The sequence below is a fragment of the Chrysemys picta genome, chromosome 9, assembly GCF_011386835.1.
Source record: "Chrysemys picta bellii isolate R12L10 chromosome 9, ASM1138683v2, whole genome shotgun sequence".
NCBI lineage: Eukaryota > Metazoa > Chordata > Testudines > Emydidae > Chrysemys > Chrysemys picta.
The window spans coordinates 38185786-38257874 of record NC_088799.1 but is presented as its reverse complement, the minus strand read 5'-3'; positions in this window follow the sequence as shown (position 1 = coordinate 38257874).

The window sequence follows — 72089 nt, the reverse complement described above, 5'->3', positions numbered from 1 at the left end:
TGGAGCATTCACAACAGGCCTTCCTCCTGATAAAAAGTAAGACTTTTTATTTAATTACAAAACTGTAGCACTTTTAAAATCTTCCTTTAGAAGTTGCACTATTCTTTAGACAATAACAGCTTTTAAAGTATTTTTGAAAGGTTTTTCCTTCTTAGCTGATTGTCAGAAAGCCATCTCACCAGTAAGGGAAGCAAGGGGACAAGAAATGGGGCTCACAGAATTATGGGCTAGCTACAGATTAAACTTTTTTTTTATAGCCCCACTCTAACTTTCCACCTATGTGTCCTGATTGAAGTGGATTAATCAAGGGGCAGCCTTCCCAAGAAGAAAAATGCTCTGAAGCAAATGGTCCAGATTATGCCATCCTTATTCATCTTGAAATGTCCTTATTTCTCCAGCAGTCCCATTGAAATCAATGGAACAATTTAGAGAGTAAGAATACTCCAGAGGAGTAAGGTTCTTCTCAGTGTATTCAAGAGAAAGGAAGCACGGGTATTCTAATTCTGCTACCACTAATACAATTTAAAAGAAACTTATTTTAGTGCTACGCTGCCAATTCTGTTCTCTTATACCACTTGCATTACTGTTACTCCATTCACTTGAGCAGAATTGCTTGTGATGTACATTGGTGTAAGTGAAATCAGAAATAGCACAACATTTGAAAGATATTACGAATTGGAGCTTTTGTTAATCCATGCACATAAATATATATACATTTCTTACGCATGTGTGTATATACACATGAGATAATCATTAGGTAGGTAGGTACATTTTTTCTAAGCTCTCTCAGCTCTAGTCTCTACATAAGAGAAAAAACATTTTGAGTATTGAAAATATATAGGCTGGAAATTTTTCTTTAAAAAAGTAATTAAAAAAAAACACCTTATTTCTGATCTTTTTTGTCTTACAAAAAGGAGATTCAAAATATAAATAAATGATTGTGCTCAGGTGGTGAATCACTGCCTTGATGGAGATTTTACAGTTCAGGACTGAGTCAGATTCTACTTTTTGAGTTAAGAAATGAATTATCATGTGGAGGGAGGAGTGTTTGGGGGTTGTATACATTCACACTGCTTACAGTAAAGGAATACATCCAAATTGGGCCGAGGACAAAGTCAAGGCCAAAGAAAGAACTCAACTCTAGGAGATCAATCTAGCCAATGAGACTGTATGTGTGCTTTTTATTTAAAAAAAATAATTGCTACAAGCAATCTAGTCTGTTATTAACATATCTTTTTATGCATTTTGATCTGTTTTTCTTGAGAAACTAATGCATTTGGATAGCTCTGTAGCACTTTTTGAAAAATATGAACATTATTTATCAAAAATATCCCTAACGGTTTTGTACTGCTCCATGTTTAAAGTTCTTCATCACTTTAGTAAGAGGCTTGCATAGCAAGTTTGTTCTATTTTTGTAAATATTTTCAAATTGAATTTTTGCATTTTCCCTTTTTTCCCCATGGGTTTAAATTTTATATTTATTTCTTTGTAACCCGAGGTCTTCTCGCTTCCTAATTTATTTCCTCTGCCCCCCCCCCTTTCAAACCATCAACATATCCCTGCTAGTAGGTCTGATTTATAATGCCTAGGAACGTAATCCAATCATGAATCTTCCTTGGGAATGCCACAGTTGCATGAGAAAGACCATTAAATGAAGTTCTTTTTAGCACAGAAAAGAAGGAAAAATAATCCCCAAGACCTTCAAAACATGAGGAGGATCTTTTGTCTTCTATTCTTGCTGCAGTGTTAAGAATGTGTCAGGAGTTCCCATGCCTGCCCTTTCAATGTTGCCAATTAATGATTTTATTGCATGCTTCATAATATTTGTTTTTCTGAAAGCCACAGCTCCTGGAGTCATGGGATTACAAGAGATTTTTTTTCACTGTCATTTAAACAAAGAAGTTTCTAACTCTCATAGCTGCAGAGGAAAGGTTGAAAATGTCACCCAAGTGCATCCTAAAGGCTCAAACTGGATGGCAAAAACCATAATTTCTTTAAAATCTGATGATTTTTAAGTCAACTTCATGATGGGGGGAGGGGAGCTGATTGATGATTTTTGAAAACTTCAGAGAGGCAATACCATTTCTTTTTTCTATCCACCCATACAACTTCTGATCTTCCTCAGCTAGTATCTTGGATGATTTATAAATGTAAGTAGTGCAGGGTGTGAAGTGACTTTAGGTTTTATACTACTGGCCTTGCAAGAGGTGATTCCATGCTTCTCCACTACTTCTGCCTTGCTGGAAAGAAGCAGGAAGTACTGAGAGACAAAAATGGAATGGAGCTTGCCACTGGATAGACCACACCCTGATGGGCTGCTCATCTTAAGCATGAGGCCTGCTTGAATCACACAAAAGCCTCCTAAGAATGTGGTTGTACCCAATTGTCTTGTGTGTATATGAACCTTGGGCTGTTGAGGATAAGAGACAGGGATAATATTAAAGTGACATAGTAGGTCAAAAGCATTTAAGTGGACATTAGTAGATGCAAAATTCATAAGTTCCATAGCCACCAAGCTCTTGAGAGGCAGTCTCTCTCAATCACTCATGTTGGAGAGAACTGATGTTTTGTCAAAAAGTTTCAGTTTCAATGAGTCAGTGTTTTCCAACACAAAACACTATCAAAAAAGTTCCCCAACCAGCTCTGCTTTCTAGTGCATTTCTCTCCCTACAGGAAAATATTCTGAAGCCGTTTTAGTGACACAGCAGCCTAAGTTCCATTGACCGCCTCAGTGACTTTTGAAAATGGAACTTAGATGTCTTCATTATGTGAAAGCTACAGGTACGTATGCTGCCACGGAGACATGGCATGTAAAATTTCTCTGACAACTCATGTGAGACTTGTATAGTGAGGCTGCATAGGCAGGAGTCGCCAGATTTAATATGAACATTTTGCATCACTATATTGTAAGTGTTCTAAATTCATAAGTAGTTTCATAGAATGTTCCCTTGAATACTAAAAAGGGAACATCTTGGTTGCTGGAGTGCAATGAATAGCAAGTTAATATATAATGATTTGCCACTTGTCATAAAGTGTTGCTCGCTGTCCCCCAACATCTCTTCTATATTGTTTTGTCTAATCAATAAGAGGACTCATCTCTGACTTTCATATGAAAATGGAAAGGGTGAGCACTTACCCCATCTTGTACAGCACAGTGCTCTTCTGAGAAATGTTTGGCAAATAGTGCTTCTTACAGTAACACTTTACTTTAATGGCACTTTAATGCTGAATTAACAATGAAAGTCTGATAGAAATGTTCATGGCATCCACATTAATGCCAAATAAGAGTCATTATGATTTTAGAGATATGCCAGGACAGAAATGTCTAACCCAAGCACAATGAATGAGAGATGCTTGCTAACTTTTAAAAAAGTCTATTTAGATACAATAATCTCTTACATTTATATAGTCCCTTCCAAAGCTCTTTACAAACTACTTCAAATCTCTCCTGTGCTTGAGTGGAAATCACACTGATTATTTCTCCAGTGAAAGGGCAGCAGGCAGGCAACCGGAACAAAGCATCATATGCAACAGCTTTATGATTTCATACACCCTACCCCCCTACCCCCAAAAAAGCCACATGCAGTAAACTGCAATTTTCAATGCATCTAACTTGGAAGGAAAAATACCAAGTCAACCTTGCCAGGATTCAAACTTGTGGATTTAGGAAGTTTGAGAACTAGTAGATGGGCTGAATCCTTCCTGTCCTCAACAGAACACAGAGACCCAGACTTACCCACTTCCTTGAGTTATAAATGAAGCCGAACTCTAGAATCCAGTCTACAGTTCTTCTCCAAAATGGGCTATTCCAAGAGTGTCCCTGGTCCTACCTTCCTCTCCCTTAAGTGCCACTCATCTCCCAATAATTAATAAGCATACATTATAATTGCACTTTGTGAGCCCTTGTCAATGACAGCACTGGGTAAAAGGTGATTTAAGAGAACTTCAGGATATTGATAATCTACGCTGCCAGCACCACCATAAAGCACAACGTCCTGTTTACAGATGCAAACAGAGGCACAGAGAAGTTAGGGCCTAGAGCCATGACTTTGCAATATGCATTTCACATAGAGGCTTACCCCCAGTTTGCTCCTTTTGAAGGCGAAGCGTCTCAGGGCTTACTATGCTGTGGGAGTGGGTGCCTGCAGTTATATGCTTTAATGGTCTGTTCCATCAGCCAGGGCAGAACCATAATCCCTTCTCCTCAACCTTCTCAATTCAGGGAAGCTAGCAGTGCTAGCCCCTCACAGTGCTTTGTGAGCAAGTGCAAAGAATAAAGCTACGGCCACACCTTGCTCAGTGAACATAAAGGCAGCAGTCTCCTTGTGCCCCCACATACACAAACACACCCCACTTGTCCATTCGTACAGGGTGGACTGTCTTCTATATGGCCCCAGGGAAGCAATAATTTTATATTTTCATCTCAAAAGCAAGGGAAAAATACTATTGAGACCAGTTCTCTTGCTTTCTAGCTTGTATGCCCCTCCTGATTTTTCTTTCAAAAGGGGAATGTTTTCATTCATCCTTCTCATAGGCAGGATGTTTCCCCTGAAACCCTCCAAAATGTCCCCATTAAATAGGCTCTTTCTGTTGAGCCAACTTACCACAATCAGAGCTATGGACTGTACTGCTTCATATTCCCTCCACTTGCTTTCAACTTGAAAACCCTCCTTTGGTAGCTACATGATTAATTCCTTTCCTTTATTCTCCATTCAGTCTGCTCCTTTTCCAGCTCCATCCCATCAGGATATATTCAGCTTAAGATTTCTGCCTTCAGGACAAGCAGGTATTCTCTCTCCCCCTCTATCAGCTCTAAACTCTGTTTAGGTCAGAGGTAGCCTTTTCAGACTTCTACACAACTACTCAAAGAAGAGAAGAAACATCTTGCTTGTATTTCCAAAAAACCCACTGGAATAGCAGAAATTATGCTCCACACTTCAGTTTGGTAGCTGATGTCCAGCAGCAGGATACTGATAATTAAGCATACACTCATGGGGCCTGATTTTCCAAAACTGAAGCAAGAAGTTACAGTAAAAAAAGGAGGAAAGCAATTGCTCCAACACTTCACTCACTGCTGCGCTGCAATTAGAGTATGTCCCCCTTAGAACTATAGAGAATGCATTTCTGGTCATCCACACGTGTTCTTCCAAGACAGAGAGGCAGCATGGTCTAGTGGACAGGACACAAGACTAGCTTCCTTTTCCTTAAAGATATCATTTGAGACAATACTGCTGATATCCCTAACCACCTCTATGCTAGGTTAAAAGAACTGTATTCCTTCAATGCCTGTCAGGATCCTGGGCAAAGGTAGGCAGGACTAATGACAGAGCTTGGTATCCCAGAACTGAAGTCAGGTGTCAGAGCCAGTATCAGGGTCAAGTCAGAGTCAGGAGTTAAATCAAGGGTCAGAGACAGCATGAGGAACCAGCCAATGGTCAATATCAGGTATTGGGGTCCATGTTGGGGCTCCAGGGGCCAATCAAGAGTCAAAATCCAAGTCAAAATCAAAGTCAACAACAAGAATTCAGGAACAGAGAAGCATACCAGCTAACTCAAAAACCACAGTGTTGCCTAGATACTTCCTGCTAAACTGATGGGCTTATATACGGTCAAGGAGCCAATCAAGGCTCACTAAGACCTCTGTCAGTCAGCTAACTCAAGATGGAACTTCCTGTGGTGATCATTCATTACAGATTGTAGGTCGCAGGGAGTGACCAATTTACAATAGTTTCTAGGTAGCAGTGTGGGGCTGCTGGTTGCTTAGTAGCCCTGTAAGGCTAGATTCAAGTCCCACTGATCCTTACTGTTGCCTCAGTGGGGTGGGGGGTAGGCAGCCCTACCATGCCCTGTACTCACTCCTTGACTTACCCTTAAACGCTAAACTCCATAAGAATGTACTTGTAGGACCACATGCTTGTAGGACCTCCTCTGTGCCTAAGACAAGGCAAAGTTTTGTTGCAGAGACCAATCAAGACCTTCAGCCCCAGCCTTTGATTTTGTTAGTACTGAAGTGGGCATGTTACTTCACATGAAAAAAATGGACACACACATATTCCCTGTGTGTGCACATCCACTTTTGCAAATGTAATATTATTTACACAAAAGGGGGCCTGCACAATCAGAAGGTGGGTAGAGGCTGTCTGACAACATGGCCCTCTATATACAACAGGGAAGAAAATTAAACAGGTACCATAAATCACCACCCTACAATTATTCTACCCCAGACCTTTTACTCTCTAGGAGTTCTAATAACTTGGGTCTGAATCTAATCAATCTGGATTAACAATACAATGCAGCAGTCCAATTATTACCACTGACATATTCTAGCACTGGTAGATATTCATTCAGCGTTCTAGGCAAATGCAATCTGGGGGCATGGGGAAAGAGGGTTCTTAGGGAGTTTTGTGGGCACCACAAGAAGACACTCCTAGGCAGAGAGAGAGAATGTATAGAGAACTCCGATTCTGTTTTTGTTACTAAACAATAAAAGCAGCTTGTGGCTATCTGTAACCAGTATGTGTGGTCTGTTGGGTACCATTAACCTCCCAAGGGAAAGCAAACCATTGCAAGTCCCTGCAAGTAAAAATGACTAGGATACATCTTGCAGCCTTTTTCACCTTTCATTAAAACAATGAGGTCTTTTAAGGAGGTCCAAACTCTTTATTTCAGTCTTTCCTTATGGGAATGAAAGGGTTGAGCTCTCTAAGGAATTTATTGGCCTAGTGGGATTGAGGAACAGCACTAATAAGAACCTACAAATTTAACATTACCCATTTGAGTCTTTATCTATGTGTGAAGCCAGGTCTCTTGTGTTTGGAAACTACCGAGGGGTTTTTCTTGGCCATTAAGAGTTGGGGAATTACAAGCTTTTGTAATTGATTCCCCATTTCTAAGAATAACAAAGGATGCCATATTATTGAAACCAGACATTTCCTTTCTACCCAAGAAGTTTGGTGGGTCTTATGTCTGTTTTTGGGTGATTTGCTAACGCTGCCTTGAAACTCAAGAGAAAAAAGTAAACAAAAACTCTTAGAAAAGGCTGAAAACTTTATCTTCTAAATAGTTTAGCATAGATCTTTACCACAAAATCATGAGACACCTACCAAGTCTCCTTAAAGTGATACATTTCCACCAAAAAAAATCCACCTAGAATGTCTCACATTTTTACTAAGACATACAAAAGCAGAGGTTTTCATTTTGAACAATTTAGTTTTATAGGTTAACAGTGAGGGAATATTTCCTCCTGTACAAACCCCTGCATCCAGATGAACTCTAGGCACATGAGACTGGTCATACTAGACCAGACTTGGTCCATGTAGTGCAATATCCTGACCAGTACCAGATGTTTCAGAGGAAGGAGTAAAATTTAAAATAATCTGCCTTCTGCCTCTTGAATAGAGACTGGCCTCAATCTTGGAGACGACGTTTAATATCCCTTCCAAAATTTGTCATTTAATTGTAACGCTGCATAATCTTGATAACCATAGGAATATCCAATCCCATTGTGAATCTTGTTAAGTTCTTCCAGCTCTCTGATCAAGGTGTTATATCTTCCATCTTAAACTTGCCAAAGATGTTCCTAATCCTTTTCTGGGGGAAGTTACAAATGGAAGGGGGGATGTTTCAATTGCTAATAAGACTTGTGAAATGCCACCATTCTGGAGCAGTCCATTTCATCCAGTGCCAGCCTGTGGCAGCAGCTGACACCCAATCCTTGACAGGACACTTGGAACACATACATCTTTTCACTTGTTCAGTACCAGGTGATCATTTTGTATCTTGAAGTACAAAGATTGCTATCCCTTACAAAAATTGCGATGCCTGACTTCCCAGCCAATACAGCTGCATATGTTGTGCCAGTTTGTGTAAGATGCAGAAGCACACCAAAACACTGTTGAACTAGAGATAAACCCAAACTGAGAAGTTTGGCTCTATTATAACTCCCCCGAAGTTTGGTAATGTTGAGATCCAGGTTTTGGTCTCTATAGATCTTTGTTTAAAACGCTTGGCCTATGTTATTAATGTGTTCAGTAGCAAGGAGGTCTGAGGTTCTGGGCCATACACCTTGGAGTGGGTGCCCTAAGCAGGGAGAAAGCACAGAGAGCCTGTTCCTTATAATCCCTGAGCACAAGCTGCAGAGAAGTGCCACTAGTGATGCTAGACACACCTCTGAGGAGGGCAGGGGATTGGCCATAGCCCCACTCCTTCCACAGAGTCTGGTGATCTGACAGGGAATCTACATAGAACACTTCCCCACATAGACTTTTAAAGGGTGTAGCAATTACCGCTCCTTCATAGGTCAGTGCACCTGGGGGTACCCTGCCTGCTTTTGTTCTCTGGCCCCACACTGCCCACTCCTAGCACAGTAGCAGTTGCTGAAGCACCAACTCAGCCTTCCGAGCATAGATGAGGCTATGCCAGTAGGAAAATATTGCTTGGTCTGAACATTACAGCTCCTTAATTAAACCAACTCCATTTGAAATTATAAAAATTCAAAGTAGTTAGTGAAAAAGATGTGGTCATTTTTGTGATAATATTTCATGTTTACTGTTGGAGGAATCACTCAAAAAGGTTAAACAGGGCTCAAAAGGTGCTCCACAAAAGAATAAATTCTTATACAAGGCCAGATTGGATTCAGCAGCCTCAGTCCTGGCCCATGGTGATGGTTCTATGCACTGTCTGTAACAGACTGTTTCTCCACCTATAAAATGGGATAATGAAACAGATCTCCTTTGAACAATGCTTTGAGAACTACTGATGAAAAGTGCTATAGAAGAGCTCGGTTTTATTATTAAACTGTACGCGTATGAAGCTTCAACCCCACAGAGCAACCCAAATACCATTCTTTTCCTGCTCCAAAATTCAAATGTTCCTTAGGAAAAGACAGTAAGAAATACCGTAATAGGAGCAATCAAAAGGGGAACAGCCAACTGGAAAATTTATATAACCTTTGTTAGACATTGCCTTGAGCAAACTAAATACATGGATCAAGCTTCTTCCTCTCTAGTTTTCTGCACCGAATTTAAGCTCTCATTTAAAGAATGAGCACCTGATCCTCCCGCTGTACATCTATTGAAGTCAAAGAAGCTACATAGATTGGCACCAGCTGAGGATCTGGCCTCAATATTTCCCAATCTTTATTGGAAAGGCAGGATTTTAGATCCTCTCCAGTATAGCTCAGCTCAGCTCACCAATGCTTATATGATTGTACAGCAAGACAGACTACTGCCCAAATCTTCATTCATTCAGATTGCTAGTGTCCACAGGGGGTGGAGGAAAACATCATCCACCCCTGGCTGAAAAATAGCAGGGGAGCATCTGAATGGTCATTATTGCATCCTAGTAGTTGCATTACCCTCTGCTCATGCTGTGCACCTCCTCCACACTGGACCTGCACACTTACAAATACATTCCCTGCAACCAGCAGCCTTTTTGTGCCAGCTGGCAAAGGGCATAGTGAGCATAGAGTTTTACAGGGGTTCTCTGTGTCAAGTATATGCACAATAAATCACCAAAGGGTGGCTTGTGAAGTCTCTACTGAGAGCCAGTAGCTGACTGCTCATCATAATTGTTTCAAAATGTAGGGATAGATAATATTTAAGTAGTTATGTATCTATACTGGAAATTATGTTCTCAAAGCCTTGGAGTTAAGGCAGGTCACCACACGTAACATACCTCAGACCGGTTCCTTCCAGGGATGTGGGGAGAGATGTTTATCACCCAGGCGGGGCATAGACCACATAGGTCTATTTGCATACTTAGCCAAAATGATAATCAAGAGATTGTGAAATCTTCATGAGAGGAAATTTACAGAAAGAATTAAAACAGCAGAAGGGGAGCCTCTTTATGAGTAAAGACAATGGATTGTTGGAGTATATGCAGGGATATCTCTGCCACACCCCTCACATTGAGGAGGTAGGAGGGCAGCATGACTTGTCTCCTCAATGGATGATCACTCCCAAGCCTGGCTGTAATATGCTTGAAGGATTTGGGGTGAGCGTTTGCGCTATAAGACACAACAGTAACTAGTTAAATAAGTCTAGGTTCTAGAGTGCGTGTTATGTTTTTATTTTATATGTGAACATTTTGCTTCCAATACTTTTACTTGCTTTCATTAGAATCGCTACTCTTTGTCCAATAAACTTTTACTTGTTTTCATATAAACATAACTAAGTGCTGCGTGTTAAGCAGAGCTGTGATCTATGGTGTAACTGGTAAGCTTGGGGCAGTGAATACTGTGAGTATCCAGTGGCACAGCGATTGGACGTTGCAGTGGCACACCCAGAGGGCCCAGGAGGTGGGGTGTGCCTATCACTGACTGCAGAGCCTGCGTAGGCTAAGTGGGTAGTGCTTGTGCTGCCTGTGGCTGGTAGAGTCAGGGAGCTGAGACAAAGCAGTCACAGACAAGGTCTCTTCACACTAAGGGCATGTGGTGGCGAGGCGCCTCACACAGCTGGAAAGCAACATAGTCTCTCCCTCTAGCCACTGAATCCCCTGTTCATCAGGCTTTTGGGAATCATACTAGTTGAGATGCACCCTGCACAAGGGGACTGCACCCCCCCCCCGACAATCCCACCACCACTTTATCTGCCTACCCCAGAAATGCAGAGCCCACCATCCCATAGACAGTAACTGTCCCTCAGGGTACGTCTATGCTGAGCTGCAAGTAAAGATGAGGTTGTAAGGTAGGCACTCCTTATCTAGCTGGTAACAACAGCAGTCAAGACATGGAGGCATGACCTTCAACACAGGTGAGCAAGTTGAGTACAAACCCAGGCTCCTCTGCGGGCTTGTGTCATGGCAGCTAGCCCCTGCTGAGGCACCTTTAGTGTGCCTACCCATGCTACAATCACACCTTCACTTGCAGCGGAGACAACCCCAGCAAGAGGTATCTCATCATTCACCTTAATGGGTTGGAAGGAAAGATGGCTACTCCTGATTCTTTTATGATCCCTTACAATTTTAACGGTTTATTCAGTTCAGGGCTAAATTATTTGAGCCAATGTGCCGCGTAGCCAGTCTGTATCAAGCGTTTACATTCTACATATGAAGAATGTTTTCTATTCTGGCCAAGATAACAGATTTTTCCACTTATTTTCTGCAGACTTGGACAGCCCATTGTGACACAGAGGCCCACTGGAGGTTCACCGCTGTGTCAGCAACTCTTGTCAGGCCTGGCATATTCCGTGCACCCCAACACACAGTAGCGTGACAAAATGTGGCATGTAATATAGCATTGGAAAATTAGCAACTCACTGATCATTAATGTTCTTGCATGATGAAAGTCTGGTCAACCCCCAAAGGACTTTTAGATATGTGTTGCAAATATGTTCTTAAAAAGGACTGAGCAAGCACAAGCGGTGCCTAAGCCACACCTGTTCCAGACAAAGGAACCTAGTTCCACCTGCTTGAATGTGTCTCTGATGTAAACTTTGTGAGTGTTCCAGGAGAGGTCTGGAGACTACAGGGCAGATATGTAGAGTCACTCTAAAAAAACACGTGGGTGGTGGAAGCCAGAATGCGACCTGTGTGCTTGTATGCAGACAGATGATGCCAGGGCTTTGAGTCACAGCAGCATAGCATTTAAGGCACCCAGAGTTGCAGGGCAGGCAGTGACACAATCCCTTACTGGTCTAGGTTGAACCCCAAAGCATCACACTCATATATAAGTTAGTAGAGGTATTACAGCAATGCACCTAGTGGCCCCAGTAGGACAGTGGTTCCACTATGCTAAGCACTATACATAAAGATCATGAAAGAATTCCCTGCCCTGCAGGGTTTACAGTCTAGATAGATAAGAGACAAAGGGTTAAGAAAAAAAAGATATTCCCCATTTTACAGATGGGAAACAAAGCCATAGAGAGATCAGTGACTTTCCCCAAGATCAAAGACTGTGGCAAAACCAGAAATTGAACTCAGCTCACCTTAGCTCCAGTCCTGTGCCTTAGCCTTCCAGTCAGTAGAAGTCCACATCTAGCTATTGTTCGTTTATTAAGTGTTTGGTAGGATGAACAATGCCAGACACACTGCAATGTGTTTTCATAGTCATGTTTAATAATTTCATTAAAAATGCAATACTTTGCTAGAAAATATAGATTATCCTTTCTTTTGGTATTGACCATTAAAAAGTTGGCTAATTTGTAGTAGCCAGATTTAAAAACAAAAGCAGCCATACATAAAAAGATACAGCAGCTTTGTTATGATATAAATCCTGAACAACAGGGCAAATAGAAGCCTAGGAAATAAATCACAGAACCCATTTTAAAAATACATGAAACAATTTGAGCTTATTTGCAAACATACAGAGATAAGATCTATCAGCTAGGCTAGTGACACGATCTTACTTTGGCTCTCTAGCAACGGAAGTGAGGCAATTTCATAGCCATGGAAAAAGTGCCCTATTGACAGCCCTAGAGACTACAATACTCTGTTTATCTTGATAACAGGAATATCATTGGCAGTGGCAGTGCAAATTTTCCCCACATGCCCAGACAATATGCTACAATTGTAACCTAGAAGGGAATCACCTCTGAAGGCAGAGGTGAGTTTATCATGAAACGAACAGTGCGGTGGCACGGGGCCCCCAATGACAGGGCCTCCCCAAAATGCAGGACAAATCTCATCTGACAACCTGCCCCCGAGTCCCAGCTGGCGGCACAGCAGGGCTCAGGCAGGCAGGCTGCCTGCATTCCGTGGCTGGTGGCCTCACGTCATTCCCAGAAGCAGCTGGCTGCTGGCACATCCCTGCGTGCCCCTGGGCTGGGGGAGGCAGCTCCACGCACTGCCTCCGCCCCAGGCAGCGCACGAAGACCCACTGCCCCCTTTCCCCCAAGGGTCACGCAGAGATGTGCCACCAGCAGCACAGCAGGGCTAAGGCAACTCCATGCCCATGCTGCCTGCCTCCCTCCACGCCGTGCTGCTCCCGGAAGCGGACAGCATGTCAGTGCGGCCCCTGGGGGGTGTCTCCACACGTTGCTCCTGCCTCGAGCGCCGACTCTGCAGCTCCCATTGGCTGGGAACTCTGGCCAATGGGAGCTGTGGTGGCAGCGCCTGCAGGCAGCGGCGTGCAGAAACCCCCCTGCCCTCCCTCCTAGGAGCTGCTGCCAGAGGGGTATGCCAGTCGCTTTGGGAGCCACACTGCCCAAGGTAAACGCTGCCCCCGACTCCTCCCACACCCCACACCCCTGCCCCAGCCGAGAGCCCACACCCCTCCCCCCCCCGCACAGCCCAACCCTCTGCCCCAGCCCAGAGCCCGCACCCTGTACTCAAACCTCTTCCCAAAGCCTGCACCCCTCACCCCTCCCACACCCCAACCCCCTACCCCAGCCTAGAGCCTGCACCCCGCACCCAAACTTCCTCCCAGGGCCTGCACCCAGCACCCAAACTCCCTCTCAGAGCCTGCCCCCCACATGCCCTCCTGCACCCCAACCCCCTGCCCCAATCAAGGTACCTCACTTTATTTTCATTTACTTCCTATTACTGATACTAGAGGAGGAGGATGAAGGAAAAATGGAGGGGAGATAAGAGAGAATGTTCTTTTTCTTAGCTGGGTCCCGGGGGGGTGGGGTGGGGGGAGAATGAAGCCTGCACAGGGACCCACTAACTCGAAATCCGCTACTGTCTGAAGGGGAGAAGGTATGTCATTCTCCATGTCTTTTCATGCCAATGTCTCTCTGCTGAGGCTGCCAATACAGTTTCAAGTTATAAGCGTTATTTCTACTGCTAAGAGGCATGTCCAGTGAATAGAGGACTTCTGACACTACTGATGCATTATGGGATTGGAGGGTGCTTAACACTATGCTGAGCTGAGTGCTGTATGAGCCAATATAGAGAGAGCCTGCAGTGGCACCACCATTAAATCTAAGGCGAAATAGCAAATTCTGTTATATCCCAGTCCTAGCCTCAGTTAAATTAATAAAAGATTTGCCACTGACTTTAAAGGGAGCAGGATCGGGCCTTACACAGAAGCCTTATGTGAGAAGGACTTTAATTTTGCCTGTGTAAAGACTTAAGAAGAGAGTCCAGAATATGAAAGAAAAATGCAGGCACATGAGCTTATTTTGAATTGTATTATCCCTGAAACACTCAGCTGTTACATGACTGTTTCATATTACTTTTCTTTCCAGCCAAAGTGGATTGTTATCACTGAACTTGATAACTTAATAGTGCAGAATACTAATATTCATGTACAGTGTCTGTATTAGAAAAGTATAGAGTTTAATATAGGGCTGTACCTTTCTAATGTCAGCAACATTTTTAAGGAATGTAAAGTTGAATCCAATCTGCCAGGAGAAGGTCAAGACCACAAAGAGAATAAATCACAGCATTGCTATGTGGACCTGTCTAAAGGTTAAGGATCTAAAGGACAAGCAGATACTCTAAAATATAAACAGCCCCTAGGGGATAATTACTTTACTGACTCTATTTGAGCACTCTTGAACAGATGGGTGAGTAGGTTCATTGACTGTTGCTATGTTATGTGAATCTATTTATTACCCCCTTACATGGGGGTACAAATGACAGTACAGATGTGTTACCGGTTACCTCTCTAATCCTTTCCTCCTGAAATTCCTACTGATGGAGAAGTATATTCCCAGAAGTAACATTTCCCAGAGGCAGTAACTACTCAAAGTGAACCCAGTGAATGTCCTGTAGGTATTGTACAGATCAAGAAAGAGTGAATAGATTTACAAGAAAACAGGTTGTTCAGCAGAACCAATTAGCCATACTGAATTATGGTGATTGTTGTACATTTAAATGCATCTGAGAGAGTGCTGAAGTTGTTGGAAGCATAGAATAAACTCTTTACGTTTGTAATTTTATGTTAACTCAGGGCCTGTCATGGTGACCTCTGCAATAGACCTAATTGGCTGAGTCTCTCCATGCAAAGGTACAATTTTGCTATACTGCATGGAGTTAGTGTGTTCATAGTCTGGTATCAGTGTATTTATCTTCACTTTTTATTTCAAAGTGGGAATAAGTTCAAACCAGTCTACTCAGAATGGGTGAGATTGTGTTCCACTCCTGGGTAGATTTTTAAGGGAGATGGAGATTGTACATGGAAACTCTCCCCTTTGTTTAAGCGCATAGGGTCCTTAAACATAAGGATGCTTGGCAGAGGAGCAACATGAGGTTTACACACCATTGAAGTCCTACTTACGTCTATTTTGAGGCAAATTTCACCCAGGGAACATCTGGATTCCACTGGGCTAGTACTTCTGATGTTGGTCTGTTAAAGGAACAGGGACAGAGGATTATGGTCCTTTCCCTTCTGCACCAGCCATGCATGGAAAAAGAATGGGCTATACCCATAGATTCCAAGGCCAGAAGGGACCACAGTGATCTAGCTTGGCCTCCTGTATAATACAGGCCATAGACCTTCCCCAAAATATTTCCTAGAGCCTATCCTTTTAGGCATAGCCCTTGTTGTTTGCACCCTTTCCCACCCCACCATAATGGACCATCCTAGCAAAAAGGCAGTGGAGCAGCAGCTGAGCAATGCAGCACCCCTGGAAGTTGGATCCCTGTTCACCCACCCCTAGAGCTAGCACTGGCGCTGCCTAGAAGATCCAGGAATCACTGGCTCCAAGAGCTTCTGCTGGGGCAGTGGGTCTTTGCACTAACCTCACTGATGGACTGCTTCTCCTTAGAACAGTTTTGATATTAGCAGTTCAAGTAAATTGTGTGGTGTTTGAGATTTTGCAATTCTCTCAAACTATGTTTTTGACTTGAAGAAATGGCATAAAAAAATATTTTTTCCTAGCTAAAAGGAGGCCAGTACTAAATGGTAGGGAGGGAAGAAATTGCTACAAAATATTATTTATTACTAGTACATTTAAAAGACAAGACATTGTAGACAACTAGATGGTTCAGGAAATTGGTAATGGGCTTCAGAACCTTTGACCTCCAAGTCACTGGTTCAAATGTGGCTCAGATCAATAGCAACCGAAACCTATTACTATCTGAGAATTGGTCATTAGCTTTCATAAGTTTCCTCAAAAACAATGGAGCAATGTAGACAACATATTTGCAACCCTGTGGTTGTGCTTACAATGGGCCCCAGGATGCAGACAAAATGTGAGTTTCTTTTAAGCCCCAAGGAATGAGTGGTGGGAACTTTCCTTAAGGAAACAGAGCTGGTGAATTCTGACTTGTTTTAAGTGCATTTATTACAGAATTGGTCCAGTCTTAGAACTGTTCCATTTATGGAAATGTGACACTCATGTTTCGGAATTGCTGGTGCTCTAAGGAACTTTGTGGCGGAGGGGTGGGGAAGGAGGAACAGAAAAGGAACTGGCCAGTAATTAAGTACTCACAGTGGGAAAATTGAATATATTGAAAAAAAAATCCCATGTATGTAACCAGTAGGACAATGAGTATATAGTTGTTTTTTTTAACTAGCGCTAAAAGACCCCCAAGCAATGGACCTAATTTTCAAACTCGGGCACCTCAATTACACAGGTAGGTGGGTAAACTTTGTCACCCTGGATTTCTCTCTCACCTGCTTTGTGCTCCATGATTCTTTTTATATACATTACTTTAGGTATTAAGTTTAGAAATTGAGCTCCATGTGTCTGACCTGATTCTGCTGTAGGATGGCAAGAATTTCACTATCCTTGCCCTTTGAGTACATTTATTATTTCACCCTATAAAGATGACTGCTTTCTCTCTTCTTTTTCTTTGATCCAAGTTGGAAATAAAATGGCTTCTAAAAATAAAAACCACTGACAAATTGTACATCCTTCCCCTACTCTTCCCTTCAGGGTGCCTACAATACTTTAAAAATTACAAACCAACACAAAAGAGGGAGCTCTCTCTTATACTGTTCCTGAGCCTGTATCTTTATGCACTGGTGCTACTACATGCAACAGAGGTGTACATTGTACAATGGAAAGCGGGAATGGTCACCTCAAGCCCTACAAGGTGAAAGGGCCAACTGGCAAAAGGAAAAGACACCGGAACACCAACATTAATGAAATGGAAAGAAGGGGGAAGACTGCAAAGACTCTCCTATCTGGCGGAAGGGACAGCCACTAACGACCCAATAATCATGACCTACTTTAAATATTTTGAGTGTATTTCAGATGCTTTTCATCACTTTTAATATTATTTAATATTATTTGCATTACCAAAGTACCAGATGCCCCAATCACAATAGGGAACTCATTGTTCCTAACATTCCCCACCTCTCCCCTGCTAAACAAACAACGTCTGATCAAAAGTTACGTTAATGGAAAAGGGGTTAAGGGTGGTGGTGTTGTTTTTAATTAAAATTTTCACAAGTGCCCCACCATGCATCTTTTGACTTTCTCTGCTTGTGATACTATTACTACCACAACTGCTTCAAACCCCTTAGTCTCACTTTATAGACAGATACTGTTAGTTCTGCACTCACCAATTTTATTTCATGTATCATAAATGAGCTAGTTTATTTTAATAAATAGCCATGTCGCAGTCGTAGCACTAGGCAAGCTATCTTCTACTGACAGTAATGCAGAGCACTCTTGCAAACTGACTGAAGTCTTTTCCATTTAAAAACTTACCTTGATTTTTAAATGGGTGATCCTAGCATTGAACAACTATAATAACCTGCCTGCTACAGTGATTATAGTAGTAGAGATCATCAGGTTACAAAAGGCCAAAGCTACACATTTTTGTTCATACAGGCAATTGGAAATAATCCTTTAAAAAGAACAAGCAGCATGATATTCTGAAAAGTATAGTGCTTACACCAATCACATCAGATTTAACTATATCTAGCTTATGTAGGCTTGCAGAATACCAATGGAATTGGTTAGTTGGCACTGGCAAGTACCTCCTCTTCAGGGATACCCAAATCTTTGCCAAGTCATTAAGTCCTTCTTGCATTAATCATTCCTGTAATGGTTACCTTATATACCAAATGTGTTGTGGTGGTAGTAATGCATGAGCCATTTCTTGAACAAATATAAATGTGCATGATGATTTACAGGAGCTTAACTAATTTTGTATGATTCAGGTCCCAGGAATGAACATTTTTACACAGATTAATCATTTCTCTTTGGTCATTTTCGGCAAGAAAAGAATGCATCCAGTCCTGAAAATTCTCCAGGCAAAGAACTCCCATTTTAAAGTTCAGGATTCCCATGCATAAAGGACTTGAAGAATTAGGAATAACATTCTCTTAATGTCAGAACGTGTGCAAAATTTGAAAGTATAATTGGATTAATAAAAACATCTGACTTTTTTATGTCTCCTTGTACTGTATCAGTGAAAAGAAACAATAGGGCAGTTTAAGAACACGATTATTAGAGTATAATAGTTCATTTGGAAACAGAGTTTTCATTTAATATAATTACATATTGTATTGTAATAACCTGAAAGAAAAATAATTTGGAGCACAGATTTCACCATGCTCTGAAAATAGGAACTTATTGTTAAGTGCCAATAATATTGAAAATAAAATATTAAAACATAGTGACTTTATTCAATTTTTTGTTATGGCAATAATGTCTAGGAGAGTGTCAATAAACACACATCTAATTATGTTATATTTTATAGGAAACGGGATTAACATAAACACCTACATTTAAAAAGAGCTGTTTTCATAGAGAGATCATCATGCACAGACTGATGGCTCTTTATTCTTCAGAACAATTAACAAAGATGAAAAGAGACACTTTGACTAAACAAATAAACTTTGAAGTGTCCTTTCATCTATTCAAGGAATGGTGCAGATCCTATTGTGGGTCCTTTTGCCATGCCAAGCTTATTGTGAATCTTAAGCACAACGTCAATTCATCAGGAGCATGTCCTACAGGTATTTTTCCAATTAACAAACACCTGGTATCATCACTCTACCTCTTCGTCATGCAGTTCTTGACAAGTGAAAAATTGATATTTTGGATATTCGCTTCCTGTACCTGAAAGATTTTTTTTGTGTCCCATTATATCATTGTCTCTCTTTTCCATTCTCCATTAAGGACCAGATCCAGCTGCCGTTGAAGTCAGTGGGCCATATCTTCAGCTTGTATAAATCGCCATCTAATCAATGGCGCTATGCCCCTTTACACCAGCTGAGGATCTGTCTTTTGTGGGAAAACCCCCAATGGACTTCACTGTTAGCTGAGAGTGGCCCCTAAGTAATGACTGTGCGCTGTAAGTGATACACACATAACATGGAAGTTTTGATTTATGATCTGCAAAGATACGAGTTACCCTATAACAAGGTGCACACCCTATTACATAATGGGGAAGGTTTGTTACAATTGCTGCAGCTCCTCAACTGTTTCTCTTGGGAAAGACAGGATTGTGAGGTAATATGTTTTATTGAACCAACTTCTGTTGGTAAGAGACACAAGCTTTCGAGCTATGCAGAGCTCTTCTTCAGGTCTTCATCCGCTCCATGTAAGGCCGAAAGCTTGTCTCTTTCACCAACAGAAGTTGGTCCAATAAAAGATATTACCTCACCCACCTTGTCTCTCTAATATCCTGGGACCAACACGGCTACAACATCTCTTGGGAAAGACCCATTTATTTATTTACTGCTTGTTTCAGTTTTACCTCACCAGCCTTGACTAGGGGTTGGAATGGTGGGGTGAGGATAGAGGATGAGCAGCATAGGACATGCCAACAAAGGAGTACGTGTGACATTCCCCTCTGGTGTTATCTGGACCAGTGATCTGCTAGGTCACTCCAATCCTTGACTCTGGGAGCCAGCCTTACCCTGCTCTGCTGTGAGAACCCCCACTCCTGGGCTGTTCACACACAGCCTCTGGCATGTAAGCTGCTCCTTGGATTGTGCAAATGAATTACACTAGCCAATATCTCCGGTCCCAGACACAACCCTAGGAACCTCCGTCTTGCAGTGTCCAGTTATGTCCGCTGAACGCTGCAAGCTTATATGAGTTCATCAATTTAACAAAGAAATTGATATGTACCAGGCTTGTTATCCCAAGGAGAGTCTCTGACATGCTTCAAACCAAATGCACTGCTTCAGGTAGAATAAACAAACAGATTTATTAACTACAAAGCTAAATGTTAAGTGATTATAAGTACAAACATAACAAATCAGATTTGGTCAAATGAAATAAAAGCAAAACGCATTCTAAGCTGATCTTAACACTTTCAGTGCCCTTACAAACTTAGAGGCTTCTCACCACAGGCTGGCTGGTTGCTCTTCAGCCAGGCTCTCTCCTCTGATCAGCGCTTCAGTCACTTGGTGTGGTGTCTGTAGATGTAGGTGGAAGAGAGAGGAAGAGTATGGCAAAGGTCTCTCCCTTTTATTATGTTCTGTCTTCCCTCTTGGCTTTGTCCCCCACTTCAAAGTCAGGTGAGCATTACCTCATCGCAGTCCCAAACTGACCAAAGGTGGGGGGTGACTCACTCGAGAGTCCAACAGATCCTTTTTGTTGCTGCCTAGGCCAGCGTTCTTTGTTCCTGTGAAGCTGAGCTGGGTTTGTCCCATACATGCCCTGATGAGGTGTGAACTGCCTCTCTGCTCTTGGAGAGTTTTTGCCTGGGCTTATTTTAAGCCATGAAGACCTCGTAACTATATACATGAAATTATAACCTATAACATTGTTGTAAAAACAATCAATCACTATAACAAAAATGCTCAGTGCATCATGAGCCTTCCGAAGACACCCGGCATGACAAACTTGGCATTGGATACCACACAATCATTTTACAAGGATGAACGTGGGGGTGCTGGGTGTCCCCCTGAGATACAGAGTGTCACAAGGTGGAAAACAGGAGAAGTAAAAATGGTCATGAATAAACTAATCCCAAAAGGAGAAAGGCTTGGAATAAATCCTGGGAAGCATGCAGAGGCAACTCCCTGGAGGTGAGAAAACTGCAGAGGCTTCTGACAACCTTCAAAAGACCAACTGTCCACAGATGCATGGCTCCTGAGCCTTATGAAGGCTGGGGGTGGTCACGGTGCTCCCTAACACAAACCAAAGAGCTATCAGGGCTGCTGTCGGGGGGAGAGAAAACAAGAGGATAGGACAAAGCCCATGTGAGAGCTGAAGAATACCCAGCATTCTGGTTCAAAGCAGGGTATTAAATCTCCGATACAGCAAAGCACTCAAGCACAGGACTACTTAGGTGCTTAAAGCTATGTACATGTTTTCGTGCTTTGCTCAATCAGGGTCTTAAGTTTTGAATATGTTCTTATTTGTCAGCATTTGTCTTCTTTAATGTGAAAGCCAGTAAGTCACTTTGTTTTGTGAAATATGCATCTGACATCTAGGATTCCTGAGGGCACATTTTTCTGTGGTGCAGACCAAGTGATTTGGGCCTCTCTGTCAAAGACACACTTATTATCCCTCACCTCCCTTCCCCATCCCCGGGTGGGATATGACGTAACAGTATAGTAATGCCTCTTCCTCTTTAGCAGTAACTTTGGGTGAATTGTCACAGTCCTTATTTGCCCCCTAGTTTCCCTCCACTAACACTGTTGTGCAAAGCAAAGATAAAAGGGATTAAACTAAATATAAATATAAAGTTATATATAAATATAAAGTTCTTCTTACATCTGAAGAAGTGAGGTTCTTACCCACGAAAGCTTATGCTCCCAATACTTCTGTTAGTCTTAAAGGTGTCACAGGACCCTCTGTTGCTTTTTACAGATTCAGACTAACTCGGCTACCCCTCTGATACTTGAAACTAAATATAAGTCTCTTCCTTTGTCCCATGCTCAGACAGACTCTGACAAAGTGAGGGAGATGGGGATAAAGCAGGGGCTGCTTGCCCAGTACTTCCCCAGACAAGTGGGCAGGGAAGGAGCATGGAGAATAGGAAGTTCTTAAGTTTTACCTCTCTATGCAGAGTAGCTGGGTGGGCACACAGGAAAGACTATAAATTGCTCCACAAAGAGGGGTGAAGTAATTTACTCTTCAGCTACAGCATTTTGGGTGGAGGGGGAGGAGTAGCAGGGGAGAAATGATTGTAACTCAGTTCATTTTCTGGTCTGTTCTCAAGGCCATGCAGCTACCGACGCACCATCCCATCCACAGAGCACTGTCCTATGAGAACCTAGACTAAACCCTTCCTTTCCTTCTGAATTAAATACAGAGACACGGTCCTGTTCTTGCAGGATGGTTATTTACATCTGGTTAGACCAGAATGCAGACAAACCTCTCGTAACAAGTAGCTTGATGGGCTCCCATTTTACTTTCATGTGCAATGCTTAACACGACTACAGCAGGTAGCCATGTTACTGAAATAATGAATTACTAAACTAGATATTCTAAATTAAACCTGAGAACTCAACCCCCTTCTTTCTGCCTCCCACCTTTATACCCGCCCCAGAAAACTAATGTTCAGAACATCTGATTTGTAGTCTGAGCAAGAAATAAATCCATGTACCATAAATCATCAGAGAGGAACAATTTTGAATACTGCAGCTCGTACTTGCATGTTGCTACAGATGAAGGAGTAAAAATAGAATAAATAGCAGTTCCATAGTCACACTTAGGAATTCCATACTTAAAAGGAAGACTTTGAAGGTTAGACTCAAACACTGGGTAGGCTGTATTGAAACATGCACACTGAATACTGGATCACATCTTCAATCACTGGCCAGTTTCCCTGATTGATTTTTATTATTAAAATTCATATATCATCATGGAATCCTTCTTTGGTATGTTTCCTCACTAAGCACAAGAGAGTATGCCAGCCTATGAAATATTAACATTTCCTCCCTCTTTACTTGGAATACATCTGTTTTTTTTTTGTTTTGCTTTGTTTTTTTTACATTCTTTTGGAGAAAAAAAACACCCTGCATTTTTAGTCGAAATGACAGTTGTTGCAAATGGGCATAGATATGGATACTGAATTTTTGTCTGTGGTTTACTGACCAGTTGATGGCCCTTGCACATCAAATGTAAGTAAATGTATTTATTCTTATTATTAGATTTGTGATAACACCTAGAACAATAGTCCACAAATAAAGCTCCTAACTGCTGTACAAATAAAAGCAAAATGATTGTAAATAGGCAGGGCCAGCTCTGGCCACCCCAAGCAAAAAAAAAAAAAAAAAACACGGCGGCCAGAACAGCAAAGCAGGGGGGAGAGAGAGAAGGGGGGCGGCCAGGGCTTCAGCGGGGCGCTGCCACGCGGCCCCTCCCGCCGTGCCCCCTGCCGGGAGGGTTCCGCACCACTCCGGTCTGCTGGGAGGGAAGGACGCAGGCTGCCCTGCCGGGCTTGCTGCAGGGTGCTCCCGTCCTCCATGCCACTGCCCCCTACAGGGCGGCCAGAGCGGAACAACAACAACCACAAAAAAAGTGGCTGTGCCGCCCTAGGATTGGGCAGAATGCCGCCTCCTACAAGCTCCCGCCGCAAGCACCAGCTTGCTCGGCTGGTGCCTGGAGCCGGCTCTGTAAATAGGACTATTGTACATCAGATTCAATTATTTTATCTAATTATTTACATTCCCAGGACTTATTAATTTTGGTGCTTTTTGCATTATGGCTATCTTGGGTTTCCTATAAAGGTATTGGTCATATTGTTACTTTTAATGGGATGAACTCTTTTGCCTTATACCTAAAAGGTGCTAATCAATCGTCCAGGACTTTTCCCCTATAATTCTTTGGTACTGGCTTCCTGCACTGGATAGAAAAACTCTACAAGCTGTCTCTATTCAAATTCACCATAAACTCCATTATTATGAAGCACATTTCTCTATAACAACCAAAATTGTGTTTGGGCTACATTGTCAGCTCCTATGCAAAAGTGCAATGAGGAAGACAGCATAATGCTAGCCTTCTACAGCTTTGAAGCAGCAGAAAGCATGATGTACCATACCTGCAAGTGAGAAGAATTAAAGGGCACAAGCTGTCTCATACAGCATACAAAAGATCTCTGGAATGATATGGGGAACCAGTAGAGACACAGTGCAGTACCATGGATCTACATGCAGGTACAGCAGAGTGCCAATTGCTGCCCAGCCTCATGATATGTAAGATCACAAAGAATTAAAACAGGAGCTGTTGTATTAATTTAGATAAAATATATGGGCCCAAAGAGTCAGAGACATTAACATGTCTGTCCACCACAAAATAGTTTTAAACAAGGTTTGGGGTTTGGTATACGGAGACCTCGGCCTGCTCAATACATGGCAAACACACCATAAAAAAAAAAATCTTTAAATCCCTTTATCAAGAATGCAGAGAAGAAAAAACTGTTAAAGCATTTGAAATGTAAAGTATTAAATAAGGTTTTCATTTTACATCCCTTATTCCCTTTATCTGGAGAAAGTCTTAGGGTATGTCTGTACTACTTGCCAGATCAGCGGGCAGTGATTGATCCAGCGGGGGTCAATTTATCGCGTCTAGTCTAGACGCGATAAATCGACCCCCGAGCGCTCTCTCATCGACTCCTGTACTCCTCCGGCGCGAGAGGCACAGGCAGAGTCGATGGGGGAGAGGTAGCAGTCGAATCACTGTAGTGAAGACACCATGGTGAGTAGATCTAAGTACGTCGACTTCAGCTACATTATTCACGTAGCTGAAGTTGTGTAACTTAGATCGATTCCCCCCCCCCTCAACTTTAGAAAAGAAACCCCCTTGTTTGACAGGCCCTTAGATGGTAATAACTGTCCTTTTGGTGGAAATGAGAAAAAGTTAAGTTTAGATGGGCTGGAGCACTTGTAGAAGTCTGATCTTGTTTCCTAAAAGGCAAAACAAGACAAACACACACAAAACGAGGAAAGAAAAGAACAGCAGAGATAGAAAATGCAGCTTCTATCTCTGGTCTTGACTTTCACTTGCAACCTCACTGCTGGGGAAATAAAACAAACATAGGCACAGCACTTGATCTTATCAGCAACTCCAAGACCTGGCAAACCTGCATCTGCATCAGGCTGTTTAGGGCATTGCTTTTAGCTGCCTTTCTGTAGCAAAATATGCAGTCTTGGCCAGCTAAGTCACATTCCTATTAGAGAGAAGGAAGGAGCAAGATTGGAAAAAAGAAATAAAGTAGGGAAGAAAAAGAACATGAGGGAAGGAGGAGGGGGAAGGAGGAAGAAACAAAGTTTCACATGATGGAGGTGGAGATGTCATCTGGATCCCTCTCTGTGGCCCGCTCTGGTCAGGACATCACTCAGGATCAGAATGTCAAAAGCATAATGTCAGGCTGGATCCTGGAGTCCCTGGAGATGGTAGGGGTGGCAGCCAGGATGGTGAAGCTTGCGCCTTTCCCTTCTCTCATCTTTCAGTCAGTCAGCATCATGATAGCCAGATTTCTCCCTCTCCTAACTTTTATACACACATCCATTCTCTTCTTTTAAAGGACCCTAAAAGGGAATAATAGATCTGTGACGTTGTGCAGTCTATATGGTTTTATAAAAACATAATAAGAAGTGAATATAATGTATCTGGAATAGTTTTATAAAAATATGATGATAAGTGAATATAATGTAACTAGAATATGCTTCATGCAAAAGGTCTCTTGTAAGGTATCACTACAAAGCTTATAATCTACTGAGTGTGATCATCCTAGTTGTATAAATGTACCACTCTTGTATCTAAAACTAGAAATATGAAATATAACTCTGAGGGCCTATTGTAATTATGCAAAGTGTGGGCCATTAATGGTGGTTTGAAATCTTGATGACTCCCATTGTCTGCAGATGGCTGTGTTTACCTGTGAGTCTTCCTGTATATGTGTGTGCTGGCAAGTGGGTAATGAAGTCTTGCAGTGACATGTGATCATGTCACCTGACCTGGAATCCATCTTTAACCTGGTGCTTTTCCAGTGAGGGGGGTGGAAACCCAGAGGGACAAAGGTAGGGTTACCATATTTTAAGTGTCCAAAAAGAGGACACTCCACAGGGCCCCGGCCCCACCCCAACTCCGCCCCAACCCCGCCCCTTCCCCCACCCCGCCCCTTCCCGGCCCCGCCCCAACTCCGCTGCTTCCCGCGAACATTTGGTTCACGGGAAGCCTGAAGCAGGCAGGCAGCAGGCAGCAGGTAAGCTGGGGCTGGGGTTGGGGTGCGTGAGGAGGCGCGGCCCAGTCCGGCTCCCCCGGCCGAGCGGTTCCCTGTGGTGGCCGGCCGGCCCTGGCCAAGAGGCTTTGGCCCCGGCGTCTCCTGCCCGGCTCGGCTCGGGCCCTGGGGTGCCGGCCCTGGCTTGGCCCCGGCCCCCGGCCGAGCACTGCCAGTCCTGGCCTGGCCCCGGCACCGCCGGCCCCCAGCCGAGCACCGCCGGCCCCGGCCCCCTGCCGAACACCGCCGGCCTCAGCGGCTCCAGCCCCCGGCCAAGCACCACCGGCCCCTCCCTCCCTATTTTCCCGGACATGTCCGGCTTTTTGGGATTTCCTCCCGGACGGGGATTTGAGGCCCAAAAATCCGGACGTATGGAAACCCTAGACAAAGGTTTCCCGCCTTATGCAAAAGATATATAAAGGGGTGGAAGAGAACAGAGGGGGGAGAGGAGCCATCATGAAGAATCCCCTAGCTACCACCTTAGCTGGAACAAGAGCTGTACATGGGGAAAGAATTGTGCCCAGGCCTGGAAGGTGTCCAGTCTGAGAAAAAACTTACTGAAGCATCTCTGAGGGTGAGATTATCTGTATTCAGTTTGATTAGACATAGCTTTGCGCATTTTATTTTATTTTGCTTGGTGACTTACTTTGTTCTGTCTGTTACTACTTGGAACCACTTAAATCCTACTTTCTGTATTTAATAAAATCACTTTCTACTTAGTAATTAATTCAGAGTATGTGTTAATACCTGGGGGAGCAAACAGCTGTGCATATCTCTCTGTCAGTGTTATAGAGGGTGAAAAATTTATGAGTTTACTCTGTATAAGCTTTATACAGGGTAAAACGGATTTATTTGGATTTAGACCCCATTGGGAGTTGGGTATCTGAGTGCTAAAGACAAGCACACCTCTGTGATCTGTTTTCAGGTAAACCTGCAGCTTTGGGGCAAGTGATTCAGACCCTGGGTCTATGTTGGAGCAGACGGGAGTGTCTGGCTCAGCAAGACAGGTTGCTGGAGTCCTGAGCTGGCAGGGAAAACAGGAATAGAAGTAGTCTTGGTACACTAGGTGGCAACTCCCAAGGGGGTTTCTGTGATCCAACCCGTCACAAGATGAAATAGCAAATCCCTTCATTATTTTGTCACCAATTAAGCTCAATTTGACACACCAATTTTGGTTCATTGATTTCTAGTCTCACACAGCTCCTAAGGCATGATCTTAACACAGGCCTTGAATTATATCAGTAGGCCTCTTTGTTTGAACTAATTCAGTCTTTCAGTGTCCCTTCTGCACAGTTTCTCATCACAATTTATTGTTATAGGTTATTGTGACTTTATAAACTCTCTCACAATTGAGCTCCCTATTAAGGTAAATTTGTAGGCCCAATTATCACAACAGAGTTTGTGAAGCAGATTGTTACACCATGTTTGTCTGTATTCTACTCTAAACATATTAGAAGAAGATTGTGTTTTTGCTTTTGATTCAGGAAGGGATTTGACCTGAAAGATCTATAAGGCAGTCAGGATGCCTTCAGTATTGGGAGCAGCCCCAGGCCAGCTCCAGAAGGTCAAACCATCTGTTGTGTTTAAGGCCTTGCCTATATTAGAATTGCAACAATTCAGCTAATTATTAAACAAAACAAAACAATGTAGTTAAGATAGTGTAAACCCCTCATGTAGATGCACTTAAAGCAGATTGAACCTCACTTGCCTGAATTTAATTATTTAGCAACACAAGCTAAACTGTTTAAATGCATCTACATGAGGATCTTGCACAGGGTTACTTAGCTTTAATACTGATTTTGTACAGCTAATGTTTTATACTGTGCTCATCACAATAGAATATGAACGCCTCCCATCAATGCTGACAGAATTCATATTAATATGCCAGGACATTCAACCAGGTTTTTTCATGCCTTTCTTTTTATAGTCTGACTCAGTCTCATTTTTTTAATCTGCTTCTCCTACTTACACCCTGGCTACATCCCTATTTTTGGCTCTTAATTCCCCAAGTAATAATCCCCAGACCTGAACTACTTCTGATTGCCTTCTTTTTTTGCCTCAGGTTACTTCACAAGCAACATCTCATGGAATGATTTGTCCCCTAGTTGTCTCCAGTAACACTGTAATACAGTAATCCCAAGCAAAGATAGAATGGGGATAAAAATAGCTTAAACAGCATCATCTTGCCGTTTGTCCATCCACTCATTTCAAACAATGACTAGTGCAATATTGTGTTATTCCAAGGAGAAGTTAATCAAAAATATGGCCTAATTTATTTCTTTTAAACATACCAGGATACTTTCTACCCTATGATAAAAACAGGAGTCTGATTTTCCTGAGATGCTTAATCAGATCATCAGGGGTTTCCATGAAAGAATTTGTCATTTACATCTTATATTTTATTTCTGCAAAAACCATTGTAATTGAAGCCCATGAGGCACTTAATCGGTCCTTAATAATCTGCAAAGAATGCCCCTTGAAAAAATCACTTAGCTTAATGGAAGCTCTTGATAGAAATAGCTAACTTGTGAGAGTTAAGCCTTTATTGCTTAATCTTTTTTTAATCTCTAGAAAACATGTATTAAATACCAAACATTTCCACCAGTTGATCTATACCAGGGATCAGCAACCTTTGGCCCACGGCCCGCCAGGGTAAGCCCCCCTGGTGGGCGGGACCGGTTTGTTTACCTGCCGTGTCCGCAGGTTCGGCCGATTGTGGCTCCCACTGGCCACGGTTCACTGCTCCAGGCCAATGGGGGCTGCAGGCACAGGCCGAGGAATGTGCTGGCCACCAGGGGGCTTACCCTGGCGGGCCACGTGCCAAAGATTGCCGATCCCTGATCTATATATACTGCAGTTATTTTATCTTACTCAATTGCCTAATATTTTTGGACTTAAAAAGTTTAACACATAGTGTGACTTCAGGTTTAGCATTCACTTACTTTGTTGGGGATTGGTATTTGTTTTGGCAGTCCACCCTCAGAAGTTAATAGAACCGGAGAGCTCTGAAAGAGGATATTTACATATTTACACATGTACAATCTCCTCTTACTCCACTAATTCATTTCAAATAGAATTACAGCATGCAAATTAATTTGAAAGGAATGGTGATGATTTGTTAAGTTACTTTTAATGGCATAATGACACGTCTTATGAATGACATGAGCTATTAATCTGGTCCGTAGCCTATAAACTTAACACTTGGATGGAACAGCTAATAACTTTGCTTAATAACAAACTAAGTGCTTCAAATGTAGCCTATGAATAAGTTTTCAGTGAGTTTTAGCAATATGGAAAGTTAAAGTATTTGATATGCCATTGTTATGATCATTCAAGCCAAAGAGATGAAACAGTGGTTGCTGAGTTTCTTAAAAGACCAATTTATGTCAGTTTATGAATAAAAATTAACACGTTTTCTTGCAAATGCTATCTATCTATATATATTCTGTACTCAAAAAGAGTAAGTGCTGTAAGTGTGGAGAGGTAGGCTATATTATTCATACCAAACAAAGTCTGAATCCCTGCTTTAAATGAAAAACTCAGCCTTAACTATTGACTCACAAGCAGTGCCTCCATCATTAGTTATAAAATCAAAGCAAGCCAGTAAATAATGTATCCACAAATCAATTTGATGATTTCAAAGGAAGTTTACACTATTGTTTTCTATGGAAAAAGTTGTGGCAGTGAATCAATTCTCAAGTCTTGTTTTTTGTGTATAAAGCCAAAAAAATTTCAGAGGAAATGAATTCCAGAGTCACTGAAAAGTGTTACAGTGTTTCTCAGCTGCAGAGCAGGATACAAATCCTTATTCTTTTTTTCCTATAGGTGCAGAGGTGCTACTGAATACCCCGAAACAGACACCTCTTAAACACAATGCTAGGAAAAGATTAATCTTTTCAATAAAGTGTTCCTTTTTTTTCTTTTCTTTCCATGGTTAAATGAAAGTCAACCATGGAAGCAAACCCCTTGTTGGCTACAGGTTCAGATGACTGTGTGGTTCGGTGCATTTATTTACTGAAAAACAGAGCAGAGATTTGCTTTCAGAGGGGGAAAAAAACTATAAAGGCTATTTTTAGGGAGCAATTCTTTGTTGTTGCTGCAATTTGCAGTGCCACAAATGTCTGATCACTATCCCTTGCAACCTCCCAGTGTGCAATTGACTAGCGGTAATGGAAAACTGACAGTGGGAAAGCACAAAGAAGGGGGAAACAATATAAATTTTAGTTTAAGAAACGTGTGTTCTTACCTTATTTATGTTAGGCATTTGAGTATACTTACTGGTTTTCTTTTTGGGGTGTGTGTGTTGTTTTTTAATTATGATTATTATAGTATTTAATTGTCCTTTTCCTGGCTACCCAGGAGAAGAATCAAAATATTTAGGAAGCTATCATTAGTTTTACAATATGAAGGCAAAACCGAGTCACCCTACATGCCAGAGCAGGGAGGTAAAGAAACATGCCTCTCTCATAGAACTGGAAGGGACCCTGAAGGGTCATCAAGTCCAGCCCCCTGCCTTCACTAGCAGGACCAAGTACTGATTTTGCCCTAGATTCCTAAGTGGCCACTTCAAGGATTGAACTCACAACCCTAGGTCTAGCAGGCCAATACTCAAACCACTGAGCTATCCCTCCCACCCTCACTGTTAGACATGCCGTAAGTCCCTGTGCAAGCTACCTATGATGCAGTTTATATCAGGGGTTCTCCCTCCACTCCGCTACTCTCCACGATCCTGCATAAGCACCTATAGACAATCAAGCCCTCAGTTTGCAGATCAGAGCACGAACTCTTTCTTACCTTGGCCCAGTGCCGAGTTTGTATATTGCCATATGCATATAGTACATCTAACATGTTCTTCACACTACTGGTTTGAAGTAGTTAACGTGAATGACACATGGAAGATTATGATGGATGACTCAACCAACACACACCACTGTTTCTATTCTCCATAATAAATTTTGGCATCTTGGCCCAAATTCAGGTGTTCTTACTGTGGCAAATATATTATATATCTTGCAGCTTGGGCCTTCCTGTCCTGATACTGTCTGTGGCAATGAACCCCACTGAGTGAAGCTTCCTGGCCAAAGGATGGATGAAGAATTGGTTATTTTAGTATGCTATGGAAGGTTCATTCAATGAGAAACCATTGCTTATGTGCATCTAATGCCGGTGTCCTTTTGAAAGATATTAAACAGAATTAGGTAGCAAATTTGAAGATACTTCCTATTCTCAATGTAGGTCAGACTGTCATTGCAGATTTAGTAAAAAGGAAATATTTTAAGATCAAAACAGGTTATGAGGACAGGACCATTTGAATGCTTGCGAAGGAGCTGGGTTTGCCCCTGCACTGCTATCACATTAGTATTTGTGGGGAATGGAAGAGAGATATCCAGTGGTTTATTTTGAATGTACTGAAATGCAAGTCAGGCTGGAAAAAGAGTTCCAACTTTCTCATTCTTTCCAGCAGTGTTTGACTTGAATAGTTTGCAGGGTGAGGTGAGACTCTCTTGGAAGTTCTTATCCCACATGGGAGCCCTTTTAAAATCACAAACACCACTGGTGCCTTGTAAAGACAAATAAACTACTCAAAGCACTTTATTCATAAATTGCGTTATCCTATAGTTCCCATCTCCAAAGGATTTTTAAGAGATACAAAGTGGAAGCAGGGGCAGGAATTGAGGCCCCATTGAAATTATTTTTGGCACTAAATCAAAGGAAAAGGGGAGGTGAATAAAGACTTTAGTGACTGGTAGGTGAAGGCTTAGCAAACAAGACCCTTTGCCCTTGACATTATGTTATCCAAAATTTTCACAGTTAAGCTCTACGAGAGCTTAAGAACAAGGCAAGAGGAGTGAGTGACAGTGCTTAAGGACTGATTTATCTGTTCCTATTTCTTTAAATGAAAGCTTCTGGAAAGTATAGCAACCTGCATGGAACTTGGTAGGAAGAGCAGGGACTACAGGCATGAAGGGTTTGGAGGAAGCATCAGGAAATCAGTCTGTGTGCACATGACTTGAATGCTACTTGCAGTTGCACACCATGGTAGCTAGGGCTCCATGTATCTACAATTAAAATGTCTCTTTATTAGGAGAGTTATGTTAATATCCAGCACACTGTACACAAAAAGAAAACACCTGTTTTCCATGGAAAATTTCAAATAATTTTTTTGTCTACCTAAATTTTCCCATAGGGGGAAAAATACCCCATTTTCTGAGCATCTCCAGTGATTAATAAAGTGATTTTTTGACATTTCACTGAAGTGAATGCTCCCAGTCCTAGCAAAAGGAGAAAAGCGCACACTGTTTGCCCCTTACCTTCCTATGACTGGAGAAAGGTATTGGAAATGTCTTCAGATCAGAACTTTGGTACATCCCATTAATTTAGCAGGTTGGGGGGCTAGATCATGCCTAGTCTTAACACAGATATTCTGGGGTAGGAGGGAATAACGATTCCTACCTATATTCTGCAGTCTGAATAGGAGTACCATTACTAGATAGATACTCTCCTCAGGAGTGAGTGGATGGGGAAGGATAGGAACAGATGGCATCATGGGTCTAGCCTCCTTTTCTACCCTCCACCCCACAGCTGAGGGAGGAAGAGAAAATATGATGCAACCCATAAAGGGGTGTCTTACTTTAGCTACCCCCTTTCTGCAATGCAGTCAAAGAGGACAGGAAGGTCTCTGAAACATAATGTCTCACTGTGCTCACCCCTAGGGTGACCAAACAGCAAATGTGAAAAATCAGGACGGGGGTGGGGGGTCATAGGTGCCTATATAAGAAAAAGCCCTTAGTATCGGGACTGTCCCCATAAAATTGGGACATCTGGTCACCCTATTCATCCCAGAGTGGAAGGAACCTACACACTGACCCGTACTCAGAGCTGTGCTTGATGGTATAATATAGCTCTAAATAATAACCCATATGATTTCAGATTATCCCTACTGAACACACGGAGTCATTGTTAGGATTTCTGGCAGTTTACAATTCCAGAAGAAAGAGGAGATAATCGCCATCAGAAAGTATTTTTTCTGATTGATAAGCACACATCTGTGAATTCTTTAAACAGCAAATACTATAGCCGAGTCAATAATTATTTTCCTCCATTGGTAAGTCATTCTCTCTCAGGGTTAGCATCTTTATGTACGTTTATGCAAGAAAGTGTTCCCAAAAACTACAATATCTTTGAATAGTGTGAGCAAGAATTTTCTAAACCTTTGCGCCATAGAGCAAATTTAAGTAATATCCATGTCAATACTCAATCTAAATATGTTAGTAGAATTAAACCATTTCAATTAATCACAGCCAGGTAAAGTCCCTGAGGCACAGTTAAAGATCAAAGAACATATGCCAAAATCTCAATAAATAAAGAAGTTGAAAGAGAAACTTGTACAGAATTTTTAGTCCAGGTCAGTAGCAGAGTCTCCTGTTGTCTGCTTTTTGATTTATCCAGCACCCTCTGGGGATCCTCTAGCACCAATAAAACTTATCTCTACAGAAGAAATAGACAAGACTAGGAGTCATGAGCCCTGATTTCTATTTCTGGCTCTCCCATTTTCCAGTATGAAGTCAGGCCAGATTCTGCCACTCTTATTCATGTTGAGTAGAACTTTGCATACCTTGTCCTATTAAGAACAATGGTATTACTCACAGAGTAAGGTACCACTCAGCACACAAAGAATTTCACTTCTTGTCAAACAGGCTTTTTACTGTTATAAACACATTTCTTCCTTTACTGGATATTCAATTACTGTAAATCAGTTCCATTTTATCTGAAAAATTGATCCAGATTTGGAGTCAGATTTATAATGTAAATTTGCAGTGGTAACACAAATAACTGCACTAGGTGAAGGTTTTACTCCCTTTGTGCTAGTTTAAAGCCACCATCTTAGTCAATAACATACTGAACTGATCCTGCAACCTTTATTGATGTGAGTAGCCCCACTGAAGTCAACAAAACTACTCTCTTGAGTAAAGAGTGCTCATGTGAGTAAAAAATGCAAGGTCAGACTCACTTAGGAAACCAAGGATGATGCATTAACCTTTCATCCACATATCCAGGAAGATCGTACTAACTGTGATTTTAAAAACAGCTTTGGATGATACACACAAAAAAATTCCAGTGTCAGAAAATGCACTTTAACATCACGTATGGGGGCGGGTGGAGACAGTGGGGGGGTGGGCGGAGTATGGAAGACTGGTGATGTTTTGGTTTTTTGCAGGGCTGCTGTACATCTTACGATTGCTACAAAAATGTAGTCTAATCCTCAGTTACCTTGTTTAATACATTTTTTGTGCAAATTATTCAGAACATTTTAGCTTCAGGGAAACTGTTCTCATCATCTTCCTTACCACGTGGAACTAGCTGAAAGATATTCATGAAAGATTCACTAAGGCCAATCTTCTATGAGTATAAGCAACAGCAACATCAATATTTCAATGTCTAGAAAATGTGACTATTTTCCTGCCTTGAGTAGATTGTTAGAAATCATTGCATTTTAATGCATTCAAAATATCACATGAGATTCTGTGGGTATCTTGCTTATGATAATTTATTGGGGGAGAGCAGTTTTTTTTCCCTAACTACTATTTGAGGACAAAGGATCCGATAATATTTTATAATATACTTATTGCAATGGCAGTGAAAATGTGACTGGTGATCTTTTCATCATGGTCCTTGTAGACTGCTAGTTTCCCAGGCAGTTTCAGCTGTCACAGTTGCTTAGAGTTCACTGAGCTGTTTTTAGTTACTCATTCAAATATTCATAAGAATCGAGGGCTGCAGTTTGCTGTCTGGTAACAACTTCATTTTCTGCTCATACCAAGAGTGTCCTTGTGGGCTGCTTCTCTCAGTCCTGACTGGCTTTTTCACAGTCACGTGACCTTTCAAGGATAATGGAGTTTCCTTGGGAGTAGGCAAAAGAAGCATGTTCTACCTTTTATCTTTGGTTGGCTGGACGATGAAAATAATTGTAGAAGACAGTTATGGATTATCAAAAAGACATGTGAAACGATCAAACCTATATCAAGCACTGGTTTGTGCTACTAGAGAAAGCACATCCTTTAATTATTTACCATGCGAGACAGCTCGCACCTCAGGAAATCTTACAATGGTCACATTTTTGTGCAAATATTTACTTAACAATATTGTACTTCAACACAGTAATGAAAATAGGTGCAATTTCATGTAATGTTCTTGGGAAAGACCAATGGACTGTGACATTTCACTGCATGGGGCAAATCAATGGAGTGCAATGTTTCTACTCTTTCATGAAAACACTTGTTAAATAACTCTTCAGGGCAGCACAATTCTATGCATTTTCTAAAGGAATTGGCTGAAGACTAAGGACCTGCAACTGTTGCCAGTTAATAACATGGTGCTGTAAGCTTAGTAATAGCAACTGCTACTCTAATAAAGTATATAAAGGCACTTCTTTAATTAAATCATGGCATTTTCTGAAGGCTGATGACATTCTGCAGTTTGTTATAGGCCAATTCTGCCCCACGTACTTTTGGGAGCCCGAGAGGGGGGCGAAGAGGGTCTGTGTAGCCCCTGGAGGAATTCTGGCTGATGGCCTCCTAGGGGATCCAAGGAAGCACAAACAAATGTGTCTTGTACAATACCTTTGAAGAGTTTGCAGAATATTAACCCGTTCTACATTTCACCACTCTGCCATGCTCCTCACTTAAACCGGTCCTCTTTTAGGCACACAGTACCCATTGGTCTCTAGCAGAGGAGCAATGGGAATAGGCTTCCTGTGTGATATGTAACTAGCCCTGACACAAGGATGCAAAAGGAAAAGGGAATGCTCCTTGCACTCTTATTTCATCCTTTCGAATGCCCATGTGTATGCCAGCCAGAATCTGGACCCTATGTATTCCCATGGAGCAGACTTTTCAATGAGTACCCAAGACAAGTCCATCCCAGATATTACCTACATAAACTATGTTTCTATCAACAGTGTTTTAGGTAGAGGGCTTAATTTCTGCCAATACAATCTTAGATATACAGGCCCTATAAAATGATAATTTCTGTAATTCCTCTTTTTGTTGATGGGTTTGTTCAAGCCACAATATTTCAAAATCATTCTGTGATTCTTGTATGTCCTTTTATATCCCGTATTATTAGAAAAAGAAAATTCAGCAATGGGCAGATCAGTGACCTCAGTTTGAGATGCCTTTGAACTCCATATCTCATCAGTACACCTGTTCTGATTTAGCCAGTTCTTTTTTTTATTATACACTTTTGACACACACCCTAGCAATGCCAAGAATAACACACACAATATAGCAAATAGAGTCTATATTCTGGATTCAATTTTTAGAGTGACTTTTCATGGCCACGTTATAAGCCCCTGAAACATGTGATCGTAACAGAAATGCTGACAGCATCTTAATGGTGTCTGTGATAGCGGAGTGTTGCTATAATGCGAACAAATGGCATTATTTGACTTTTCCAGAGATGGTCTTATCATGCATTAGCTATGAAACTGAAATCCTTTTTGCTTTACCTGTGATCAGTTTGTTTTCTTCGCATCTGGAGCAGAATGAGACAGAAAGAGGAAATGTACACTGTTGCTGCTCGTCCTTTGTTTAGCTTCTACAGAAGACTACACGATTGTCCAGTGCTGTTCGGTAAGTATGTAAACAAGCACTTTCAACCTGCACATTAAAAAAGGCAACCTACAAAGAAACTGGCATGCAAGAGTTCCATGATCTTAGATTTTGAACAGCAGGTCTTGTATTTTCTAAATACAAGAAAAACCAATACATAAGGGTTAAAGTATATCAACAACAAAGCCCTACATTTACAGGCTTTGTTTGCTCTTTGGTATATACATGTAGTGGGAGTTATATGGACATGTATCTGCTGGGGGGCGTAAAATTTGATGTGTCAGATTTTTTACCCTTTAAGAAAAAATGTTACAGGATTTTTCCAGATCTATTTAAACTTTGAAACGACCAAGGCTTTCAAAGGCTAGAGGGCACAGATTAATTTATTACTGAACACTGGTATAAGAAACATTCACACCTCATTTTTAGCATGTCTTAGAAAGCAGCTATATTTCCTTGTAGCTGCAATTTTAAAAGAATGTAATTATTATATTAAATTTCAGCGATCCTTGGGCCATGGCCTCTAGAGACAAAGAATTAAAAATTAAAAATAATGGATGTATTGTTGTGCAACAGACTTGCAAACTCGTGTTTTTATTATTTTCCTCTAAAGCTACAAGGCAGTTCCTCTCCACTAAAAATCATATATCCCCACCCCCATTCTAAAATGGGTCTATTTAACAGCCGCAAGGCATATTTAAAGTAAATAAAAAGCCCCATATATTGACTAAACTAACATTACCCAAATGCAACAAAAGAACACACTCATTGAAGGTAACCGATAAGGGTATTGTCGGACTAACAGAGAGGAATGAATTCCAGAGACAAGGGTTCCGTACCTATTGCTCAAAAAATAATCTGATCTCAACTGTTAAGCTAAAATATGAGGAGAGAGGCTGGGCCAAATTCAGAGCCAAGTGTAAATGATAAGGCAATCTAAGCATATATAAGCATAGATCATCTTCCAATCCCACAATGTGAGGATCAGGTAGGACTTTTAGGCTATTACAATTTAAAGAGCTTTGAGATCTACTGATGACAGGTGCTCTATAGGAACTAGGTTACTACTTGAATCACCTGTTCGCTATTTTTCTTTTACTAACACAACATTAGAGGTAGTGTGTCAGAGATGTAAATTACAGGGTAGTAAGAGTCTCCAGTCAAATTCTTCCCTGATATACCTCCAGCAAACTTATTGGCATTGCATCAGGGGTTAATTAGGCCATGAGAGATCTGTCTCTCAATGGGTGCACCATACCGCTTAAGGGTGCTAAGGAAGGTGCAAGTTACACCAGCTGAGACTCCTTTGGTGCCACTTAGATTCACTTATCTTTGGAACATTTTCTTTGGAGGTAGCCAGGACTTCAAGTCATACCAGTTTATAGATCAAAATAATACCTTGAACTACATCCCGAACGGAGCTCGAAAACTGCAATCTGTGGAGCAGAAGTTTAGCATATTGTATCTGCTAGGCAGCCAAGTCAATCCCAACTTGACCTCTGTTTTGGTCAAGTAAAATTTCAGCCAGATAATTCACATTCAGTCCTGGATAGATCCTGGAAAAGGGATGATCAATTATATTATCCGGGTCTAATGAAACAGACAAAGCTGAGTGTCACCATGCTGATGAAACTTCAACCCAGTTCTTGTTATTTCTTCAATACGACTATGTGCACACTAAACTGGAAGGGTGAGAGATTAAAACCTTGTGGTATATCACACCAATGAGGACTAAGGGCAACTGCCCAGACTACTCAATAGGTCCTTCCGAGAGAAGAAAATGGAGTCACTTAAACACGTCCATCTGCCTCTGTTAGGATCCACAGGAGTGTAAACAATATTTCCATGGTCAACAATACCAGTAAGGCAACTGACATACCTGAAAGAATCATCATGGACTATCATTTCCAGTCTATCGTCAGAATGAGATCACTGACCAGTGAGACCAGTCCAGCTGATATGCCACACCCAAGGTCAAAGAAAGCTGTGCGACCCTATAGCTGCCTTGCCACAATCTATATATAGAACATTAGAACTGTGCAAGGCATTGTTATGTCTGTAAACCATTTATTTTGTTAAGTCTCATGTGGGTTTGCAGCTTCTAAGTTTTGCAATGAGTTCTTTGATTCATTTGGAGCTTTTGAGTTAATTCCAACCTCCATTAAAATTGCCAGCTTTTGCTGGTTTGTGGTTGAAACAATTCAAAAGCCACAATTTCACATGGTTTCCACACACAGCTGTAACTTGGCCCAGGTTTACTCAGAACTCAACCCAAGTTTAGAAAGTTTGCAAGTCTTAGTGAACCTTCCAGTAAATTAGTTCCAGTTTCAGTAAGTGTGAGGACCAGTTGAATTCCAACTTCCAAACTAACTCAGTCATGGATGAATTAAAAAACAAACAATCTTTCGGTCTAAAGTTTTCTATATTTTGTAGGAGTCACAAAGACCATTATTTATTTATTTAGAGTGTGAGTTCAATTCAGCTGCTTCAGTTATGACAACATAAAACAAACATCTCTCTTTTCTGATTGGGACATCCAGAAACATTTGTGCTTGGGCAAGTCAAAAATAGCTGCTGCTCAAAATTTAAGAATTTGGTTTGTTTTATAGATCTCAATGACATTTAAAATGTCTAGCCACGGGTGAATAAAATTGGTTTACAAGTTTTTAAATTATCACGGTTTATTGCTGGTAGTTTTCACATTGCTACTAGAGATCACAGGTGAATCTGGGTAGAGTTTAGTTTTAGATAAAATTTTGGAATATTGAAATTTTTTCCACTACACATCTGTTTGAACAACACCTGCCCGAATATTGGATATCTAAATTTCAGCAACAGGAAATTACATTTCCACCCATTTTAAGTCCCTTTTGCATTGCCTGAGTGGTATAAAGGGGCTTTAATGTAAATGAGACTCAGGCTCCAAGCATTCAAAAAATCAGGAAAGTCCAAAATATAGGATTGCTCCCATTGCCCTGTGTATGGGATATTTTTACATGCATTTTCCATTCCAGTTGCCTTTTAATGTGTAAAATTTAATGTATTATAATTCTATTGAGGTTCTTATACTACACCCACTGTGTTATATAAGCATGAATATTAATAAGCATTGCTATTTATGTATATCATAAGATATATAGGATGTATAATAGGTCTGAGTTGATATAATGAGAGCAACCTTCACTTTTGGATTTTCCTGGCTTCTAAGTGCTTCATATTTCAAACTATGTTGTATTAACACTAGTGTTTTGCATTTAATAGGCATAGTTTGACTCCTTAGCTTGTATATACTGGCCAATCTAATGAAATAAAAAGTTCTTGCTCTTGATAAAGGTGCTGTATGAGTTCATATTCTCTCTATTATCTGCTGAGCAGTAGTGTATGTTCAAGACCTTGCATGCCAGCTTCCCAGTAGGGAAGAAATCAATGAGGCGGAGTCTAGGTATATTCTTAGGGTATGTCTACACTACGAAATTAGGTCGATTTTATAAAAGTCGATTTTTAGAAATCGATTTTATACAATCAATTGTGTATGTCCACACTAAGCGCATTAAGTCGGCGGAATGCGTCCTCACTACCGTGGCTAGCATCGACTTACGTAGCAGTGCACTGTGAGTAGCTATCCCACAGTTCCCGCAGTCTCCGCCACCCATTGGAATTCTGGGTTAAGCTCCCAATGCCTGATGGGGCAAAAACATTGTCACGGGTGGTTTTGGGTACATGTCGTCAGTCTCCTCTCCCTCCCTCCCTCCGTGAAAGCAACAGCAAACAATCGTTTCGCGCCTTTTTTCTGCACAGATGCCATACCACGGCAAGTGTGCAGCCTGCTCAGCTCAGCTCACCGACACCGACACTGTTGTGTCCTGGGTGCTGCTGGCAGCAGATGGTGCAAACCATCGTCATACACCACTTCCGTTGCAACTCTGCTCTGCTGCTATTGCCTCAATAGTGAATTTCTCCATGTTGTCTGTCATGTGCTCCCGGGTACATGTGTTCTTCCTCGGGAAATGTGTGCGGTGCTAACCATCATCCTCCACTGCTTCCGCTGAAACTCTGCTCTCCTGCAGATGCCATACCACGGCAAGCATGGAGCCTGCTCAGCTCACCGCTGCTGCTGTGAGCATTGTAAACACCTCATGCATTATCCTGCAGTATGTGCAGAACCTGCAAAAGGAGGCGAGAAGGCGAGAACAGCACGATCACAATAGTGATGAGGACATGGACACAGACTTCTGTCAAAGCACAGGCCCTGGCAATTTAGACATCATGGTGTTAAAGGGGCAGGTTCATGCAGTGGAACGTCAATTCTGGGCCTGGGAAACAAGCACAGACTGGTGGGACCGCATAGTGTTGCAGGTCTGGGATGATTCCCAGTGGCTGCGAAACTTTTGCATGCGTAAGGGCACTTTCATGGAACTTTGTGATTTACTTTCCCCTGCCCAGAAGCATAAGAATACCAAGATGAGAGCAGCCCTCACAGTTGAGAAGCGAGTGGCGATAGCCCTCTGGAAGCTTGCAACACCAGACAGATACCGGTCAGTTGGGAATCCATTTGGAGTGGGTAAATCTACCGTGGGGGCTGCTGTGATCCAAGTAGCCAATGCAATCACTGAGCTGCTGATATCAAGGGTAGTGACTCTGGGAAATGTGCATGTCATAGTAGATGGCTTTGCTGCAATGGGGTTCCCTAACTGTGGTGGGTAGACGGAACACATATCCCTATCTTGCGACTGGATAGGGTGACCAAATGTCCCGATTTTATAGGGACAGTCCCGATTTTGGGGTCTTTTTCTTATATAGATTCCTATTACCCCTCACCCCCGTCCCTATTTTTAACATTTGCTGTCTGGTCACCCTAGGACCGGATCACCTTGGCAGCCAGTACGTAAACCGCAAGGGGTACTTTTCAATGGTGCTACAAGCACTGGTGGATCACAAGGGACGTTTCACCAACATCAACGTGGGATTGCCGGGAAAGGTGCACGACACTCGCATCTTCAGGAACTCTGGTCTTTTTGAACAGCTGCAGGAAGGAACTTACTTCCCAGACCAGAAAATTACTGTTGGGGATGTTGAAATGCCTATAGTTATCCTTGGGGACCCAGCCTACCTGTTAATACCATGGCTCATGAAGCTGTACACGTGCACCCTGGACAGTAGTAAGGAGCAGTTAAACTATAGGCTGAGCAAGTGCAGAATGGGGTAGAATGTTTGGACATTGTGCATTTGGACATTTAAAAGCTCGATGGCACAGTTTACTGACTAGGTTAGACCTCAACGAAACCAATATTCCCATTGTTATTGCTGCTTGCTGTGTGCTCCAGAATATCTGTAAGAGTAAGGGGGAGACATTTATGGTGGGGTGGGAGATTGAAGCAAATCGCCTGGCAGCCGATTACACGCAGCCAGACACCAGGGTGGTTAGAAGAGCACAGCAGGGCGCCCTGTGCATCAGAGGAGCTTTGAAAACCAGTTTCATGACTGGCCAGGCTATGATGTGACAGTTCTCTTTGTTTCTCCTTGATGAAAACCCGCTCCCTTGGTTGACTCTACTTCCCTGTAAGCCAACCGACCTCCCCCCATTGATCACTGCTTTCAGAGGCAATAAAGTCATTATTTTTTTCAAAATCATGCATTCTTTATTACTTCATCACACAAATAGGGGGAAACTCGCAAGGTAGCCTGGGAGGGATGGGTGAGGAGGGAAGCACAGGGTAGGGTGGTGGATGAGGGGAGGAGGGAAGGACAAGGCCACACTACAGTTCAAAACTTATTGAATGCCAGCCATCTGTTGCTTGGGCAATCTTCTGGAGTGGAGTGGCTGGGTGCCCGTAGCCTCCCCCCCTGCATTCTTGGGCGTCTGGATGAGGAGGATATGGAACTTGGGGAGGAGGGCAGGCAATTATACAGGGGCTGCAGTGGCGGTCTGTGCTCCTGCTGCCTTTCCTGCAGTTCCACCAGATGCCTGAGCATGTCAGTTTGCTCCCTCATTAGCCTCAGCATTGTATCCTGCCTCCTCTCAGTGTCCTCCTCCCTCCTCTCATCACGTTCATTTAACACTTTCCTGGACTCTGCCATTGTTTGCCTCCATGCATTCTGCTGAGCTCTTTCAGTGCGGGAGGACTGCATGAGCTCTGAGAACATCTCGTCGCGAGTTCGTTTTTTTCGCCTACTAATCTGCACTAGCCTCTGGGACACAGATGATAGGGGGAGTGTAGAAACATTTGTAGCTGCAGGAGGAAAAAAGGGAGAGTAGTATTTAAAAAGATACATTTTAGAGAACAAAGGAAAGACTATTTCACACTGAATAAAGTGATTCACATTACATAGCACATTTGCTTTTGCTACAAGGTTGCATTTTACCTCTTATATTGAGTGCCTGCCGGTTTGGTGTGAGACATCACACACGCTCGGCTGGGCAACAGAATTCGGCTTGCAGGCAGCCATGGTAAGGCAAAGGGTTTCGGCTTCTTCAACCTTCATAACATGTGGGAATGGTTTCAAACAGCAGTGCCCTCCTTTCCCATACCAAGCAAAGCCCGTTGGGTTGGCCATTTAAAAGGAGGGGCTGCAGTTTTAGAGTGAATGTGCAGCATAATCCACTCCCACCCCAATTCTCTGGGATGATCGCTTCACCCCTCCTCCCCAAGTTCCATATCCTCCTCATCAGGCTAGTATCAGGGAAGCTCCCGATCAGCCATGAACGGGCCTCCCCCACTGCGTGGTTAACAGCGGGGATGATTTATTTTTAGCCAAAGGCAAACAGCCAAAGCCTGGGCCCATTCACTGCAAGGTTTTGTTCTGCAATGATTCCAGACTACTTGCTACTGACTTGGCGTGGTAAATTAATAATTAAAACGCTTGCTTTTAAACCCTGTATTATATTTACAAAGGTACACTCACCAGAGGTTCCTTCTCCGGCTTCATGGTCCGGGAGCGAGGGTTGGGAGGGTTGGAAGGGTATTGGCACCAGGGTGATGAACAGTTCCTGGCTGCCGGGGAGAAGGGATTCTCCTCTTGCCTGCTGTGCGCTATCCTCAACCTCCTCCTCCTCATCATCATCCTCATCCACAAAATCCTCATCCCTGTTGCGTGAGACTCCCCCCCTTGCAGATGTCCACGGACAGTGGTGGGGTAGTGGTAGGGGCCACCCCCAGAACTGCATGCAGCTCATCATAAAACCAGCATGTATCGGGCTCTGACCCAGAGCGACTGTTTGCATCCTTTGTTTTTTGGTAGGCTTGCCTCAGCTCCTTAACTTTCACTCGGTACTGCTTGTGTCCCTGTTGTAGCCTCTGTCCATCATACCCTTGGATATTTTGGAAAATATATTGGCATTTCATCTTTTGGAACGGAGTTCTGCCTGCTCGGATTCTTCTCCCCATACAGTGATCAGATCCAGTACCTCCAGTTCGGTCCATGCTGGAGCTCTTTTGCGATTCTGGGACTCCATGGTCACCTGTGCTGATGAGCTCTGCATGGTCACCTGTGCTGATCAGCTCGCCACGCTGGCCAAACAGGAAATGCTTTTCCTGTCTACCTGGCCAGTGCATCTGAGTTGAGAGTGCTGTCCAGAGCGGTCACAATGGAGCACTCTAGGATAGCTCCCGGAGGCCAATACCATCGAATTGCTTCCACACTACCCCAAATTTGACCCAGCAAGGTTGATTTTAGCACTAAACCCCTCGCCGGGGAGGAGTACAGAAATTGATTTTAAGAGCCCTTTAAGTCAACAAAACAGGCTTGGTCATGTGGACGGGTGCAGGGTTAAATTGACCTAACACTGCTAAATTCGACCTAAACTCGTAGTGTAGACCAGGGCTTAGTTTAACTTGGTTATATATAAGCACTCCAGTCCTAGAATACAGCCAGTCAACAGCATGTAAGGCAATCCCTTCTTCTAGGAATCTTGCCCAACACCAATGCTCCATTCCGAGAGAGCAAGTCTGCTTTGGGCTCTGATTGCAATCAATCAGAGCCCAAAGCAGAAAGCAAACTCTCCTGCTGCTCCCATAGCTCCCTCTACCCAGAACCTAGCAAAACCCAAACTTACATCACAGCAATGTTTTCTCAAAACTGACCATTTGCTTGCACACAAACACAGAAAATTTGGAAGACTATACATAACAGCATCATCTAGTGACATCTGCCATTTTACATTGGCCAGTATAATCCAGCCAAAGTGGCTAGGTGATCCTGCATCCCACATATGCAAAGCTCCCATTGGTTTCAGATAGTTGCCTGAGTAAGGACCACATGATGCCTCCTTTCCTCCTTATTTAAGTTTTAAATAGGGAATTCAAAACTACTTTAATAAAATTATATGTAACGTTGGGGCAAATTTTGTCCTCTGCTTGTGCAGCTGGGTAAGGGCCAAAACATACAAGAATCACAGCATAGCCACTGTGTGGGGCTGAGCAGAAACTACAGTGGAGAGCCCACAAGAAGTGAGCACTACCGTCCGTTGTGTTCCTGAAGCCTAGCTGCTTGGAAGCTCTCTTTTGCAGGGATGCAGAGGGAGAGACTGGGTGGGCCAGGGAGGAAATGGGGGTGTGGTCAGTAGCACGAAGCCACGATCTCTAACTAAACCCTGCAAAATTGGGGAAAGTCCAGGCTACATCTTACTTCCTCCACCTTCACCTTGTAGTAGTGGACACAGTCCCCATACAAGCTAGCAGAGACAGAGTGAAGCCGAAGGTTCCCTTCAGTTAGACATGTGCCTCTGGACTATATTGGTCAAAATAGACAGACAGCCTGTGGGGTTTTCCCTCCCTTCCATGACTTGGCCAGAAATGTAGTAGTCTAGTACTGACATGAGCCCCAGATATAAGCTTAGCAACCTACTCAAGCAACCCCACACTCCTTATCTGGCAGAGCAGAACAGCTTGAGCATGTTTATGAAATGGTATTTATCTATGAGAGAGCTACTATGTTAGCAAAGAAAAGTCTCCTCCCACACACACTTTGCAAACTATTAAACCACTGCCAATTTTTTCTTCAGTCTAGATATTTCACTAACACCAGTTTAGAAAGAATCTGATTTTTCTTTCAAGCCTTTTAAATAAGAAATGCAGAGTCATGCACTTGTGAGACTCTAAAAGATGAAGTGTTTGTATGTAAATGAAAAAATTATGTGATTACTACATTAAAGACAACATTTGCACTATTAAATACACAAGCAATAACTGCCATAATATTTAAGTGTTGCTTCAAGAGAGATTAGATGTGCTGTACTGATAGCACATGGTTTATCCAGCCTCTTAGAATTTAAAGATGCTATTTCCCTTTTTAGTTTGTATTACTTATCATCGTAGTAAAAGTAAAGTGGAACTATGTCATAAGGTCTCTCCTTGTATTTTATTCAAAGAACCAGTATTAGAATTCTATCATATGTGCAGATGAATACTGGCTAATCTGTTTAAAGAAACATACATATAAAACACCAGCATAGACAGGAAAAATTAAGAAGCGTTAAATAAAGCAGTCTGCATAATGAGACATACACACACACCATTTTGAACTCCATCTTTCACCTCTGAATTCATCAGATGATATTTTTTTTTAAAATGTACCTGAGTTGAAAAACAGGCTTCTCATTTAAAATCTAGTTTAGTCAAAAAAGCTGTTTTAGCAAGTATATCATCATAGGTTATGTGAAAAAGGTGGAATAAAACAATATTTGCCACCCCTAAACTGCAGTCAGTAAGTAACTTGGTTTACAAGATTTCAAATGTATTATTTTTACTTATTATTTGACTTTCCATGGCACCTAGGAGCTCTCATAATAGACTCGACCCCATTGCGCTGGATGCTGTACACACACCATTTAAAATGCTAATCATAGTTGTTAAAGTATTATTTACTTTGTACAGAAATACAATAATGAATGAATGAATGGTACTATTGCACGATAGAGGCCTATAAAATCATAAATGGTATGGAAAAATTGAATAGGGAAGTGTTATTTATCCCTTCACATAACACAAGAACCAGGGGTCACTCAATGAAAACGAACATAAGGAAGTACTTCTTCACACAACGCACATTCAACCTGTGGGGCTCATTGAAAGGGGATGTTGCAAAGTCCAAAACTATAACTGGGTTCAAAAAAGAATTGGGCAAGTTGATGGAGGATAGGTCTAGAGGTGGCCATTAGCCAAGATGGTCAGGGATGCAATCCCATGCTCTGGGTTTCCTTAAACCTCTGACTGTCAGAAGATGGGACTGGATGACAGAGGATGGATCATTCTATAATTGCCCTGTTCTGTTCATTCTTCTGAATCACCTGGCACTGGCCACTGTCGGAAAACAGGATACTGGGCTAGATGGACCATTGGTCTAACTCAGTATGACCATTCTTATGTTCATTAAAAACCTGCACACATGCAGTACCATATGTGCCCTGAAATACTAAGTACAATATGGGCCAGACTGGGTACTACTCAATGTGAGTGTGGGTATCTTACTTTACAAGTAGCCTCATTGAAGTTAATGGGACTACTTGTGGAATCAAGTGCTATTCACTACTGGTAAGGGTATCACAATCTGGCCCTACGTGACTGAATCAGGCAATTCAGAATTCTACATTGTCCATACTTCAGCCATATAAAATGGGGGGAAAAAACAAACAAAAAACCACACACACATTACAGTTGAACAAATGGCCTCATACATGCTTAAGGGTATAGAAAACAATATCGGTAACATATGAGACTGCAATCTGCACCGCACCCCTTGTCTCCCCCTTTTCAAACTCACCATAGAACAGATAGAGGGTCTACATTTGTAAACACACACACGGCTGTTTCTGAGGGCTTTGCTGGTTAGTTTTACAGGCAAAAAGTTTGACAAGGAATTAAAATAAAAACCTGATTGGAGGCTAAAGCCTGTCTAATTTCTCAAAATGAACATGAAATGTTTAGAAATATTTAAATTGAGCGAATTTGAACAGTCTTTATTTATTGAGATCGAGAAATCATTGTGTAGAATTTTCTACTGATATTAGCGGGTCCCGTATCATTATACAAAGAGCAGTGCACCTATAAAACATAATATTTCTCCTTTTCTATAGAATTTGCCAAAGGTAGATTGATATATTTTTAGGCTGCAGAAACACAGCTAATATGCATTTTTCCATGGGAAAGTTTACCAATTATTTAACAGAATACTTAAATATGTACTTTTCCAGAAAAGAAAATTCAATATATACTTGAAATGTAATCTAGTCTAGAGGTTAATTATTTTCTCAAATTTCAGTGTTGGAAAGGCTTTTTTCTTTCGAATTACATCTAAAATACTTTTCTGAACATTTTTAGTGTTGTGTGTCAGGATACAAGTGCAGAGTAAGAGTGCCACCTAGCCTACAAATGTGGAAATGTCTAAGAGTGTTTGGAATGTATAGAGCCATAGTATGATTCATTTAAGAGATAATGCTGCTTAAGTGCAGTTAACACACACACACACACACACACACACACACACACACACACACACACAGAGGAAACCACCAATTTAAGGTGGTTCAAGACATGACTCCTCAAAACTTCCCCTGAAAAAAAAAAATCCCAGCATTTTAAGGGAAGTTCTCATATTTTCCAAAATTTCACGATTTTTTTTCACTTTTTCTTCCTACCACACACACACACACAGTTTTTAGTTTGTGTTGAAATCCCCCAGAGAATTTCAAAAGAAACCAATATTTTTGGTTGAGGAAAGAGGCTATTTTCCACCAAAAAAAGTGTAAAGGAGAGTTTGACAAGCTCAACTCCCTACCCATACACACCCATGTGTACTCAAACTCTTCATTGACAAAATATTCCCCTTCATGCCCAGCATAAAAGTAGCCACACTAGACTTGTAGACAATAACTCTTTTCAGAATATGAAACAAATACGAATGTTAATTGTTATTGTTTGTACGTTTGTTAAAGCTGGAGACTAAATTCAGAGCAAATGGAAGGATTTAAATCCCATTTTAGTTGCAGATTTCAGTACACCCTTAACTATAGAGCTGCAGACCCTCATTATTACATACAAACCAAATGTGTATTATAAAAGCCATTTAGCCAAATTGTTCTAGCCCAGCATTTTATTCTATATGTACAATAGGAATTTTGTAAATTGAAATTTGTTAATCTGAACAATTGAAATTAATTTCATCTGTCTTCTCCAGAGCATCCTCTTTACAACTATTACTCTAGAGATCATATACAGATTCTCATAAGAGAGAGGTCACTGTATCTAACCCCCTCTTTGTACATAATTTGATGAAGTCATATGAAACCCAGTTCTATTCATGGACTCACATAGTTCCTTCCAACTCAAAATCAGAGATGAGTTAAACCATTTCATAAAGCTTTATTTACTTCAAAACTGAGTCAGCCACCTACCAGACTCTGAAAAGAGTTGGTTCAACTTTTTTAGTTCACTAATACTTTTTTCTGTTGTTCAGTCACTGTATGAATTCCTTGCACTACGAAGCAGACATTTCACTTTGGTTCTGAGGATGCTTTTACACTGGGCGCATGTAGCTTATCTCTCTGCTTGCTGGATGCATTCATACTTGTGTTTTCCAGGTTGGTCTGCAGTCTCCTCTCCAGGGGTAGTTTGGTCCTACCAAAGCAAGAGTTCTTCCCTTCAGACAGGAGCGCCAAAAGATTCTGTGTGTTCCCTGGGCCACACCCCTCAACTCAAAGATCTCAACTTCCTATTCTTCTGAGGGGCTTCACAACAGTTCTTTTCCCCATAGCCATTAGGGTACCTGCTCATCCCATCCATACAGTGCAGCTGAGGTATAGGGGAGCCCAGGCCCTCCCTCTACACCAAGCTGCTCTCCAGAGCACCTAAACTGGTAACAGAAACTACTGTTGCTTTTACTCAAAACCTCTCCCTTCTTCAGCTTTTCTGAAGGCCACTTTCTACATTGTCTGTCACGCCCTAGACCCTCCTCAGAGATTCTACAAGGAACCAACACAGCTCCCCTGCCTGGTGGGTTTCCCTTGCCTTTTGCTGTCAAGTATCAGAGGGGTAGCCGTGTTAGTCTGAATCTGTAAAAAGCAACAGAGCATCCTGTGGCACCTTTAAGACTAACAGAAGTATTGGGAGCATAAGCTTTTGTGGGTAAGCACCTCACTTCTTCAGATGCAAGTAATGGAAATTTCCAGAGGCAGGTATAAATCAGTATGGAGATAACGAGGTTAGTTCAATCAGGGAGGGTGAGGTGCTCTGCTAACAGTTGAGGTGTGAACACCAAGGGAGGAGAAACTGTGGTTTAACATCAGTTATTATTTTTACACAGCATACAGATGTCCCTGCATAAACAAAACCCTCTGCTAAAGTCCAGGTGGGACAAGTGAACATATTTCAAATTAACTTTGAGATCATTTTCACTCATTTGGGACAAACTGAAGAGAAGAGAAGAGAACCTGTTTCACACTAGTCTACTTATCAGCCCAAGGAAGAGAGAAGAGTTCTTTAAAAATCACCTGACAGTTTGTTCTGAGGACTGATCTTTAGAATTTCAGTTTAATCCTACTTATTTTATCTTAAGCCATACAGACTGAAAGGAAATATTCATTCTCTGAAATCAATTTGTACTTTGAATTACAATTCACTTTCTCATTTTTATACTCTTGTTTTCAGTGTGTCTGACCAACTTGGACTTATGTTTAGTTTTAGCCTGCTAAACAACACAAGAGAATCGGCCATTAAATAACTTATAACATACAATCACTAGAGCTAATCGAAATTTTTTTTTTTACAAAGCTCTTTTTTCTCTTGAAAAATGCCCAAATTGAAATGCCTTGCAGAAACTTAGTTTAGATGAGCATTTTGTTGGGATGGTTTCTCAGGCCCAGGATGGCATTTCTGTTTAAAACCAGAGAGAGAGAGAACAGAATTGGGCAGAGCAGGGACTTGAACTTGGTGATGCCCTAACCAGTAGCCTATGTGGGGTAGGTGTGGATCAGTTAGTTGCTGGCTCTCCTTCTCTCTCTTTTTCCCTTTAATGAGAAATTTCAAAAAGTGAGTTTCAATCCACATTGGAACAAAAACAAATGTCAAAACCTCAAAATTTTTCATGAAATGAAATTCTGGTATTCTGGACAGTCTCAAAATTCACCACACCATTTTGAAATGGTACATTCTAATAGTGAGAGTTTCCTTTTATTATGGACAGTAGCAGGAAGCACTCATTCTGTACCAGCTAGTAGCTGAAAGCCCATGCTGTTGCATGAATATGATTTGTAAAGTCATATGTTAAAAAGCTGAGAATGGGGGGCTTTTGTTTCCAGGCACTGGGTTGTGGTGAGCAATGTTGCTGTTTGTACATGTTCCTCCTGCCCCAAGTTTGTGCACAGAGCTGCCATCTGGCTGGAGGTACCACCACCTCCTTGTTACCCCATGTAACTGTTACTGCCACCTTCTCTGATCAGCTGTCACTTTCCAGCTGGCACAGAATCTTTGGCCTCCAACGTTTCATCAGGTTCTCACAGGGCTCAGTGAGGATCAAACCCAGTGATATTTTGAACAAAAAGAGCTCTCAGCCAGGCTTCTAGCAGTTGCCATCACTTCACACTGACTGAGCAGACATTCTAAGCTTCCGAGTGACACCCAGACACGGTAACAATCCTGAAAGATGGATGTTGATTCGTGGGGGTGGCAAATGAGAGGCTACGTCTGTAATGGCTGTTCGTGTGGTTTTGAAGAACTGGGGCACTTAGGCCAAATAGTCCACCATCTGTGCAGTCCCCTTTATACAACCAATGAAACGGTTGCATGCAAATTAGCTGTATAGTATGTGGTGATTGGCTGATACCTCTGATATCATAATGGTCTAGAAGTCTGGGCAGAGCATAGCCTTGCTGATGCACAGGTGTAATTTGCAACATCAAAATCACTGAGAATTTAAAAATTGGACAGTAACTGACTGCAAATCCCAGTGATTACATTCTGAACAAAAAGAGCTCCCAACCATGCATGTAGCTGTTTCCATCTCAACACTGATGCACAGTGGGCAGGACAACCCTGGAATCTTTGGATGCCATCACATAGGATGTGCAATTCACTATTTGTTTTCCCATGGTTAGATGCTCCTGTAGCAAAGACTAGTGCTTAAATAGTTGGGCTCCATTTAAAACAGTTGTTTCAAACTCATGGCTGAGTTTCAGTCATTATTGCTGAAGTGTTGGTGCTTGGACCCTTTAGGACAAAGGCATGATGCCTCCTAGTTACCAAAGGGCACAGAGTGCAGAGCAGAAGCAAATGTTCCCTCTGTTGTGAAGGAGGGATGCAGACTTGCATATCTTCCATTTAGAAATACCCCTTCTGGGGCTGGTCAATGCTGTAGGCAATGCTAGCTGGTCCCTTTCCATTACACAGTGAAAAATGTGCAGGACCAGATTCTCCACTGTGGCACACCTATGAGGCTCAGGCAGTGAAAAGGGGCTGAAATCTAGCAGAGGAAGAGGTATGGAACTCCACTATACCAATCCTATACTGGCGTTGAGTCCATCAAGGACAGTGGCATTCTGGCAGCTACTCTAAGTTGCATCAGGTCTGGGGCTCGAGCAGAGAATTAGGGAGCCAGAAGAAGATCCCTGATGCTGAGCCTTCATGCATGCACCCCTCCCCTACTCAAATAGAACTTTGGTGCAGGATAGAACCTAGCCCATTACATGTACCCCTTATGGAAGAGGGTAGGGCAGGGTTCTCTGTCCCGTCTCCTACCTCTAATACAACCCACATAGGTGCAGGCATTATTTAGGTCTTAGCCTCTTTGTGCCTCATTTTCCCTCCCACACCCTCATCTGTAGAATTGGGATAGCAAGTCTTAACTACCCCATAGTTGTGGGGCTTAATTAATTAAAGTTTGCACAGTGCTTCATGATATTCAAATGGAAGGCCTCATACAAGTGAAAAGTATTTCTTATTGTAGCATTTGTTTGATCTTTGTATATGTTTTTGTTATGCCTGAAAACTCCAAATATAAATCATGCAAAAAAGTTACCTTAAGAGGTCACAGTGATGTATGATTTTTAATCAAAATGTCTGAAAAGATTTCCACTTCAGGAAAAGCTCCAGGGTATCAGCAATGGTAGAAAGAATGAATGGCTGAATGAAAAGTAGCACTGACTGTTACAGAACATCTAATTAAAAAGAAAAATCTTGAAAATGGGGTCTCTTATCACTGGTTTTGCTACTAAAGAAGATGGATATTTCTAGCAGCACTGCCTCAGCATATCCAGTTCTATTTGTTTCATTTACAAGAGGAGATAATCTGAACAAAATATAACTATTAGATGAGCCTTGAAGGCCTCTCCTTCAGGATTTGTATTTTAGTCATTGATTATTTTACCACTCATCACCTGTGCCAATCCACTAAAGCCATAATCAGGTCAGAAATTCAGCTCCTGTAACAGGCTAGCTCAGTCTTCACTATAAAACATTTCATCAGCTGAATATTTCAAGGTTTTCATTACCATCATAAGGAAGCATTAATGGTGATAAAATAATCAGTCAGCAAAAATTCTATTACTTTTCCTTTAGTGAATGTGGTCATTACATTCTCACTCAAAAGTTTCTCATTTCCTGAGGGATAAGAACTACTATTAGCTAAAAAACATCAAGAAGATGCAGTTGAAACCAGTTAAACACATAATCCTGTTGCACCTAGAGATGCACCAGAGGGACGATACCCCACGATGTATTCCAGGTATGCAGTTCAAAGAGTTCTTGCTTTCATTCATTCATAATGGGAGCAGGAACAAGTAGTTTTGTGAAGAGAGAGAAAATGTAACCACAAAACACTACCCTTCTCTTATGCAGCTCAGCTTTCTCTTGTATTTGGTCTTTCTATGCACTGAAAGTTTATTCTCCTAACTGGATTCTCCAGTTTAAACACACTGTATTCTTTTTAAATGGCTCCATCGGGCATCTACATTGGTTGCTTTGAAGCACAGCAAATCTATTCTTTTTAACAGGTCTAGCTCTCCACAGGTGTTCATTAAAGTGCGCTCACTTTAGTACTGAAGGATCCATGTTAAAATCAGCATTGCCAAGTTCTGCAGTGCTGTGAAATACCTACACTTTCAGAAAGAAGAATTTCCTTAACCATCTCAAGGACCACACATGCTTATCCTGTAATAAAGTAGTGACCTACTTATTTAATGGTTTTTTAAAACTGCATTTTATCTTTGAAGTTTGCAGAAGAATAATGGCAGCTCCAGGATACATCCGATTTCATGTACTTCCAGTTGGCGGAAAGTGTTTTTTTTTTCTTCCCCCATAAGAAAAGATACCATCCTATGATTTGCCATAGAAGAGGGGATTCTCTTACAATAGCTTATTAACTGATGAACAAACCTCATGTTTTGGAGGGGTGATTAGGATAAGCAGACAGCATTTCAGGTGTTTCTCTGAATTAGCCTTTTTCTGCACAAAAAAGCTGAGAAATCATGACAATAGGCTCTCTCACCTATCACATTTCCAGAGGTTCCTGCCTTCAGCTGAGATAAGATAAGTCAGAATACCAAGAGAGGTTGTTTGTGAGCAAAGGAAAAGGAAGCAAAAGTGTTAAAATACCAAAACCCTAACCTTCCCTCCACCAATAAGAGTGGAGGGGACACAAAATCCAGTGGAAATAGGAAGGGGGAATCTCCACAGAATGAATCTCTTTTCCCTCCAGCTCTATAGTTCCACTCTCCAGAAGTCCATGGGATTTAAATGTGTGTTTTGGGGAATGCTGAGGGCAAAAGTGGTGTAGGACACAGGGCGGGGAGCTCCTCAAATATTATTCCACTCACCGGGACTTATTCAGAGAAATGGATGCCAACTTTGGCATCTATGCAAATGCCCTAAGCACCCTGAACTCTTCATCTCAACCAAACAGGAGTTCTTGAGTAGCCTCCACAGGGGAACAAGTCAGAGTATGCCTTTTGAGGAATCACTGCTGCTGCCGCGGGGAGCATGAGAGGAGGGAAATAGTAAGGTAGACTTCCCTGCTCTATACAGAGATCTGCAGATCCATAGAAGTCCCCCCATGAATATTGAGACACTAGTGGGCTTGGTGTGTCTCAACCCTGCCACCCAACTGGAATCAAACACAGTCCTTTGGACAGAATGCTATGATGGCAGCTGTGATTTGTAACTTACTTTGTTTCTTGGCCCTTTATCTGGATTTTTCCCTTGTAGGGGATGACATGGCTTCATGGAAGACTTTTGTAGCACTAAGGTTTGCCAACAGTCAGCAAGGAGAAGCACCAAGATAACATGAGAGATGATCTCATCATTTCCATCTCCAACCCTCAGACAGGAGGTTGGTTGCTGTGGGTTGGAGAGGCCTAACCTTGTCTCACATAGGTTGTGCAGAATGCAGAACCAAACACCAGTTTTACATCCAGACATTTAGGCTGGAACACATCCCCAGTTCAGCAGGGAGGGAGTATTCTTATTTTCCCTCTCCCACCAAACTGGTTTGGCCATCATCAGTTTTAGGCCATTACTTTCACCTTTTTACTTTACGGTATTAGATTCACACATGCGGTGAACACAAATGAAAGTGCCTTTATAATGTGCTCTGTGCCAAGTGAATGAGGGTTAATTTGTAAAAAGGTAGAGCTGGACAGGAAACAGTTTTCGTGTTCCACAAAACTTGAGGCCGTTTTTTCCCCAGTTCTGCACTGGGATGAAGAAACCAGAGAGCTACCCACCCTAGAATAGCCTACAGCCCAGAGTTAGGGCATCACTGGGATGTGAGAGGTCAGGTTCAAACCCCTGCTCTGCCTGAATCACTGGCTAAGGCTATCGGCAATTCAGGGTGTCTCTCGCTCCAGAAATTCCATCCTGGAACTGAGGAAACCTTCCCATGGAATGTTTATCAATACTGATACATTTCCATGAAAAGCTTTAGTTTCATTGACTCCGCATTTTCCAACAAAAACTTATCAAATAATTCCTGACCAGCTACAATGTGAGGGCCAAAGACTAATCGTGAGAAGCTGATCAAACCTGAGGAATCTGGACCTTTGGTGCTTATTGAAAGAAATTTGAAATTAGTATCAGCTGTATACGTTTTATTAAAGCTATTAAAAATAAAGTCATGAAAGCGTCTCGCTAAAACTAAGCTACCATTAACACGACTAAATTTAAGAATAAAGCAATATATCAATTCAGCAAGTTAGCACTGAAACTGGATTGCAACTAAATTGGTCAAAATCAGATCATGCAAGAAACAAACCTTATAAATCCTAAAAAGGAAACCCAGGAGGTGCCTGTCCATTTGGCTATGAATCCCAACTAAAGAATTTCCTCAAAGGCAGTGAAATCAGAATTTAATGCTGGTTAAATATTTTAATATTAAAATCTAAATTATGGGTTAGTGTCTAAACCACCATTTCAGAGCCAATTCAAGGTTTCCTCAGATTTCAACACATATATGGGGGCTAACCCTCCTCCTGCCTCAATCCAAGTTAGTTCAGGCCTCAACACTGATAAGCAAAAGTTTGACAACTCTTAATAGTTTACAACTGACAGCTTTGAGTCTTAGGATTCTAAGCCAAAGATTATAGAACACTCCGAGTACCTTTAAGAGGTTGGATTTAGGGTTGTTCAAGCCTGGGGAGCTTTCTTTCATGCCCCTTCCCCATGCAGATTTTGTGGTTGTGTGCAAGCATGTATATGAGCACCAATACTTTCACACCATTGCACTGAAAAGGCTAGGGCATCTCCCCATTAATTATAAAATAAAACAGAGAAGAAAAATAAAATACTTAAGGTAATGGCTTGGAGCAGGGGGGAAGAGTTAAACTCTTCAGCCCTTGCAGTGTTTAGACTGACACCAGAAGCTGAAACTGCGGTTGAGGAGCCACATGGTGGTGTTGCTGGCACAGCACTTCTTACTAGCAGGACTTCTATGAATAGCAGAAGACCGGCCTCTTCTGGGTGAAGAGGTCTCATGATGACATTATGTCACTAGTTTATTATTCCTGGAGGAATTCTGTGCCAAAAAATAAAAATTCTGTGCACAATATTTTAAAATTCTGCCAAATTTTGCAAATTTTATTTATCAAAATAATACTACATAATCACACCAGTTTCAGTTATTTTGGTAAATTCAAAATAAAATACAGACACACAAAATTTCCCCCAGGAGTAGAGAGTTAAAGAAACCCCTATGACAACCCAGTTCCTGTTTCTCTCCTCCCTTCCTGCCCCCCCCCACGAGCTCAGTTGGTGAACCAGGCACCCACAACCCCTCCGCCCCAAAGCCCGGCCACAGTGCCCCCACCCAATACACCCAAACCCCCTCCCACCAGAGTCCAGCTGTGAGGCCCCCAGCCAATACACGAAACCCCCACCCCCCAGAGCCCAGCCATGCCCCCCCAGATACCTACACCCCCACCCCCCAGAGCCCAGACACTGCTCCCTCCCTCCTCAGAGCTTAGCCATGGCTCCCCCCAACCCCCCAGCCCAGACACCTGCCCCCTTCCCCTCCAGGGCCCAGGGATCCAGAGGGAGAAACAGCCTGATGCTTGGTCCCAGGCTTGTGTGGCGTTTCCTGTGCGCTGCTGTCTCCTTCCCTCAGGGTGTGCTGGGAACTGCAGCTGCCGGGAACCCTCTAGCTCAGTGGTGGGCAACCTGTGACCCATCAGGGTGACCCACTGGCGGGCCGCGAGACAGTTTGTTTACACTGACTGTCCGCAGGCACGGCCACCCGCAGCTCCCAGTGGCCACGGTTCGCGGTTCCTGGCCAATGGGAACTGTGGGAAGCACATCCCTGCTGCCCGAGCCACTTACCGCAGCTCCCATTGGCCAGGAACGGCAAACCACGGCCACTGGGAGCTGCGGGCGGCCATGTCTGCGGATTGTCAATGTAAACAAAAACAACAAGGAGTCTGGTGGCACCTTAAAGACTAACATTACTTTGGGCATAAGCTTTCATGGGTAAAAAACCTCACTTCTTCAGATGCAATAAATCTGTTAGTCTTTAAGGTGCCACCGGACTCCTTGTTGTTTTTGTGGATACAGACTAACACAGCTACCCTGAATGTAAACAAACTGTCTTAATGTAAACAAACAGATTACCCTGATGGGCTGCGTGCGGCCTGCAGGCCGCAGGTTGCCCACCACTGCTCTAGCTCCCTCCCCTTCTCCCCTGGCAATGTCTTCTATGTTCGAGCTGGGCTCTGCTGGGTCCAGCGGCCCCTAGTGGTGGCTAGCAGCACTGAAGCCCATTTATGTAAAGGAAAGGAAATTCTCCATGCACATTAATTTCTGTAAAATTCTGCAGTATGCAGTGGTGCAGAATTTCCCTCCAGGAATAGTTTATGCAGAATTTGAACCCAAGTCCTATAAAAATAACTGCCTGGGCGAAACCCTTAGCAACAAACAACTATTCAACATACATTCATCAGCATAATTAAAAATAAGTTTAAACATCTTATTTCACACATAGGGTAACACTCCTGGTGTAAATCTGAGGAGATTTGATTTTCCTGACAGAAAAAAAAAAAAAAAAAGAGATTTTTCGCAAACTCAAAATTTTGTGGAAGCTGCATTTTCCATCAGTTATTCTGATGGAAAATTCCTGACCTGTGCTAAATGCTACCATTCTGACTTGTTAGTGATATTTACATCTATGCAAAGTGGGTGTTAATGTGAAAAACAGGCTTTCTGTATTCAGTCTTTCAGGATGCCTTTTAATGCAGCAAAGTGGTAAAGTCCTTCTGCTGATGCCCTTCGATAGATTAAATGGATGAAGGAGAAAAACTAATTATTTCATTGAACAGACACGGAAATAAAATTAGGATGGAAGAACCTAGGGTTACCATACGTCCGGATTTTCCCGGACATGTCCGGCTTTTGGGGGCTCAAATCCCCGTCCGGGGGGAAATCCCCAAAAGCCGGGCATGTCCGGGAAAATCGGGAGGGAGGGCTGGGCCGGGGTCGCGGTGCCGGGCGCGCGGTGCCAGGCCGGGGTCCAGGGGCGCAGTGCCGGGCCGGGGCCGCGGGGTCGGGCCGCCGAGGGGGTGCGCTGGGCCGCGGGGCCGGGAGCCGGGCCGCCGGGGGGGTGCGCTGGGCCGCGGGGCCGGGAGCCGGGGGGTCGGGACGGGAGCCGGGCCGCCGGGGGGGTGCGCGGGGCCGGGGAGCCGGGGGGTCGGGCCGGGAGCCGGGCCGCCGGGGGGGTGCGCTGGGCCGCGGGGCCGGGAGCCGGGCCGCCGGGGGGTGTGCGCGGGGCCGGGGGGGTGCGCTGGGCCGGGCCGGGAGCCGGGCCGGGGCCGCGGGGCCGGGCCGCCGGGGGGGGTGCGCTGGGGCCGGGCCGCCGGGGGGGTGCGCTGGGGCCGGGCCGCCGGGGGGGTGCGCTGGGGCCGGGAGCCGGGGGGTCGGGCCGGGAGCCAGGCCGCCGGGGGGGTGCGCTGGGCCGAGGGGTCGGGCCGCCGGGGGGGTGCGCTGGGCCGCCGGGGCCGGGATCCGGGGGGGGTGCGCTGGGCCGCCGGGGCCGGGATCCGGGGGGGTGCGCTGGGCCGCCGGGGCCGGGAGCCGGGGGGGGTGCGCTGGGCGGCCGGGAGCCGGGGGGGTGCGCTGGGCCGCCGGGGCCGGGAGCCGGGGGGGTGCACTGGGCCGCCGGGGCCGGGAGCCGGGCCGGGGCCGCGGGGCCGGGCCGCCGGGGGGGGGGTGCGCTGGGGCCGGGCCGCCGGGGGGGTGCGCGGGGCCGGGAGCCGGGGGGTCGGGCCGGGAGCCGGGCCGCCGGGGGGGTGCGCTGGGCCGCGGGGTCGGGCCGCCAGGGGGGTGCGCTGGGCCGCCGGGGCCAGGATCCGGGGGGTGCGCTGGGCCGCCGGGGCCGGGAGCCGGGGGGGTGCGCTGGGCCGCCGGGGGGCCGGCCGGCAGTGCTGGGCGGGCCGGGGGTGGTCGGCCGGGGGCCAGGGCCAGCACCCCAGGGCCCGAGCCGACCCAGGCTGGAGCCGCCGGGGGGGCCAGCCTGGGCCGCACCTCCTCACCCCACACCCCCCCCTTACCTGCCCAGGCTTCCCGCGAATTAAATGTTCGCGGGAAGCAGGGTAGGGGGCGGAGACTTTGGGGAGGGGGCGGAGTTGGGGCGGGGCTGAGGCGGGGCTGGGGGCGGGGCCAGGGCCCCGGAGTGTCCTCCTTTTGGAGGCACAAAATATGGTAACCCTAGAAGAACCAACTCTGCTCAACTGAGTGGCATAAGCCATTACTTCCCTCTTGAAATGAATCTTTACCAGAGTTTGGCAAAATTAAGTGTTTTAAACCATTTTTATTAGCTTAGTCATTCCATTGTTCTCACCAGCAACACTCCAAACTATGAAGAAAGCCTGTGACCGTAAAGCCTATCCAGCCTACAGAGCCTGTTTGCATGGCTGTTTGCACAATTTTTTCAGGCCCAGAAGATTCAGAAACATTTGGATGCTAATCCAAAGGCTGTGATCCAGCAGAGAACATTTGGCATCAATGCTACTACTTATGTGTTTAAAGCTATGTATGTGCCTAAGTGCTTTGCTGGATCAGGGCCCAAACCTTCGGTATTTTAAAAAGATGTACTTTGCCTTAGCTTATCAAAAATCACTAACTTTTTTAACCTCTAAAGTAACCCAAATTTTAATGCAGAATCTGGAGACGAATTCACCCCCCCCTTTTTTTTTTTAAACAGAGTGATTTAAAAAGAAGGTCACAGATCTAATGGGACAGAGACACACAAAATCAGATATGATTAAGGCTCTGCTTCCTAATAAACATGCAGTTAGAAACTTGTCAGCCTTTTAAATAATGAGCTTTGATCTTTGATAAATGTTCCAATAACACATTTTCCAGGGCAGCATATTTCAAATTGTAAGCAATAGTTGAGTCACAGCAGGATCTAGTTTTTGCACAAATTACTTCTAAAACCAAAGAGCATCTAAAATTCATTTCTCATCTCATTAGCACAGGGTTGTTAATCACTGCAATGTGTGCTGGTATTTGACATACATAAAAAATTAATTTAAAATTTCAATTTAAAGGAGGACAAACTACAAAAGAATCATGTTCTCTCACTTGGTATTTTGTTGCTCCATGTACTATTCCCTAAAAATATATAGGTTTTAGTCTCTAACCTGACAGCTAATTAAGTAACAGTAACATCTTCACTATCAACCTTGATTAAATCAGTTGCCCTTTGTTTCAGGAAAACAGGAAGGTACAGAATTGAAATTTTAAAAAGAAAATCAGTGAAATTTGTTCCAAGGATAACATTTCTGAATGGCAATACCCCATGCCAAATTCTGCTTTAAATTATAATGATGTACTTTAGCAAACCATCCTTAAATATGAATGGAGTTATTCCTATAGCTGCAGAGTAAGGCCATGTCCACACTAGATACCGCCACTGTAGGATCTCCCATGTAGCTGCTCTACGGCGACGAGAGAGAGCTCTTCCATCAACATAATTAAAGCACCCCCAAAGACCCCTGAGTCACACAAGTTATATCGACAACAGTGCTAGTGTAGACATAGCCTAACTGTAGGGTTACCATATTTCAACAAGCAAAAAAGAGGACGGGAGGAGCCCCGCCCTAGCCCCGCCCTAGCCCCGCCCCTGCCCCTCCCACTTCCCGCCCCCCCAGAACCCCCAACTCTCCCCCCATTCCTTGTCCCCTGACTGCCCCCTCCTGGGACCCCTGCCCCTAACTGCCCCCCGGGACTCCACTCCCTATCTAAGCCTCCTTGCCTCTTGTCCCCTGACTGCCCCAACCCTTATCCACACCCCCACCCCCAGACAGACCCCTGGGACTCCCACGCCCCATCCAACCACTCCCCACCCCCTGACAGCCCCCCCCAGAACTCCCAACCCATCTAAACCCCTCTGCTCCCTGTCCCCTGACTGCTCCGATCCCTCTCCCCACTCCTGCCCCCTGACAGCTCCCCCCCAGAACTCCCAGCCCCCTACCCCCCGCTCCTTGTCCCCTGACTGCCCCCTCCTGGGACCCCTGCTCCTAACTGCCCTCCAGAACCCCACCCCCTACCTAAGACTCCCTGTTCCTTGTCCCCTAACTGCCCCCTCCTAAGACCCCCCCCAACTGCCCCCCAGGACCCTACCCCTACCTGTACCCTGACTGCCCAAAACTTTCTCCACTCCCCTCCAAAAGCCCCCCCCCCATTTCTTGACTGCCCCCTCCAGAACCTCCCTGTCCCTTCTCCTGCCCCCCCTTACCCTGCTGCTCAGAACAGGGTGTTGGGCTCTGTGCCAGCCGGACACATGGCTGAGCTCCCCTGCACAACACAAAACCCGGTCCCTGGCCCTGCACAGGGTTGCCGGAGCGGGCTGCAGGAGGAGGAGCTGCCGGCCGGCTCAGAATGCAGGGGGGGGGGGGGGGGGGGAGGAGGAAGCTGCTCCGGAGTCCAGCCCGGGACTTTCCTGCAGCCCTCCCAGCCGCTCGCTCTGCTTTGCCGGGGGAGGGGGAAATCCCGGACATTGTGAGTGCTTTACAAATTCCCCCCGGACGCTATTTTTAGCACACAAAAGGAGGACATGTCCGGGTAAATCCGGACGAATGGTAACCCTACCTAACTGAAAGCAGAATTTGGACTGTTATCTTTAGACACCAGGAGAGCTTTTTTGCTTAAAAAAAAAAAAAGTAGATTCACATCAACCAAAACATTTAACTAATTAGTGTCAAATTTGCCATGCTGTTTTGGTAAAAAACAACTTTAAAATGTTTTGTTTTGACTCTTTTGGAATGTAAGGGTTTTATTTGAAATGCCTGTTTCAAAATTTGCTTCAAAAGTTTTACTAGAAAAAACCCAAAAGGGTTAAAGTTTGAAAACAAAACTAAATATTTTGTTTCGAGTCAAACAAAATGGTTGTTTGACACAAAACAATTTGCCTTTTTGGTATGGCCAACAAATTAAAAAAAAAAGTTATTTGCACAGCTCTAGCAACAAGCAAAACCCCAAGGTTTCAGCAAAAGTCTGTTCAGCAGCTAAAAACAAACCTCTGATTTGTCAGTTACTGTTTGTCCCTTGCTTAGTCAAAGAGGGCAAAACTTCCTTCCAATAGGACCAAAATTTGGCCCTGTAATTGGGACAGGAGTATATGGCCAGATTACTTTAAGAAGGGGGATGAATTTCACCCTTATGTAGACCGTAAAGGGGGCCAGCACGTCCGTCAGCCCACGCTGCTTCCCGTAGCCCCCATTGGCCTGGAGCGGCAAACCACGGCCAGTGGGAGCCGCGATCGGCCGAACCTGCGGACGCGGCAGGTAAACAAACCAGCTCGGCCCAGCAGGGGCTATCCCTGAACAAGCGGCGGACTGGCTTTGAGAACCACTGATGTAGAGAGCCAGCACAAGATTTAAGACTTTAGCAGTGCATGCTTATGCCCTCAAAGTAAGGAGTAAGTGGGACTAAAGTGATGTGTAGGCTCTCTACTAGTCACAACACAGAGGTGAATTTCACCCATGGCAAGGGAGCCTTCTGCTTTAGGAAGCTGATCCAAAACCCATTGTAGTCACTAAAAAGACTCAATGGAGTCCTTTTACATCAACTTCTATAGGCTTTGGATTAGGTCCCCAAATCAGCCAAGCTACATAATTTTGCCAAATTAATCTATGAGCACATGTAGTCTGAACTTAAAAGATCAGGTGCTTATCAGAATGCATAAAGCAGATCAAAAAGTGGGCTAGAGTAATAAGCATTTGTCTCCTCCATCAACCTGCTCATATTAGACTGTGGGTCAAATAAGGTCAATATACAAATTTGTAGTTGACCAAACAGCCACAGTTAGAGTGTCTCCTTATTCAGAGGTCTTTGGACTTTTCTGATAGACTTCAGCACATCAGCTAGTGGGGGAAATAGCTTGGTGATATAGCTATCTTGTAGACATGATAGGGAGCACAGCTACTCATGGAGGCAGGGGAAGAGGGAGGATAGAGCATCTTTCCCATAGTAGAACCCCTCATTCCATAGCAGAACAGGAAAAGTATATTTCTGATCCCTACTGGGGGATCCAGCCACTAGCAATCAATACAGTGAGTTTTTCCTAGAGTGACCTTGGAGGAAAGTTAAAAGATTTTATGAAAGTCATGGATAGGAGTTAAATGCTTTTTCTTGAACTTTCCAAACTACTGTGGCAAAAACAGACCTTACAAAGAAACCTAGTTACATTATTCATTAGCAAACCAGATCTTGCCTTTGCCCATATGCATGTCAACTTACCTTCAGTATATGGAGAACAAGGACAGAAAACTTATCTACTGGTTCCAGTAGAGCATTTGTACCATTTAGCTAGAGCAGTGGTTTTCAAACTGCAGGTCGCGACCCAGTACTGGGTCTTGGAGGCTCTGGTCAGCACCACCAACCAGGCCATTAAAAGTCCCATCAGCTAAGGCAGGTTAGTTCCTACCTGTTCTGACACCACGCTACACCCCAGAAGTAGCAGGTCCGGCTCCTGGGTGGGGGGGAGCACAGGGCTCCACATGCTGCCCCCACCCCGACCACCGGCTCAGCACTCCCATTGGCCAGAAACCAGCCAATGGGAGCTGGGGTCGGGGCACTGCCTGCGGGTGACAGCCACATGGAGCCGCTTGCACACCTCCACCTAGGAGGTGGACCTGCTGCTGGCTGCTTCTGGGGCACAGCACAATCCGCTGCACCAGGACAGGCAGGAAGCCTGCCTTAGAAAACCCGCTGCGCCGCTGACTGAGAGCCGCCCGAGGTAAGCCTGTGCCCCAACCCTGGGTCCCAGCCCTGAGCTCCTCCCAAAGCCAGAGCTTCCTCCTGCACCCCAAACACCTCATCCCAGCCCCACCCCAGATCCTGCACCCCCAGCCCAGGGCCCTGACCCCCTCCTGCACCCCAACCCCCTGCCCCAGCCCTCACCCCTGCACCCGAGCCCCTCCCAAACCCCTAACCCCTCATCCCCAGCTCCATTGGATCGCAGGCATCAACCATTTTCTTCAACTGGGTCACCAGCGAAAAAGGTTGAAAACCACTGAGCTAGAGCAATCCCTTTTGTGTTGTGTTTTTGGTAAAGCTGATACAAATTATGTTTAGCAACTCGTTGTAGATTACTATGTTCTTTCAAAAGCATTATGAAAGCCAGGGCCCCTAATGTGCTTGGCATTATTCATACAAGATAAGACACTCATTCTGAATCAAAACTAAAAGCTGAAGTTTCAAGATTACCTATTAAAAAAAGTTTAAAATTTGTTTGGATAGTATTGAAACAACGTGAATATTAAATCAAAACAAAATGAAACAAAAGAGCTGAAACAAGATGCTTTTACCTTCTCAAAACAAAATGAGAAAGTCAAAACTATTTGTTTTGACTACTCCCTCCTTCACCAAAAGGATAATTGAAAACATGTTCCTGCAAAATATTTTGACTGACAAAACTGCATTTTCCAACAGAAAACTGTTTAAAAAATTTTTCAGCCAGATCTAGCCCAGGAGTTTCTCTTGCGGCCCTATCAATAGTTTTTCAGTAATCATTGAGCATTCCATCATGGTGGGATAAGACACACTGGGGTAAAATGCTATTTTTCATATTTATGAGATTGGCACATATATACACACTGCCTTCATTGTCAACATGTCTTGAGGAGAGGTTACCAGAGCATTATGCCACCATGTCACGTAATGCACTGTCCAGGAGCAGGCTGTGAATTTGGCCTGATGAAGGAATTCATATTCCAACTCTGGTCCCCTACTGACATCCGCCAGGGCCAGATACATCCCACCTGCTCCAGGTTCTTGGGACCCTCTTCCAGTGCTCTCTTCATAGGTACTGGAACTATGGGTGCTGGGGGTGCTGCTGCACCTCCTGGCTTGAAGTGGGTTTACAGTTTGGTTCAATGGTTCTCAGCACCCCCTTTATACAAATTGTTCCTGTACACATGTGCCTGTCCTGTGTTGTTTATTGGTGGCTTCCTTCCTCTCAGATTCCCTGTGGAGAAGAGCACCAGTCATCCTTAGCAGCTTGGATTCAGTTCTGGTCTCTTGCCTCCACCTACCAGCTGTCAGCTCCCAAGAAAATTCCCCCCACTAAACAATTTTTGAGAACTCTTGAAGGGTCAGCTTCTCCAGCAGTAGGGAGAATCGGCATCTGCTTTGTTTTCTGGAGCACCCCATGCTGCTTTCTTTGCTCCAAGCTGGGGTTCTCCCAGGAGTGGTGCCAGGGTTTTTGGCATCCTAGGCGGGGGTCCTTCTGCACTCCCGGTCGTCGTTGTCAATTCTGCGGTGCGGGGTCCTTCCGCGCTCCCGGTCTTCGGGGCACTTCGGCGGCGGGTCCCGGAGCGAGTGAAGGACCCGCTGCAGAATTGCCGCCGAAGACCCGGAGCGCGGAAGGACTCCCCACCGCCCAATTGCCGACGACAGCGGCAAAATGCCGCCCCCCCCCCAAATCCCGGCGCCCTAGGCGACTGCCTAGGTCGCCTAAATGGAAGTGCCGGCCCTGGGTTCTCCATCTTCTCTCCCCCCTCTTTGAGGACATTGCTCTCAAGGAGGTGCACTTCTTTACAATCAGATCCTTCTTTAAGCCTTCAGAGCCTGAGAGTGAATATTTGTGCCATCAGACAGTACATACTGCCAATTATTACTTGGTGTGCATGGCAGCAAGCCAGGGGCGCCCCTGAGCTCCTGAGTCACCACATCAAGTCTGAGCATGTTTGTGGATGCTCCAAAGAGCTAGTCATTACCTGACCAGCACTGTCTCTTTCAGAGAAGAATGTTGCTAGGTTTTAATCAGTTCAGGCCAACAAAACTGGTAACAGGTTTGATCCAGTTCAACTTAAAGCAATCAGTTCCTGAAGCCTGACCTAGCATTTAACCCTCTATCTTCTTCCCTAGACTGGAATGGATTCACAAAACAAGTTTACAACCCCAGCTGGCTAATCCCAGTCAGAGTCATTTACTTCCAAGCTCTCCAGGAAAACATCACTCCTTCAGCCAATTCCCTGACTTCTGAGAAGGCAATCTTTAAAGGAGCTATAATCAGTACCAAATGAAGAACTTCACCTCCCTAATGGCCATATTAACCCTTTCCTTACTACTTAGCTGTATGGCATTTATACACACCCATCACATTGCCATTTTGCTCCATAAAGAATTAATGTTTTCCATGAAAATATAGAGCCATCCCTGTAAGATGATCTATAAACTCCTACTCCTATGAGTAAGTGGTTTCAAAGAGATGTGTAAAGCCAGCTGTTTATACTGATTTGATTTTTAAACTGACATATGGAGCAAGTTTTCACATACTCTGGTGTGTGTTCTAGACAAGAACGTGAGCGTATATCTTCATAGGTGGATTTGGATATTAGCCTTTATGAAGTGCCTAGTTAATGAATGGCTACAGAAATAATTCAGAAGGTAACTCTAAGAGTTATAGGAATTGACTAGCTTGAGGTGTTTGAATGGGTGCAGGTGGTATCCTTTACCGTGGTACAAAAAAAAGAAAAAAGGAAGTGTCAGAGAATATCATGTCAATCACCCTTTGTTTTGTTTTCCAGTGGAATGTTGTGGTCTCTGACCACTGAATCCTCAGTTTGCAAATTAAAATGCAAATGTTTCTTCTTGTCAAATAGTATCATCCTCTGAGATTCACCACTGATGTTTTGGCAAGAGGTCCATGGGTTCCTCAACTTCTTTCAAAGAATTTCTAGAGGGGTCATCAGAACCATTACTCACTAAACTGTCGTTATGGGATATATTGTTACTGCATTCTTGTTATCACCGGGACCATCAAATTAGCTGTGGAGGAGCTGTGAAGGAGAGGGCTTGCCATAAGCCATGAGACATCTGTGTGAGTAAAACCCTGCAGCCCCATGAATGGAAATGTTTGAAGGCCAGATAACCGCAAGACACTGATGTGCTGTAACTAAACCCTTTCCAATTTGTGTTGTGCGGCTGGCACATGCCACCATTCTTCCCTGGTTATTCTCTTTTCCTGCTTCCCCTCTTCACTGACTCATGGAGTGGACTGGACACACCAAGAGGGAGGAGACAGTTTGCACCATTCTAAGGGATCAAAGATCTCAAGAGAGGCATAGCCTTTTCCCTTGCTTCCTTAGATACAGTGCAGTGATGCACTGTCCCTAGTTAGGGCTGCGCCTCAACGATAAGCTAACCCATAGCATCCTTACGCCAGTAATTTAATGGAAATGTCTATTTGTTACATTATATTCTTTGGTCATGTTGCTGTTCTTTACTCCAATATAAGGGAATTGTGTATTTTTAAAATAGCCACAAAATTAGACTTTCCTTGTATTACTTTTCCACAACAACTTTCCCTTTGCAAAGGCTTTTCTGTAAATTAACCCATCAGTGTAATTGAAGTCTTAACATCCTTCTTCCTTGGGCTCCCAATAAAAACATAACTTTAAATGTAAACATGCTGGGTGCGATTCATGATCACATTAAAATGATTTGGTTTTCTGTTTTGCCAGTGGGACTCTCTTGAAGTCCAGGTGACCCCACTGGCATGAAATTAGAGTGAAAAAGTAGTGACTCAGCCCCACTATTTGGTGGGCAATATTATTTACCTGACCTCACTTTTTATCCTCAGCTTAGTAGTTCCTAAGAAGCCCAATAAGGTCTTTGTTTCCATTGGTTTTTAGCACCTGGTATAACTGCCCCAGTGCAAACACATTTTCAGAAACCCAAATAGTGATACACCCATGTAAAATGTGCCTTCACTAGGGGGTTTGCATTGGTACTGAAATTTCAGTGTAGTTACGGCCCCAATCTGTGTAGGCCAATTTTCTTCTTCTTGGCCTCTGATTCCTCCTGGAACTTTGCCTCTTTACTTAGGCTTGGCAATGATGAAAATTACTGACCTTTAAATCCCCTTCAACATATTTTATGTAAAACAATGTGTTGTATTGCAAGCCCTTAAAAACAGGGTCCCTTTTTGGACATTCCCCTTCTCCCCCGCCCCCCACATACTAATAACTGTTTGTGATTGAGAGGAAGGAGAAAGGGTTAACTTTAGCTAACCATTCAGATATAGCCTGTCATCAGATAGAGAGAAGTGTCAGAGGGAAATGTTCAGAAACCACAATGGTTCCTCTGAAAGGTGATTATGACATTAACAGCCCAGGTAGCCAAATAACCTCTTTTGAATTTGTCTCAGGTGTATTACCAGGCACAATGTACAGAAAGGATTGCCAGTATATTTGTCATTGTTACAATGTAACTGTACTCTAGAGGGCAATGTTTCTCCAAACAATCAAGCATTTCATAATCCATTTTTCTCTCCCATGTGAAGACATCCCATAAGACTGACCTATATTCAGAGAATTCAGTCACATCACTGAGCAGACCTACTTATACAACCAGTCACAGTGGACTAACAAGCTCTCCAAGCAAATGTGCATACTCACTGCTTCTCTTCTAAAAAGCAGCTGAAACAGTTTGGAAGACGCTTGTACCCAGCCTTGGAGATCTACACCGTTATAGCCAACTGGATATTTTCCTACACTTGCTATTTCTGGATTATTATTTTTTATTATTGTAGCATCTACAGGTCATGCTGAGTGTTATACAAACACAGACATCTTACTCTTCACAACACAGCTAAATGTAGCATCAGTGTCTCCCTTTTACAGATGGCAACTTCAGCACAGAGGGTAAGTGGATTGTCTGAAAAATCACAAGAGATCTGTAGCAGTACTAGGAACTTGACCCAGCTCTCCTTAGTCCCAGTCCACCACCTCAATACATCTAAAATCTAAAATGTTTTTGGTAAACACATTTTTGGTGCAGATGAAGTTTTTATGCCAGGTGCTGAAATAACAGCCCTGGAACCCAAATCCTTTATTTGCAGATCAGTTACATCACAAAATCATAGAAATGTACGGCTGGAACCTCGAGAAGTCATCCAATACAGCCCCCTTGTGCTGTGGTGGACCAAGAAAACCAAGACCTTCCCTGACAGGTGTATCTGCTTTTAAAAGCCTCCAATGATGAGGATTCCACAGTCTCTCTCAGAAGCCTATTCAGAGCTTAACTACCCTTATAGTTGGAAATTTTTTCTTAATATCTAAACTAAATCTCCCTTGCTTCAGATCAAACCCATTACTTCTTCTCCTACCTTCAGTGGCCATGGAGAACAATTGACCACCGTCCTCTTTATAGCAGCTCTTGACATATTTGTAGACTGTTATCAGGTCCCCCTCAGCCTCTCTCTCAAGACTAAACACACCCAATTTTTTTCACCTTTCTTCATAGGTCAGCTTTTCTAAACCTTTTAGCATTTTTGTTGCTGTCCTCTGAATTCTCTCCTGTTTACCCACATCTTTCCCAAAGTGTGGTAGCCAGAACTTGACACAGTCCTCCAGCTGAGGCCTCACTAGTGCCAAGCAGAGTGGGGCAATTACCTCCTGTATGTTAAACACAACACTCCTGTTAATACACCCCAGAATGATATTAGCCTTTTTTGCAATTGCATCATATTGTTGACTCATCTTCAATTTGTGATCTCCTATAATACCCAGATGCTTTTCAATAGTCCTACCCAGCCAGTTATTGCCCAGTTTTGTAGTTGTGCATTTGATTTTTGCTTCCTAAATGAGGCACTTTGCACTTGTTGTTATTAAATTTCATCTTTCTGAATTCAGACCAATTCTCCATTTTGTCAAAGTCATTCTAATCCTGTCCTCCTAAGTGCTTGCAACCCCTCCCAGGTTAGTGTAATCTGTAAACTTTAATCATACTTGCCACTCCATTAGCCAAGTCACTAATGAAAATATCAAACAGTACCAGACCCTAGACTGACCCCTGCAGGACCCCAACTAGATACATGCCCCCAGTTTGACACCGATAACTACTTTTTGAGTACCATCTTTCAAGTAGTTGTCACCCGCCATATAGTAATTTTATCTAGACCATATTTGCATAGTTTGCTTATGAGACTGTCATATGGGACTGTGCCAAAAGCCTTACTAAAATTAAGATATATCACACTTACTGCTTCCCTCATATCCAGTAGGCCAGTAACTCTGTCAAAGAAGAAAATTGGGTTGGTTTGACATGATTTGTTCTTGACAAATACATGCTGATGACTATTCCTTATATCCCTATTATTCTCCAGGTGCTTACAAACTGATTGTTTAATAATGTGTTCCAGTATCTTTCCAGGTATTGAAGTTAGGTTGACTGATCTATAATTCCCCAGGTCCTCTTTGTTCCCCCTTTTAAAGATAGGTGCTATATTTGCTCTTCTCCAGTTTTCTGGGACATCCAGGAGTTCGAAAAGATAATTGCTAATGGTTCCAAGGTTGCTTCAGCTAGTTCTTTAAGTACCCTACCTGTGACAACACAGAAGAACAGAGATTAAGTGACTTGCTGAAGAGAAAGGAAGTTTGTGATAAAGCCAGGAATTGAACCTCCAAAGTGCTAGTCCAGTGCCCTAATTACAAGACTATTCACCCTCACAACGCTATTAAAACAATAATATTGAAAATGTCTTTACAAACTGGTCCTTGTTTTACCTGAATTGGTTAAGGTGAGGAGATACAGGATGTGCCTTCGGTAACATAAGTCCTCATTTCACAACTCCTGTAGCCCTTCCTGTAAAAAAATTCATGAAACTCTCAAAACATCCATATTCCTAATGTCTCACTGTACAAAGACATGCTATAAGGAAGCAAATGTCTAATTTACATAATTTTAGTTCTACAGTAATTACTGTATAAGGAAAATGCTTACTACAGTATAAATATAAAGAACCTTGGTTATTTGGTTTGAAATATGGAAACGGAAGATAAAAATGGGGCATGAGAAAAAGGAAACAAAAAATTAGGTTTAATAAAAAGTTTTTTTCTGAATTATTTACTGGTTAAAATATGTATGTTAAACACCTTCAGATTAGACAAGTTTCAAATTACAATTAAAACTTTAAATTTTACAACTGTATAACATTAACTTAGCTGGCTGCCTTAAGGAAAATTAAATATAAAGAAATATTGTAAATCCTTTTGTGACAAATGTAGATAGCAGGAAAATAGTTTTGTTTTGTTGGTTTTTTTTTAAACTGCTGCATAAATGGAATTTTTCATGGAAACAAAAGACCTGCACAATTACTTTCCTGTATTTCTCTCTTCCTGATCATTATTTCTGTTGGTTCGCAGAAACTCATTTTACTCCAGAATCTCACTAATCTGCACTTCCCTAAACCTCCCGCTCTATAACTTCCATAACAAATTGTGTCGCTTCCCTACATCTCAGCTAGAGCTGGTTGAAAATTTTCCATAAGAAAATGCTGATTTGATTAAAACCAAAATGCTTCATGGGAAAGTGAAATATTTCATCTGACAAGATTAAAACATGTTATTTTGACTTTTATTGTAAATTATGTTTCAGTGTTGTTTAAACGTTTCACTAAGGTTGAAACAAAATATTTCAGATTATTGTTATTTATTTTTGCAAAAGGTTCTGTGTTTTTTACTCTTCAGCTTCAGAATTTAACCAAATTTTGAAATTCCCAGCAGGACACAAATTCCATTTTTCAGCAAGCTCTAGT